General features: G+C 44.1%; 1 protein-coding gene and 2 long non-coding RNA genes across 4 annotated transcripts; 2 read left to right on the forward strand and 1 right to left on the reverse strand.

Moving 5' to 3' along the window:
- Positions 1 to 24,613: 24,613 nt before the first annotated feature.
- On the forward strand, positions 24,614 to 26,211 carry LOC122446597. Its single transcript, XR_006270933.1, has 3 exons — positions 24,614 to 24,742; positions 25,314 to 25,569; positions 25,852 to 26,211. It is a non-coding gene; the product is annotated as an uncharacterized LOC122446597 (long non-coding RNA).
- A 26,316-nt stretch (positions 26,212 to 52,527) lies between these two features.
- On the reverse strand, positions 52,528 to 59,455 carry LOC122446630. The gene is made up of 2 exons (XR_006270941.1): positions 57,566 to 59,455; positions 52,528 to 53,510 (listed from the first exon to the last, which is right to left on the reverse strand). It is a non-coding gene; the product is annotated as an uncharacterized LOC122446630 (long non-coding RNA).
- A 4,818-nt stretch (positions 59,456 to 64,273) lies between these two features.
- Positions 64,274 to 70,229, forward strand: IRF2BP2 (interferon regulatory factor 2 binding protein 2). Of its 2 annotated transcripts, none has more exons than XM_043477071.1 (2): positions 64,274 to 66,009; positions 66,615 to 70,229. In XM_043477071.1, exons 1-2 carry the CDS (start codon positions 64,959 to 64,961, stop codon positions 67,328 to 67,330), a joined length of 1,767 nt encoding a protein of 588 aa, XP_043333006.1. In that variant the 5' UTR covers positions 64,274 to 64,958; the 3' UTR covers positions 67,331 to 70,229. The 2 variants fall into 2 exon arrangements, with proteins under 2 accessions (XP_043333006.1, XP_043333007.1); XM_043477072.1 differs by having other exon boundaries at positions 64,827 to 65,961.
- The last annotated feature ends 1,860 nt before the right edge of the window (positions 70,230 to 72,089 follow it).

The raw sequence follows: 72,089 nt of genomic DNA on the forward strand, positions 1-72,089 counted from the left end.
TGCTTTGGCCAGCTGATGTGAAGAGCTGACTCATTTGAAAAGACCCTGATGCTGGGAAAGATCGAAGATAGGAGGAGAAGGGGACGACAGAGGATGAGATGGTTGGATGGCATCACTGACTCAATGGACATGAGTTTGAGTAAGCTCCGGGAGTTGATGATGGACAGGGAAGCCTGGCGTTCTGCAGTCCATGGGGTCTCAAAGAGTCAGACACAACTGAGTGACTGAACTGAACTGAACTATTTGGTTGCAAAGATCAGTAGCCCTTTCAAGGTAGCTCAGATTTAACAAAGAATAAGATAAATGTATCAAGGGATGCATTTTAAAGATATGAGGAGGTTTTGAAGAAACTCAGGGAAAGCTGAACAGCACAAGCAAGGAGGGGCAGGACTTACAGACCATGGGGCAATCTGTCCCCGGTGATTCTTCACTCAAGATGCTTCAAAGGCCTCTGACTGCTGACCAGCTGATATATTATCTGGTTGAATCTCCTATCCATCATCAGACTAGTAAAGTGCAGTTGGTAGGCCCTGATTATCTAGGAGCTCTACTAAGAGCAAGTCAAGCTGGAAAGAGAAAATGGGCTTGGGAAAGTGGACCAAGTCATCCAATACAGAGGTGGCCAAGGGTCCTAAGGATCCCAGTACAATGTGCATTCAACCAGTTCTCATGAATTTTGGGTTGCTGATACTTTTATAGGGGCTTCCCAGGTGACACCATGGTAAAGAATCTGCCTGCAATGCAGAAGACCTGCAGGAGACACGGTTTTGATCCCTGGGTCAGGGAGATCCCCTGGAGGAGGAATTGGCAACCCACTCTGGTATTCTTGCCTGGAAGATTCCATGGGCTGCAAAGAGTCAGACATGATTGAGCACATACACATTGGTTTATAGTTTTAATCTTTTCTTCTTTCTTCACTGTTATTTTCTCTGCATCTCTACACATTTTAGTGCTCTCCATTGAATCAACAATCCCCGGCAAACAAGATCAGTAAGCCTGGTAGGACAGGTGCCTGTTGCAAAAATTTAGAGAAGGATACTGAATATCTGGGCTTCCCTGGTGGCTCAGTTGGTAAAGAATAAAGAATCCACCTGCAAAGTGGGAGACCTGGGTTCAATCCCTGGGTTGGGAAGAGCCCTGGAGAAGGGACTGGCTACCCAGTCAATATTCTGGACTGAAGAATTCCGTGGACAGAGGAGCCTGGCAGGCTACAGTCCACGTAGCCAGTTGCAAAGAATTGAACACGACTCTGTTTTGGGCTTCCCCAGTGGCTCAGACAGTAAACAGTCTGCCTGCGGTGTGGGAGACCCAAGTTCTATCCCTGGGTCAGGAAGAACCCCTGGAGAAGGAGATGGTAACCCACTCACGTATTCGTGCCTGGAAAATCCCATGGTTGGAAGAGCCAGGCAGGCTACAGTCCATGGGGTCTCAGAGTCAGACATGACTGAATGACTTCACTTTCTTTCTTTCACTGAATATCCAGCTTTGATTTATGTGCTTGCTCAGTCGTGCCTGACTCTTTGTGACCCCATGGATTTTAGCCCACCAGTCTCCTCTGTCTGTGTAATTTTCCAGGCAAGCATACAGGAGTGGGTTGCCATTTTCTCCTCCAGGGGATCTTCCTGGCCTAGGAAAGATAAAACCTACATCTCTTGCATCTCCTGCATTGCGGGCAGATTCTTTGCCACTGAGCCACCAGGGAACTCTTTCTAACTAACTCACTCATTAGTACAGGTAACAAATAATTATTGAGAGCTTAATTGTGAGCATAGCTGTCCACTAGAAACAAGGAGATACGATCTATGTTTTATACCCTCAGGCAGTTTGCAGTCTATCAAGGAAACCAAGACACACACCCTTAAGCAAATAAATACAGTTTTAGGTAATTCCTATTATCTCAGAGCTATATGGATTTTAACCAATCTCAGACTAAAAGGAACCAGATCCAACTCATTCAATGTGGTGCTAAGAAAATCCAGCATCTCCATGCAGCACTGAGAATCCCTATCTCTCTGAATCACTGAACTGCAGAACTTGATGTCTTCTGCAATTTATTATGCTGAGTCCAGGTAACATGCAGAATAAAGATGGAGCTCCATGGATAAACAACAAGGTCCTACTGTAGAGCACAGGGAACTACGTTCAATATTCTATGATAAACCATAGTGAAAAAGAATATGAAAAGAATATATATGTATAATTGTGTATCATTATATATATATATGAATCACTTTGCAGTATAGCAGAAATTAATATAATGTAAATCAACTATACTTCAATAAATTTTTTAAAGTATGTTTTTTATTTTTAGCCATTGTTTAATGATTGAAATTCTAACATCAGAAAAATAATATGTATTTCACTTCTGGAATGCTCTTACCAAAGGAAATAGCTCTAATTGAACATATGGTTTATTTTTCCGCAAAGAATGTGTAATTTTCTGTGAACTATTACTTAGAATCAGCTATAGCTATTAAGACTCGTTACTTGTGTCAGACAGAAATAAGAGAACTCAATTTTTCATAGTATTACAAAAGTTCTCTCCTTATTAGAAATTTTTCCTATCGGATTATTTTATCACAGATGAAGATGTAAATTAGTATCAGAAGGAACACAATCTGCAGTACTTTATGAGAGATCAAGTTTAGGAAAATAATATGAAAATCCCACAGATTTCCGTTCCTTTAAATAAATTAAGAGACATACCTATGTGTGGAAAGGAATGTCACACACATTTTATAGAAAATAAAGATGGCCAAATCTTTCCCTGGGAAAAGCTGTTTTTGAAAAAGGTATTTAAAGATAAAGGGCTTCCCTGGTGGCTCAGAAGTAAAGAATCTGCCTGCAATGCAGGAGATCTCTGCAGGAGACGTGGGTTCACTCCCTGGGTTAGGAGGATCCCCTGTCGAAGGAAATGGCAACCCATTCCAGTATTCTTGCCTGGAAAATTCCATGGCCAGTGGATCCTGGCGGGCTATGGTCCATGGAGTCACAAAAGAGTTGAACATGACTTAGTGACTAAACAACGACAAAAACAAAACAAAAAAGATCAAGACCACTGCTCAACTCCAAAATAAAGTCCTCTGCTTTCTTCTCTGAATCTTCCACTTTTTAAATAATAAAATCTTATGGACTTTCTTGGTGATCTAATGGCTAAGACTCTGAGCTCCCAGTGCAGGGGGCCCCGGTTGCATCCCTTGTCGGAGAAGATCCCGCATGCCTCTATGAAGGACTATCTCACATGCCACACCCAAGACTCAGTGCAGCAAAAGAAACAAATAAATAATAAAATCTTCCTTTGAGTTTAAAAAAAAAAAAGGAAAATAAGTGTAATGTTGCAAAATCTTGATTGAACCTGTTGAATTTGGGCAATAGGCATATGCATGAGTATATGTTAAGTCACTTCAGTAGTGTCCGACTCTTTGCAACCCTATGGAATGTAGCCTGCCAGGCTCCTCTGTCCATGGGATTCTCCTGGCGAGAATACTGGAGTGGTTGCCATGCCCTCCTCCAGGGGATCTTCCTGACTCAGTGATCCAACCCACATCTCTTATGTATTCTGCATTGGCAGGCTGGTTCTTTACCACTAGTGCCACGTGGGAAGCCCCATAGGTATATGGGGCACACTCAGTATGCCACATGAGTGTGTGTGAAATTTTGAGAGAGAGAGAAATTCCTTTTACCTAATAAGATTGGCACCTTCCCATTCTCTAACTGCTCTTTCTTTATCCAGGCAGTTGCTAACAGTAGCAATGCTTACCACTTTGCTATTCACATTCATCTTCATTTTTTTCATATATTGTTTATTAATCCTTCACTAGTTGGTGTATTTCTTAGTGGTGAATAGTTTATTTTATTCATTTATTTGGCCACACTGTGTGACTTGTGGGATCCTAGTTTCCTGAGCAGAGAAGCCTTCCCCCAACCCCTGCAGGGGAAGTTCAGCCTGAACCACTGGATCTCCAGGGAAGTCCATCACCTTCATTTTTCACCCCAGGGATTTCTCTTACATTCTTGGGATTCAAATGATAACTTTTAAAAGCGTTATACATTTTCAATATTTCTAGGTGTTTCTTAGGAAGAGAGATTTCAGGAAATCCAATCCACCCTACTTTGGAAATGGAGGTTTTCAGCTGTGCTTTTGAAATAGTTTTAATTGAATTTTAATATACAGGGCTATATTTAATATACAGGACTATGGGGCTTTCCTGGTGGCTCAGACGGTAAAGTGTCTGCCTGCAATGCGGGAGACCCGGGTTCAATCCCCGGGTTGGGAAGATCCCCTGGTGAAGGAAATGGCAACCCACTCCAGTACTCTTGCCTGGAAAATTCCATGGACTGAGGAGTCTAGTAGGCTACAGTCCCATGGGGTCGCAAAGAGTCGGACACGACTGAGCAACTTCACTTTCACTATAGACTAATATACAGTCTATAAAGTGACTATCTCCTTATCAAATTTTAGCTTACACGTGATTGGTGCTCAAACTATATAAATGAATGATAGCAACCCCTATCCTCACTCTTACAAAAAAAAAAAAAGATAATTCAAAGTACATTTCCTGTTTTAATAATTTTTGCATAAACAAACTAACAGTGGGTTTTGTTTTAGTTTTTTCTTTGGTATTACAAAATACTTTGCTCCAATTTTACCTCAAGAGCCATGAGTGAATAGCACTTAGCTAAGTCAGGAGGATAGTGTCATCTTAAAGTATAGAGTATAAGAGGTTACAAAGCATTACCACATGGAACCCTCATAGCAACCTCACAGCAAAGCAGGTATTGCCATCCTGCATTTACAGATGGCAAGACTGATGCCCAAGAGGGTGAAGGAATGTAGTAAGCCTCACACACCAAGTGCCAGGACCAGAATTTGGACCCTGGGGGTTATACCACCCCATAGCATTTGTCCTCCAAAAGGTGAGGCTGTCTTCTCCTAATGGTCATCAGTGTATTCACTTTCAAGGTATAAAGCAGCTAAGCCTTCAAAGAAAAAAAAAAAAAAAGATATCAATAGCTTCAAAATCCAAAGAACGGAGTGGACTCTGTTTTAAACAAAACAAAAAAAAAAGTGGTAGTTGGTGGAAAGATTAAATCTGAAAAGGGAAAAAGTCATCTTCTCTAGGTTTAGGGAGGTAGTCAGATATCTATCATCTCCTGTGCTCTCAGGACGCATCCTTCAGACAAATAGGAACACTCCTAATGGGAGCTCCTCTGTGGCTGGCTGGCCTGTCATTTGTTCTATTACTTTCATCCAAACAGTTAAATCTGGGGCTGGGTAGATACTAGTGGCTGGGTCAAAAAGACAGTTTTGGTATGAACTATTTATACTTAATTGGCCTCTGTGTCTGTCTGTGTAGTTTTGCCAAGCATTTTAATAGTTTTCATTGAGTATTCTTTATTCTTTTTTTTTTTTTGGGAAAAAAGTTATTTAGGGTGGGGAAGGGGAGAGGACAAGACATGAAATGCTGTCTTCCCTGAAGACTTTGGGCACTCTTCCCAAATCAGAGGGCAGAAGGGAACACTGACCTCTGACTTGCAAATAATTTGAGATATTTTTCTTGTAGTTCACCACTGTTATTCTTTGCTTTTAGACTCTCTGATTTAAATTCCAGTGTAGTCTTAATATAGTAGAATAATTGTGTGATTTTTTTATTTGCAATTTAACTTTTTAGCACACTTATTTGAATAATTCTCAGCCAAAATTTCAAAAAGTCTTTAGTTTTATCTTTAGAAAGTAAAACGTAGCTATTGTCAAACATATAAAGAAACAAAACCACTCATATCACATGACACCAAAAAAAATCAGTTTATTAAATTTAAGGTGTCTCATCTCTGTTCAAAAGCCTTAAATGAATTTTCATTCAGAGAAAAAGCCAAAGTTTATTGATTTCTCTTTAATTAACAGACTTAATTTCTTTGTCCATGGTCACATAGCTGGCAAGTGGCAGAGTCAGACTTCAAATGGCGGCCCTGAGTTTATGCACTTGGTTATCAAGTTTTGTTGTTGTTGTTCAGTCACTAAGTCATGTCTGACTCATTGCAAGCCCATGGACTATAGCACATCAGGCTCCTCTGTTCTCCACTGTCTCCCAGAGTCTGCTCAAATTCACGTCAATTAAGCATGATGGTATCTAACCACCTCATCCTCTGCCACCCCCTTCTCCTTTTGCCTTCAATCTTTTTCACCATCAGGGTCTTTTCTAATGAGTTGGCTCTTAGCATCAGTTGGCCAAAATACTGGAGCTTCAGCTTCAGCAAAGCTCTTCCAATGAAATTTCAGGGTTGGTTTCCTTTAGGATTGATTAGTTTGATCCCTTGCAGTCCAAGGGACTCTCGAGTCCTCTCCAGCACCACAATTTAAAAGCCTCAATTCTTCGGTGCTCGACCTTCTTTATGGTCCAACTCTCACATCCATACACGACCACTGGAAAAGCCATAGCTTTGGTTGTATGGACCTTTGTCAGCAAATGACGTCTCTCCTTTTTAATAGGCTGTCTAGGTTTGTCATAGCTTTCCTTCCAAGGAGCAAACATTTTTTAATTTTAAGACTGCAGTCAAGCTTTACTGCTTCTCAGATATATATTTGATAGATAATTTCTTTTGTAGTTTATACTCAAGTCATTCTAGATAATCACATAATTTGCAATATTTTTCCTCTTTTTCAAATATTTTATTTTATCTTATTATTTTTTCTGTATGCCTTCTAATGGAAACTTCAAGGAAAATGTTTAATAGCAGTTATAGTAATAAACATCCTTACTCATTTTTTAACAGTAACATCTTTATTATTTTATTCTTAACTGTGATATTAGGTATATGTTTATTAATTGCTTTTACTGGGAATAAATGTTGAATTTTAACAAATGCCTTTTTGGTATCTGTTGAGATTTTTTTCCTCAAACCTTTTTGTGTGATAAATTGTATTATTATTTTCTTCACATTGAAGCATTCCTGGAATAAAATCTCCTTGGTATGATATATTATTCTTCTAATATATTTCTGGATTTGATTTGCTAAAACTTTTTAAAGTTTTTTGTCTGTATTTATAAATGAGGTTGGTGTGTAGCTGCTTTTTTTGTTCTGGGTTCCCCAGGTTTGGTGACAAGATTACACAAATTTATAAATTAACTTGGAAAGCTTTATCTATTTTGCTATATTCTGCAATGATTTATTTAGTATGGGAATTATTTCTTTTTGTAAGTTTGAAAAAGGCCACCCATAAGCTATATACCCATTTGAGCCTTTTGATTTTGTTGAAGGTTGTTCATCAACAACATGTTTCATACCTTCTATAGCTACTGGTTTACTAGGATATTTTCTTTTTATTGATTTAATTCATATTTTCTTAAAAATTCATCTACATGCTGCCTATAAGAGGCACACTAACTCATAAAAACTAAAAGATTGGTCAAGTCACCAGGTCAACACAAAAGAAAAGGAAAACAAATATCACAAAATTAATATCAAATTAAAATTCAAAGGTGGGAGAATTCATGTGCCATAGGAGGTAATATTTTGTTGATGAAGAACGTCACCTTCTGGAATGAAATGGCTAACAGGCATACATTCTAAGTCCTAAGTAACATAGCCATGACATATGGAATACAGAACTTATTCAAAGTCTAAGTATTAATTGACAGAAAAAAGTGATAGGAAATTTTAAGACATCTTGCTGTTAGTTCAGCCGCTAAATCATGTCTGACTCTTTGCAACCCCCTGGATCAAAGTTTGCCAGGCTTCCTTCCTTGTCGTTCACTATCTCCTGGAGTTTGCTCAGATTCATGTTTAATGAGTCGGTGATGCAATCCAACCATTTCATCCTCTGTCAGCCTCTTCTTTTCCCGTCAATCTTTCCTAGCATGAGAGGCTTTTCCACTGAGTTGGCTCTTTGCACCAAGTGGCTAAAATATTAGAGCTTCAGTTTCAGCCTCACACATTTTACTCATTTCTTAAAATATCAAATGGCAAAACATAAATGAGGGTAAGGGGGCTGAATATGTTTCCCATGTCTTCGATTAGGGTTAGGGTTAGCCTTAGGTTTAGGGAGTAGACTGACTGAGCTGCCCTGTCTCCCAGGGCCCAGCAAGCATGCACCTCACACACCTCACATGTATCCACCTGGGCTCCTCTGTCGGCTTCCCTAACTTGTTGGCTCCATGGAGTACGTGAGGACTTCATCCCCAGTCCTGCTAACAGATGGTTTCCTCCTTGAGCCCCACCCAGAGTCCTTCATCACCATCAGCCTCCCCTCTTCCCGAAGCAATTTCCAGCCTTTTCTCTGGGAAAGGAAATCTCTCAACATTATGGGGAGAGAGTTAGGAAGGCAAGAGTTGGAAGGGCAGTTTGCAGACTTCCTGAAAGAAGCAAAACCCACTCATAGGAGACCAGAGGCTCCTTTTTCCGACTAGTAGGGTTTGGGGGTTACTGACCCAGAGTGTGAAGTGGGAGCATGAGACAAAGTAACCATCATCCTACCTTGTCTGGAAGTCACTGGACTCAGTGTCAGAAAATGAGAGAGGGTAGGCTCTTCTTTTTAAATCAATTTTATCTCATTCTCAATAGAAATCCCTCCTAATTTCCCCAACAGAAGATGAAGATGGTGACTGAACTCACAAGATAGTTTCCCCTCCAACTAAGTTAATGAGGGCTTGGGAAAAGCAGGAGAAAGACTGGAAGGGTGGTTAAGAACCTTTTTCCTTCCCACTCTCAAGGCCTCTTGAAAGTGAAAGTGTTAGTTGCTCAGTCATGTCTGACTCTTTATGACACCATGGATTATAGCCTAGCAGCCTCCTCTGTCCGTGGGATTCTTCCGGCAAGAATATTGGAATGGATTGTCATTCCCTTCACCAAGGGATCTTCTCGACCTAGGGAGTGAAGCTAGGTCTCCTGCATCACAGGCAGATTCTTTACCATCTGAGCCTCTAGGTAAGCCCTCAAGGCCTCCTACTGGATTCGCAAAAGCTTCAGCAGTGGCCAAGGCTGACAATACTGGAATAGCCTAGCATTCTGTTATGGAGGATTATGCTGAGAACAAAATCTCTACTCCCTTCCAAGATGAGGAGTTCAAGGTGAAGTAAGAAGGGAATGAACAGAAAGGGAGAAAGCATATGAGTACAGTAATTAATGCAGGATGGTATCATCCTTCCAGGTGACTATTTCAAGGCTGTGGTCCAAACTGCAGGAAAAGTAGGGAATAATTTCAATCCAGTAGAAGATCTTTCTTGGATTTTCTTATTTACAGTAAATAGGTGTGTTACGTAAGTGAAGTGAAGTGAAAGTTGTTCAGTCATGTCCACTTTTTGCTACCCCATGGACTGTAGCCCACCAGGCTTCTCTGTCCGTGGGATTCTCCAGGCGAGAATACTGGAGTGGGTTGTTATTTCCATTTCCAGGTATTATATAAGGGCCTGGCTTAATACGTCTCCTTTAGGAATTGGGCTTTCTGAATCCTTTCATTAAAGTACCACTATTACAATGAAAGACTTAGCAGATATGTGTGCCATGCCCAGCACTGCTGGTGGTCTGCCTAGAACTAGTGAAGGTTTGGGAGAATCCCGCCCCAGCTTGCATGGAGGTCTGGCTCTAACATCTGCTTGGGAGTTTGGGGGACAATGTTAGTTGAGCTGGAAAGACTAAACTCCTGGAGACTGAACCCCATGTCCTTGACATGTGGCTATATTTGGTGCCCGTGAAACTACCGTGGATGCCTAGGCAACATGGGAGCTTCCTGGGATCAGTGATTCGCCACACAAGCCAAAGTGGCTGTGCCACCTCCTCCTCCCACCTGTCTCAGCCTCCAGGTGGATTGGCTTTCCCAGGACCCTCGCCACTCCCAGGACTTACTAGGTGAGCTTTCATTTCTCTGAGTCTGCTAGGTACAGGTTTCTGTTCTCAGAGCTCCTGTAATTTGGGTCATATCTATGATCCTGGAATTGATGGCCCTAAGATATCTTTTATAAGAGAAATATGTATATATATTTCTATATTCCTATAGCATGTGATTGTGTGTGTTCCCAAGCATGAATGTGAAACTACCTCCTTCCTGAAGGCCAGCTGGTGGTAGAGTATTCACCACACCTGTTTTCACAGACCACCCCACTCATTGGGTGTTGTTCTTATAAAGCCTAGGCTCCAGTGATTGGTGGATACTAATGAGTCCCAGATGGTAATGAATCTACCTGCAATGTGGGAGACCCAGGTTCAACCCCTAGGTGGGGAAGATCCCCTGGAGAAGGGAGTGGAATAATGAATAATAGAATATTTCTTGCCTGGAGAATCCCATGGACAGAGGAGCCTGGCAGGATACAGTCCGTGGGGTCACAAAGAGTTGGACACAACTGAGCGACTAACACTTTTCACACATTATGAGTCCCTTTAACAGTAACGACCAGATTTCACAGGCTCTGATTCCCCTAAACATACTGAGCACAGGATCTCAGCCTCCTGCTCCTGTTTCGAAGGATCTGTGTCTTACAGGTGCTAACAGTCTCGTCCTTGTTCCACTGACTCCCCCACTCTGCTGATGGCCATGGTCTGCATCTCCAACAAAGAATATCCAGGTCCTCCCTCAAGCACCCAGACCCCCTGGAAGTGGAGGTAGCAGCTCTCTCCTCCACCCTGTGCGACTCTATTATTACTATAACTGCTACTCTATTATTCATTATTCCTCTGGCTGGAGGAGAGGGGGAGAGTACCAGTTATGTGAAATCTGAATCTCAGCTCTTTCTTTCCCCACTAGTCTCTGTTCTGTAAGCATGTATGCACCTCTGCTGTCTGTCCACCTGTCTGCCTCTCATTCCAGAACAGCAAGCACAAGTGGGTCTGCTGGACACCTGGGACACAGTTACCTTGCAGGTCACACAAGGCTCACCTCTACTAACCACTGAGCAAACCATTTCCCAAAGGGATCATCGTCTAGCAATCCAGAAACAGTCTCTCTGCCGTGGGTGGCCTCACGGAAGGGGAGGATCCCTCTACACAAGAGAACTGTCTATCAGAGTCAGCAAAGGAAGGGGGCAGATGAACTTTCATGTTGATGAAACCCAGCCACCTGGCAGAGAGTTCCCACACGAGGATAGTGGGTCTGCTTGACCAGGGAAGACCAGCTACAACTCATAGCAAGAGTGGATAAGACTGGCCTCCCATCCACGCATTCCATCAGCAATCCATGAGCAACCCTGTCAGTAGCCAAAGTCCCATCACATCTCCATTTAGCAGGGCTCTTGCAGGACACACAGACCAAGAGGGACAGCCGCTCAGGCCCCCCGGAAGGGTGGACCATGCAATGGCAGCCGGGTGGCATGGACTTGGGGTGACAGGTGGTGGGGTGATGAGCCCCATGGGCAGACAGGAGGGAGTCTTCTGGAGCAAAGGACAGGAAGGAAGATAGGAAAGGCTGGTGGGCTGAACCCAGCATCTTCTCATCACCATCTCTTCCTTGGGAAACCTGCCAAAGAAAGCAGAAAGAGAAATGCATTTCCTTTGAGTTCTCTAAAGCAAACGTTCTTCAGAAAAAGAGATAGCTGAGACTGGTTAAAATGGATTAACTGTCTGATGTCTATCCAGAGAGGTGTCTATTAATGGATATAAAATGGAAAGTTGAAACCATGGGGCCAATTAATATTTATGACCAGTTGAATTAGGCAGAGGGGAAAATGCTTTTATTTTGGACAACAAGGGGAAAGGGTTACGTGCTGTAGATACTGCAGAATGGATTTGTTTGGATAAGGCTCCTGTTTTGATCACTGTTTTTGGCAACCTTATAGAACAGGAATGTAGGATAGAGAAATAAAATCTATATCTAGAAGATGCTAACTTTATGCACAAAAGTGTTGTTGAGGTGCCTATTTTTATGAACTATTCCATCTTAAAAATAAGTATGATTTGGTAGAGCCAGTTGTGGTAGAAAAGGAACTCTGAAGGGTGAGCAAGTTTCCTACCAAAAAATCCAAACTACTGAAACTACAGTTAAGACACGGAAAGAGTTACAGATTTTACTCCTTTCAATGAAAGGAAAGTTACAAGTAGGAGAGAAATTACAGAAGGAGCAAGTTCTGAGACAAGAACTCTAATTACAGCAGGGAAAGATGAGTCCGCTTCGGGAAATCCGAAGGTCAAAATCATACTGTGATGAGAATAAATAGAGAAGGTGGGTTTGCAAGGAGCTGAGCTGGGTAATCACGAAGGAAAGAACAAGGACAAAGAAGGAAACCTGAAGACCCCAGTAAATAAAAGAAATTCAGCCGGTAAAAGATGCTGAACACAGTACACAAATACTCAGAAGGTGTGGAAACATAAGTTAGAAGCCAAAATTCAGCATTATCATGCAAAAGAACAATAGAACTCTTAGCAAAAATGCATGACTTTGCAGGAAGAACTCATAGACATAGAGAACAGACAGGTGGTTGCCAAGAGAGAAGGTGGGTGGGAGAGAGATGGACTGAGAGTTTGGGATTAGTAGATGCAAACTACTATACACATGATGGATAAACAGCAAAGACCTACTGTATAGCACAATATCCTGTCAATATCCTATGATAAATCATAATGGAAACAAGTATGAAAAAGAATGAATCACTTTGCTCTACAACAGAAATTAGCACTGTCGATCAACTATACTTCAAGAATAAATTTTAAAATAAATAAATGACATCACACATAATAGTGCTTTTCTTAGGTAGCTTGGTCTGCAGAGAAAAGGCTGATAGTCAACCCCATCTCAAGGATTTTCAGCCCATTTAAGTGAGTCCCACAAGTAGGAGACACAGCCATGATTATTGACCATTATTATCTTACAAGAAGAAGCAAACTGTTGTCCTGTATTAGAGTTTGTTAGCATTCCCCAACACAGATTACAAAAGACTTGGAGGAATTCTCCTGAAGACATTGGGCAATGCTTGCAAATGTGTGCAGGTAAGTGTTGCCAGTCTGATTGCTCTGGACCAGGAAACACTTCTCAGCAGATGGTGGCATGATTTCTTTTTCAAAGGTGAAAACATGGATATTAATGTCACTAGATCAGAGCAGGAAGAGAGTGGCTGGGCAGACAAGACCAACAGATAATGCAACTCCCGCGAGAAGAAATAGAAACCAATCTAGCAACACACATTTTTGTTTGTTTGTTTGTGTTTTGCAACACACATTTACTGAGCACCAGAGTGTGATAGGAACCAGGAGCAATGGTACCACAATAGCTGATGAAGGGTTTCAAAACTATGTATTCCATTAATTCACATATTTTCAAGAGGTGGATGCTGTTAGCCCTCTTCGTTCATAGGCAAAAATGAGATTCAGAGAGGTTAATTGAGTTGGAGATCTCCTGATTTCTGGCTTGAGAGCCTTGCTGTGTACTGCTGCTGCTGCTGCTAAGTTGCTTTGGTCATGTCCGACTGTTCTCGACCCCATGGACTGCAGCCAACCAGGCTCCTCCGTCCATGGGGCTTTCCAGGCAAGAGTGCTGGAGTGGGTCACCATTGCCTTCTCCATGCTGTGTACTGTCAGGGTTTAAATCCCGGTCACATCACTTCTTAGCAAAGTTAGCTGAAGAAATTATTTAGCCTCCGTACTGTCAGTAGTGAATGGAAAAACTAATCCCTATCGCCTAGGATGGTTGTAGGGATTCAATGAGAGAATGTATATAAGAATGTCAGATGTGATGCCTGGTACATAGTAGGTCCTCAGGAAAGGTTAGTGCTTCTCCCTTCTCTCTCCTGATGCACAGTGGTGGATGGAGCTGGCTGTCCACCCTGGATGGCACAACACAGCAGACATAGCGCAGAGGGATGCCCCAGGGAGACGCAAGATGGTCCGCCAACCAAGGACCGTGCTCTGAGGTCCAGGATGAGTCCCTGGGCTCGGGGGGAGGTGCTGTGTAGGTCTGCGAGTGCAGGGACTGGGAAAGAGCCTCCAAGGAGGAAGGGATTTACATGGCTGGAGAGGTGGGCAAAGGTTGAGCAAGCAGAGAGTAAAGGCACCAAAGCTGGAAGATGGGGGCCATGTGTGAAGGATCTGGAGCTGCTAACCAGTTTGCTGAACAGTGAGCTAAGTTTGGGGAGGAGAGGTGGCAGGGGCTCCATGTGATCAACTTCCATGTTCAGAGATTTTTTACTTGATCTTGCAAGAGAAGGGGAACTAGCAAATGTCTGTCAACTGTCTCATTTATAAAAATTAATCTGGTGCTGGTGCATAGAATGAACTGTCCGGGAAGCGTCAAAAAAACAAGGAATTTTTTCTATTTTATGCACACATACAGCCCTTTTTATTACCAAGTATATACAATTCATTTAATCCTCTTAAATGGCTTGGGCATTCATTTGACTTGTAATCGATTACAGAGATTTCAAACAGCTGTGTTTTTGCTTTTGTGACATATTATGGTCATATCTAAAATTCATTTGATGTTAAATCAACAATAAAACTTTGAATTATATCGTTGTGCCTATGGTAAAATAGAATCTACTTTAAGGCAATTCACTTTGTCATAAATTTTCCAGGAATGAAACTTGATAAAAAGCAGAGACTTGCTGCATATGACAATAATTAAATCTATACTCAACAAGTATAAAAAGAATGACTGTAGGCACAGATAATTTAGAAGGAAAAAAAAAACGGACTTAAACATGTCAAGAAATCATACTAAAGTTTGATAGCCATGGTCTATTGAGATACGGGATTATGTTATACACTTGAGAAAGAAAAAAACAAAATCCAGTAAGTACCCAAATTATGAAATGAATTGTATTTTCATAATACAGGCTGGAAGTCCAAGGCCAAGGTGTCAGCAGGATGAATTGCTCCCAGAGCCTGTCTCCTTGGCTTGCAGATGGCTGCCTTCTTGCTGGGTCTTCACCTGGCCCTTCCTCCAGTGTATGGGTATCACTGCTGCCCCTCTCTCCTTCCTTTAAGGACAGACCTATTGGATTAGGACCTCACCCTTATGACCTTATTTGACCTTCAGTCAGTTCAGTTGCTCAGTTATGTCTGACTCTTTGCAAACCCATGGACTGCAGCACTCTAGGTTTCCCTATCCATCACCAACACCCGGAGCTTGCTCAAACTCATGTCCATTGAGTCAGGGATGCCATCCAACCATCTCATCATCTGTCATCCCCTTCTCCTCCTGCCTTCAATGTTTCCTAGCATCAGGGTCTTTGCCAAGAAGTCAGTTCTTTGCATCAGGTGGCCAAAGTTTTGGAGCTTCAACTTCAGCATCAGTCCTTCCAATGAATAGTCAGGACTGATCTCCTTTAGGATGGACTGGTTTAATCTCCTTGCAGTCCAAGGGACTGTCAAGAGTCTTCTCCAACACCATAGTTCCAAAGCATCAATTCTTCGGTGTCAGCCTTCTTTATGGTCCAACTCACATCCATACATGACTACTGGGAAAACCATAGCTTTGACTAGACGGACATTTGTTGGCAAAGTAATGTCTCTGCTTTTTAATCACCTCCTTAAAGGTCCATCTCCAAACAAAGTCCTGGGCTTTAGAATGTCAACATATGAATGGGGAGGTGTGCATGAACCAGCCCATAATAGATGGCCTGATGAAGTCAGGGCTGCAGCAAGGTTGTCCACCCAAATGAAGATCCAGCAGTGGGGCAGGAAGGATCAGCTAGCGGTATTTACATGCTGGGGCTCGGCCACAGCCCAAGCTCGGGGTCAAGGGCACTCGGGAGGGAATTCCAGGGTCCGGCTCCTTCAAGTGTGAATAAGCATTCCTCTGAACCCTGGTGGCATACTTGGAAATGTTTCGTGTCTCCAGTTTTGGGAGAAGGAACTGAGAGGTCCCTCCGCCCAGGGATCCCTGATGCCCAAAAAGCTTGTGGTGGAAAACCCCACCTGTGCCAGGGACAGCCTCGGGGTAGGCAGGCTCCCTCGGCTATGAGTTGATATACATTATGGTTGGTGCCTGCACTGATGGAGCTTCTCCCTGGTGATTGGTATGATCTGGAGTTTGGCATTGTTAAAGAGAAGCTTTCTTTGTGACTTCAGAAATTAGGGGGAGAAAATGACTGTAAATAAGGTGGTATTTGGCTGTTTTCAATTTTATTCGGCTCATGATATCATGGTCAAGTGAAAACCTTGACATTTGGGGCAGGAAGCATGTGGTGAGCAGGGGTGGGTGGACTCCAGGCAGGACTGTGACACGGAGCTAAAGACCTCCAGGGTCTCAGGAGGGAGGCACACAGAAGGGTCTTCAGAAATCAACCCAGTGACTTGCTCTTCCCCATAACGTTCCCTCCTCCATAAATATCCTCCTCTGCTAGTTGATAAAGAGACAGGAACAGAGGCTAAGGGAGTGTGGAATGGACTCTATGGAGACAAATACCAGTGGCTGGGGCAGGCTTCTGGTAGAGCAAGGCGATCTGTCCTTGCTCTGGAGCCCTGGGTTGTGATGTCAGATGGACCCAAGGCCTTGGCGTCTCTGAGGCCAGGCTGACCTGCTCAGGCAATGCTCTTAGCAATTCTCCTAATGCTTTAGGAAAAGGCAAGGAACTTTCTCAAGTTGTTCCATATCTGGCCCGAAAAAGCAGTCACCCACAGCTTGGACTGCAAAAAATTTAGAATTTTTGGTACTTAATCTCCCTTCAGGCCATCTGGCTCAGATGGTTAAGAATCTCCCTGCCATCAAGGAGACCCAGATTCGATCCCCAGGTCAGGAAGATCCCCTGGAGAAGGGAATGTCTACCCACTCCGGTATTCTTGCCTGGAGAATTCCATGGACAGAGGAGTCTGGCAGGCTACATACAGTCCATGGGGTCCCAAAGAGTTGGACACAACTGAGTGACTAACACTTTTACTTTCACTTGGGCTTCCCAGGTGATGCTAGTGGTAAAGAATGCACCTGCCAATGCAGGAGACGTAAGAGACTCGGGATCATTAAGTTGAAAGAGCTTTTAACATCACGTGTATCCCTGTAATATAATCCTACTAGAATCCTGTTCTCTATTTGAAAAACTGGGGACTTCCCTGGTGCTCCAGTGGCTAAGACTCTGCACTCTCAACACAAGGGGTCAGAGTTCAATTCCTGGTTGGGGAGCTAGATCCCATATGCCTCAACTAAAGGTCCTACACACTGCTACGATGATTGAAGGTCTCAAGTGCCATAACTAAGATTTGGCACAGCCAAATAAATATTTTAAAAGAGAAAAGAAAGGAAAAACAACTGTGAAGTAAAAAGTATGTAACAGAGAAATGGTAGAATGGTGCCATCACTGAGAGAATGGATTCGGGTCATCTGACCTGGGTTTAAACCCAGGCTGTGACACATTCTGGTGACCTTGGACGAGTGAGGTAACCTGTCTGTGGGTGATGAGACCAGTTCCCTCCTGGTCATGTCGTGAGAAACACACACAAGGGCCTGGGACAGTGACAGCCACTTGGGACAAAGAGAGCTTGTGAGTGTGATGGCTAAACAAAGGTTCTTTTGGAAACTTCGCTGGGTGAGGGGAGAGAGAGAGGGAGGGGAGAGAGAGAGGGAGAGAGAGCAAGGCTGTTTACACCTACTTTGAAATGGTATCTAGCAATGGACAGGCAAACCGGTTCTGATGAAACATTGCTGTTGACACTATATGATATTAAACATCTCTTTCCAAGTGTGGGCCTGTGGCGTAGTTGACAGATAGCACGTTGTTTTCCTCCCTAAATAGAATATATTCTATTTGGCTGGCCAAAAATTCATTCCGTTTTCTCCATAAGATGCTCTAAAATACCCAAACTGAAACTTTTGGCCAACTCAAAACTTCCCTTGCTCTGAGACTCTGTGCTTGCTTAGTTGCTCAATCATGTCTGACTCTTTGCAACCCTTTGGACTATAGCCCACCAGGTTCCTCTGTCCAGGGATTCTCCAGGCAAGAATACGGGAGTGGGTTGCCATTTTCCTCCTCCAGGGGATCTTTCCAACCCATGGATCAAACCCATGTCTTCTGTGTCTCCTGTATTGCAGGAAGATTCTTCACCACTGGACCACAGGGGAAGACTCTACAGGTCTTGAAAAATCCAGGAAACACCTTTCCATGCCTCGGTTGTCTTGCCTTCTCCTTCCTCTCCATCTTGACCACTGTCCCAGGCTTAGACTAAACCAGTCACCAGCCCCAGCCCCTCCCAGTGAGACTTGCTAGTACCAGAAATCTGCCTTTTGCCCAGCAGTGGCCTTGAAACTTCTTGGATGTTGGGTGTTTGTGAAATACTCTGGTGTGCATCTTACAACAATACTTTGCAGATTCAAAAAAAGTGTCCTTTTCTAACTTAGGAAAGAGAGGCTTGAGACGAAGGTAGGCAGGAGGGAGAGAGAAAGTATTGGCCAAAAATTCAGGATTTCCCATCATATCCTGTGGAAAATCCAAACAAATTTTTTGGCCAACTCAATATAAGGAAGCAAGGAAAAAAGTTGGGGAGAGAGAGGGAAAGAGAGGTGGAAAGAGAAGATACATTTTCAAAGTTTGCTGCTAAGGAAGACGAAAAAGCAGGCAAGTGAGATTTTTCACGAAACAGATGTAAAAATACGAACATTCATGAGAACCAGGATAATATTAATAGCAGATAAAGAGACATACAAGGATATTCAATGCAGCAGGACAGCACATTGCAAATCTGGTATCATTACAACGGTGGGGAAACCAAAGGAAAACTGAGGCAGGAGAAAAGTGACTTGACGGAAATTATTTCCCAAGAGTCAGCAGAGGTAATCTTTGGGAGATTGGGGGGAATCCCACTCCTTTTAGAGAACATAAAGAATTAACAGACTGATCTCAAAGAGATAACTGGTTCCACAATTGCCTTCCACCTGGAAGATCCATGCCCTGCGCCCAGGATGAGGTGCCAGCATCCAAGAGCTGGGATGCGCCTAGAAGTCTCTCCTTTGCAGCTCCAGCTTCTATTCCCCTCTCACCAAGCCACGTTCAAGAGCTTCCGGTGAATGTTTTGACCTCCGAGCATCTCCTACCCTGTCCTTCCCCAGTGCCGCTGGCCTCATCCGCCTCAATTAATGAGCTCTTCGCGGCCTCCACCCTCACCTGTTCATCTACCGCCTCCATTTCTCACGTCCTGCCAGCCCCTCCCTTGTCCCAGGTCAATCTCTCCCCTGCCTCCCTTCACTGCCCTCGGGACAAAGTTCAAACTCCTTCTGTGACCCACAAGTCCATCCGGGGCTTCCCTATCTCCAGACCAACAGGCATCCAGCCTCATCCTTAAGCTCTGAAAGCAACTGGGTTATATTTCTACCACTGCACTCATCACATTTTACAGAAAGTGTCTGTCTCTTATCCATCTGTCTCCCAAACTAGAAACTCTCTAGAAGCAACAATCATGTCTTATTCATGATTCAACCTCCGGGATCTATCACAGTCTGCGGAAAAGTGTCAGTTCTCCGTCAATACTGCCTCACTGAACCATACCTTCCTTACAACACTTTGTTGTTGGTCCCTCCGAATCAGTCCAACCCCCTCGCCTGAGTTTCAGGAATATACGAAGGCTGATTAGAACCTGCCTTGGTCACTTTGTTTTTCCCTGCCCCGCACCCAGGCCCAGGGCTGCTGTGCTGAGTACTTAAGCGTACTTGACATATGGTTTACCCACCCCCTTTCTGGCTATGCCCAAGGTACCCTCCCATATCCAGTGTCCTAATGTAATTCTGATTCTCTTTCAAGTCCCAGCTCCAGCCCCAGTTGCTTTCAAAGCCCATTCACCACCACACTCAGTCAGGGCCACAATCTTTCAATGTTTCTGGATCTTCTCCTGTCCACTGGTCTTAATTCTCTAATTCAACTTAAACACCAGCCCCAAGTGATGGTTCACAGGCCTTCATCCCCCTCCCAGTGTTTTATGTACAGATGGACCCTCTCGGTGAGAGCTGCTGAATGAAGGATGCTAGGTCGGGTGAGGTGACTATGCTGGGTGTCCCCATTTGGGGTACTGAGCTGCGGATTCAGTTTTCTCACAGGCTGCTTTGAAGGAGTCCCCTGGACCTACATGAGAGAGGTTAGGTCACCGAGGCCTCTCCCAGATGCCCTGTCCGGCGTCCTTACTTCCTGCCACAGGACACAGATGAGGGGATAGTCAGAGGCCCTGCCACACCTCAACCAGGAACAGAGCCCCCCACATCCTTCATCCAGCATCCTGCTCCTCAGAACCACTCACCACACGTGTCAAGAAACTCCAGCATCTGCTGAAACTGTAGGCAAACTCTTAACATCCACCAGAAAGTGTCCAAAATGAGAAGATGGTGTTTGTTTTGCTTTTTGTTGTAAACATCCAGGTCACTCCACTCGGAATACCATCCAAGGCATTTGAGACCTTTACTATGTTTTTGTCCAAATCTGCCTCTCATTAATCAGATACCATCCAAAGCCAGCCTGTACCTTTCACTCATTTAGAAAGCAATGGGAAATTCCTCACTAAATGCATAAATAAATTAATTCATCCACTTGTGATGGTTGTACATTTCATCTTATGTGTTCTATGGATTTACTAGTCAGTGAGGGTGGTGGGCACCCCAGAGCGACTTTACCACATCCTGGTTGGTGTCCCCGGTGGGGGGGCGGGGGGGGGGGGCTGGCTTGAGCCAGTACCAAAGAACACAGACAGCCTGGCAAGAGAACAAACCTCCTCTGGCCTCCAGAACATGTGGCAACACCACCGACTGACCCCTTCTTGGTGTTTCTCCTCCCTCCATGGAGGTGATGTCAACAGTGGCCCTTCCCAGCCTGGAAGACAAGACTGGTTGTGTGGAAGGGAGTTGGCTGAGGACAGGTAAATAAGACTTCTTGGAGTGAATTGAGGGAAGCTGGGCTTGCACTGCTTAGAGGAGAAGGAAGCAGGGTGGGCTTGTGGGGTGAGGACCCCAGGGCCTTGGGGCTACTTGGAAGGTAGTGGGTTCTCAGTTCTCAAACCTGGGCCTGAAATCATCCCCACTGTATACAGATCAGGGAGTGCTCCTCACCCTCCACCTTCTGGTGTTACAAAACTGGGGCATGGCCTCTGCTTAACTAGACAGAGGCCTGGGCTGTGACTCATTCTAACTCATCTGAGAAGCTGCAGCTCTTCTGCTCCAACCCAGGCCTCCCATCTCCCAGGTGCTGGGCCTTCCTGTATCTATTGGGACAGCCTTAAAGCCAAGGGGGCTAAGAGAGCAAACTTGAGATTTTAAAACGCAACAGTGAGGACTTTCCTGATCTTCCTGTGGCTAAGACTCCATGAGCCCCGCTCAGGGGGGCCTGGGTTCAATCCCTGATCAGGGAACTAGATCCCACATGCCACAACTAAGACAATATCCCACGTGCCACAACTAAGACCCTGCACAGCCAAATAGATAAACAAAGAAATAAATATTACAAACAACAAGTGGACAGTGGTGAAAATGAGCCTCCTCAGGATGGGCTCTTCCTCCCCCACTGACCTCTCACACCCACAATCACCCACTGTAATCTTCCTGAAATGTCCAAGCTGTTTGTCATCCCCTGGGAAAACCTTGTCCACGGAGCTCCTGGACTCGGGGCCAAATGATAGGAAATCAGAGAGAATAAAAGGGCCAGATTCCTAATCTTCCTTCCCTGCACAGAGACACAATGTCTACATGTGTGTATGAATGGGATGCGCAGACTCAGTTATTTATCATCATAATTGATAAGAGCAGAATCACTCCAGGAGGAAATGCCCCAGCTGGGATCTCTTTCATCAGAGACACCTAATCTGGGGCCAGCCCTCTCTGCCCCGACCTTCAGCCCACTTTCTCCTTCACATCAAGATCTGTATTGTGTTTGGGTTCCCAGAGAAGGAAGAAATGTTTGCATCTTAATCTATGTGGTATCCTTCCAGAATTCTGTTGCCCTGGAGGAGGAAATAGCAACCCACTCCAGTGTTCTTGCCTGGGAGATCCCATGGACAGAGGAGCTTCATAGGCTACAGTCACATGGGGTTGCAATGCAAGAGTCAGATATGACTTAGCAACTAAATTATCACCATTTGAATAAGCAGGAAGCTCCAACGAATGCCATGGGGCCCTGGGTGCCACCCAGATACTCCTGTGAAGGTGACCACAATGATGGCGAAAAAGTGAAGTCACTCAGTCATGTCCGACTCTTTGCAACCCCGTGGACTGTAGCCTACCAGGCTGCTCTGTCCATGGGATTCCCCAGGCAAGAATACTGGGATGGATTGCCATTTCATTCTCCAGGGGATCTTCCTGGCCCAGGGATCAAACCTGGTTCTCCTGCATTGCAGGCAGATGCTTTACCCTCTGAGCCACCAGGGAAGCCCCACAGTGATGGTGCTGTTACCCATTTGTCTAGCGCCAACAGCCTGCAGGGCAGATTGGAGATTGGATGTATCACCCACCCAAAGGCCTTACAGTCGAAGCAGCCTTAGGTGTCCCTAGGGACATTTCCAACTCCGTTTACGTCAGAAGGGAAAATAAATATCCCCAGACAACTGTCTTCTGTTCTTCTCTTCCTTTCTCTTTGATAATGGAAAATGTCGGGGGGCGTGGGGGCCACTTGGGGACAAAGACCACAGACCCCAAGTCTATCCCATAGGGCTGGGCTTGTCCTTGAAACTGTGTCAACTGGAGATCCCATTGCAAACAGACCCCTCTTCACTTCCAGGCAAGGCCTGTAATGGGCTCTAGCTTCCTCCTGGGTCCTTGGTGCTTCCAGCGCCATCAGATTCAGGCTGAAGACAAGTTGAGTCTTTCCCCAAACAGCTTTGGGGAAACCTGTCCTTTCCCACTGGGAAACGGAAGTGGCACAGACCTGCCTGTCCACTAGGATCCTGCCCAGTGTCTGGCCTCCTACAGGTTAGGCTACACCCCTCCCAGCCTGGCCTAACCCTGGGTGAGCTGGCCTTGGCTGACCAGCCTGGCCTTAGCCAGCCTCCTGGTTGGGCTCGGCCTCTGTCGAGGAGGCAGGGAGCCTGAGGAACCAGAAGGTTAAGCAACAGCTTCCCAAGGGCAAATTCCTGTCCAGTGCCTGGTATCTGGGTTCTGAGCCAAACATGGGCGGCTCTGTTTCTGCTGATCTCTGAGGGTGACTGCACACTGCTTACTGCTTCTCTTGGCTTACCTGCATATTCCTTCCCAGAAGAGGGAGGGTAGTCAAGGGGCCTGAAAGTTGCCGGCCCAGACCCAGGTCTCATATGCAAATACTCCAACTCTCAGAAGATAGTAAGGCCTTTTAGAGTCAAGCCAGAGTCCTGTTAGCATTTCCTCTGAAACCAGCTTAGTTGTCTTGGCCAGGGTGTGTTTAATACCTCAAATGGGCAAGTGCTGGAATCAAGATTGCTGGGAGAAATATCAACAACCTCAGATATGCAGATGATGCCACTCTAACCTCTTGATGTCGGTGAAAGAAGAGAGTTAAAAAGCTGGCTTGAAATCCAACATTGAAAAAACTAAGATTGTGGCATCCAGTCCCACGATGTGACATGACTTAATGTCAAATAGAAGGGGCAAACGTGGAAGCAGTGACAGATTTTATTTTCATGGGCTCCCAAATCACTGTGGATGGTGACTGCAGCCATGAAATTAAAAGACGTTTGCTCCTTGGAAGGAAGGCTATAACAAACCTAGACGGCATATTATAGATCAGAGATGTCACTTTGCTGACAAAGGTCCATATAGTCAAACCTATGGTTTTTCCAGTAGTCATGTACAGATGTGAGAGTTGGACCATAAAGAAAGCTGAGTGCCAAAGAATTGATACTTTCAAATTGTGGTGCTGGAGAAGACTCTTGAGAGTCCCTTGGACAGGAAGATCAAACCAGTCAATTCACGACTAAAGGAAATCAGTCATGAATATTCATTAGAAGGACTGATGCTGAAGCTGAAACTCCAATACTTTGGCTACCTGATGCAAAGAGCTGACATTGGAAAAGACTCAGATGCTGGGAAAGATTGAAGGGAAAATGAGAGCCGCAGAGGATGAGATGGTTAGATAGAATCACCGACTCAATGGACATGAATTCGAGCAAACTCCGGAAGATAGTGAAGGATGGATGGGGAAGCCTGGCATACTGCAGTCCATGAGGTCGCTAAGAGTCGGACACGACTTAGCGACTGAACAACAAAAACAACCAGTGCTTGACATCAGAGTAGTTAGTAGTGTCAGTGGGCCAAGGCATGGTGTAAGGTTTGAGGCCAGAATCTCTCATGAGCAGACTAGAGACTTCTTTGTCGTGGTGGCAGCTTTGCTTAGCTTCACCCCTCATTCCTCAGGTCACTCCCTGAGAGTTGGACCCAATTACTTTTGCACATGAGTTAGAACTGTATGAAAGAGAGTCTGAATTTCTCGCTCCCTTCTCTAAGTACGATTGATGGCAGAGGCTGCAGCGAGCTGCTGTGGTTCTCTCGTGGGCTAGGAACTGAGAAGCTAGGGAAAACCTGTGCTGGCTCCAGTGTTTACCTGGGATTCTAGAACCAGCCAGGGACAAACCCAGCACAATGAGCAGCACATTAGGTTCCTTCTAGCCACGTTGTTTGAGGATGTGCACAGAGCCTGGCAAGGCTGCAGACGTGGGGGATGAGGAAGGGAAGTGGCTTGTCTACGCTCTCGTGGTGACTCAGTAACAAGACAATTTAAGAGAATCCAGGAGCTTTGACTAACCGGCTACTCAGTCATGACCCTGCCCTGCTGAAGGAAGTAGAAAGGACGGGAACTGGTCAGTCAACAGCATTCAGGTGCCAAGTCGTGAACACACTGCGGGGAGGAGACCGGTGACAGAAAGTGACTGGAAGACACAGGAATCCCTAAAAGTATGTGGGTGGAGAAGAGAGTGCCCACATGCCCACACATGTGAAGTCTCTTCAGAAGACTTACAGAGGGGAGGGTGCAGAATAATACTGTCTGATGCTGCAGGCCACACGGAGCTGGGGACCCGTGGCTGATGGTGATGATGGGTTATGAGTACCCATGAGGATGAGGGGAGGGAGAAGGGGTGATGGCAGGACAAGCCGGGTGACTTGGGGAGTCACTGGGTCGCCTCCAGCCCTAGCCCCGGGTGACTTAGCGAGAAAGTGCTGAGCTAGGGTTCTGGAAGGGGAAGTCTGTCCAGGAGAAAGGCGGGACTCGGCCTGGCTGGGGCCCAGCGTGAATGAGGGGTGTGTGGGGACAGCGGGCAGACAGGCAGGCCTGGGGCAAAGAGGTTGGGGTAGGGGTTACCAACAGACATGGTAGAAAAGAAACAAAGAATGTCTGGCCAGCATCCTCATTATTTTTTGGTTTTATGGGAAACATGGTGAAACTCTTTCTTAAAAGTGGCCATTATAGAGGGTGGGAGTAGGAGAGAAACCACAGTGATTTCTTTCTTTCTTTCTTTTTTTTCAGGATCGAAAAAATGTTCTCCGCAAACTAAACAAAGTTAGATTGAGAAATGCAGCACGGTACCATGGGGGCCTGGTTCGGCCCTGACCCGATGCCCGCAGGCGCCGGCCTCAGACGCTCAGAGCAGCCTGGGGAGAGAGGGGACACTTTGACTTTTCAAGATCTAAGAGTTATGGTTCCCTTTTGGCAAAATGCTTTTTGTCCTGTGATAACACTTGAGTCCTTTGTGGTAGCACCGATTGTGGCCTTGGCAGCCCAGGTGAGTGGGTGCCCCTCCCCCAGGCCTTAGCTGCCGTGGGATGGACTCCTCCTGAGACCCAGGGACGGCACTGATGCCCTTGTATTCACTGGCCTCGGGGTGGGGGGCTGCTGTGTGACCTGAAAGGTGACTTCCCTGGGAAGACAGGGCTTCTTTGGTGACACTAGTAGTAAGGAACCCGCCTGCAATGCAAGAAACATAAGAGACACGGGTTCAGTCCCTGGGCTGGGAAGATCCCCTGGAGGAGGGCATGGCAACCCACTCCAGTATTCTTGCCTGCAGAATCCCATGGACAGAGGAGCCTGACAGGCTGCAGTCCATGGGGTCGAAAAGAGTTGGACACAAGTGAAGTGACTTAGGAGGCACGCACTGGGATGACAGACCTGTAACATCATTAAAGAAACATAGGGATCCCAGAATGACAAGACTGAACTCTGCCTTCAAAACAGAACAGGAGGAAAAATGGCTGCTGGGGACCTAGACGGCCTTGCTGAGATGAATTCTTGGGTGATTTGATTCAATGAAGCCACTCATTTCAAAACTGCCTCTTTGTTGTTTTTTTTTTTAAACAAAAAAGTAGGAGTCATTCAACCTTTTTCGGCAGATTGAAGTGATTTTTAAGTGAATACAGCAAGCAGCCCCACCCACACCCTCCTCTGTCAGGAATGAAGCATCTATGATGGAAAATAAACCTTCAGCCTGGGGAAAAATTTTACTGCAACAGCTCCATTGCACGTTGTGGGGTCATATTTTTATTGATGTGAAATTCTTGCTCTCTACCGTCCGATTTTTGTTAACTACTGAATCTAAATCTTGTCTGGTCTTGTGCTTGCAAACCCCTGTAATTAGCATGATATCCTAGATTGTTTTTAAATTGAAGTGGCCGGTTTCTGTGTCTTACGCGTGCAGTTAGAGGCCCCGGGGGCGAGATTTTATCTGGGGCTCTCCCGGGACCCCTCTCTTCCATGCCCTGCCTGGAGACTGAGCATCAAAACCTCCCGTGGAAACCTGGGTCAAGAGTTCAGGAACTGGGAGGCTGGCACAGGCAAGGGGGTGCCGGGCGATGTCAAGCACCCTCTCTGGGACTTGCAAGTTGCCACAGGGTGGGTGGCATATCCCCCACACCCTCCCTCTGCTGGCTGTGCATGGTGGGGATGGGTTCCATCCGCAGTGGGGGGGCTTCGTTATCTCACACAAGGGTCAGGGACTGTCTACAGGGCTTGAACCCTTCAAGTGTGGGAAGGAGACGCCCAGATTTGGATCCTGGCTTGGCCAGTCCTGGCGCAGATATCCAGCCTCTCTGCTGGGTAAAGGCTGAATCCCGGCACCCGCCAGCACAGCTTTTTCCACGCAGCCTAGATGAGACAATGAGAAAAACCAGAGAGATAAAGAGAACTTCCGCTCAATCCTAGCTTCTGTCATCTCAATAGAGGAGGGCATGGCAACCCACTCCAGTATTTTTGCCTGGAGAATCCTATGGACGGAGAAGCCCTACAGTTCATGGGGTCAAAGAGTCAGACGTGATTAAAGCGACTTAACACACAAACATGTGACCATCCCACCAAAGGGTCCCTCCCACCCACCCCACGCCACCATACCAAATGGATCAATGACATAGGGCAGCTTCTTTTAAATCTCACCCCCAGGGCTTCTAATTGCACATGTAAGACACAGAAACCTGGCCACTTCAATTTAAAAGAAGGCTTGCAGCTTCTTAAAGACCAGGGTCAAGTCCATATAAAGGCCTTCAGTTATTTACCTTCAGAGACCAATGGTTTATTTCAAATTGTAGTCTATTCATTGATAGCTTTTCCTGAATGGTCTCCAAAAGCTCTCTGCAAAAACGATTTACAGAGTGGCTGACCAGTGTGCTGGTCCACACACTGAAGAAAGGATCATGTAGCTAAGAACTGCCAAACAGAAGAGAAATGTTATCAACGAGGCAAGAGGTGCACAGTTAGCGGGATTAGGGACCAGGAGTGGGAGGGCACATAGCTGCTGGTATCGAGAAGGTTCTTGCCTGAAGAATCTTCTCAACTATCTTTCCTTGCCCACAGCTAAATAGTAGCTTCTACCTTAAATCCAGGTCACAGTCATTAGCTACCAGCATGGTCGGCATTAGATACTCAACGAGTATGGATCACTTTAAGATTTGCTTGAAAGTGAAAAGAGGAATTATTTAACAAATGATGTTGGAACCATTGGCTAGCCATTTGGAAAAAAAAGTTTAGAATTTCCCTGGTGGTCCAGTGGTTAAGAGTCCCAGCTCCCAATTCAGGGAGTACAGGTTTGACTCCTGCTGGAGGAACTAAGATCCTGCATGCCACTCATGTAGCCAAAATATAAAATAAGTAAATAGATATAAACTTAATCTGATTCTTACCTTACTTGCCACTCCCAGTAAATTATATGTGGATAAAAACTTCAAAGATAAAATTTGAAACCACAAATTTAAAAACCATGGGTGTATTTATTGCTCATCTCTGTTTGGAGTAGTCCTTTTTAGCAAGGAAGCCATAGATTAAAAAATCATAAGTTTCATACCATAAAAGAAAACATAACTGTGTGACAAAAAGTACCTTAAAAATGACAAAACTGAAAATATTTGCAACATATATGAGAAACATAATTTCTTTAAATTACAAAGAGCTCACACAAATCAATAAAGAAAAAGCAGAATAACAATAGAAAATAAGGCAAAGGATATGAATGGACAGTTAAAAAGTAATGCAAATGTCTGATAAAAAATTTCACTGGAAACTGCAGGATACCATTTTTCACCTAATTGTCAGGAATTGTAAAGTTTTATTATAATTAGTGTCTGGGAAGAAGATATGTGGACAAGTAGGCATTTGCAAATATAAATGTAAGAACAGTCAACTGGTGGTCATTTGCCCAATATTAAGATTCTTCTAAGAGCAATTGAGTAATATCAATCATGATTTTTAAAGTCTATAACCTTTGATCCAAGAACTTCACTGCCTGAATTTAGCCTACAGTTACACTGGCAAAATTATGCCAAGATATATAGAACAAGGATGTCCATGAGAGCATTGTTTGGAACAGCAGAAAGTTGGAATCCAATTAAAGGTCTATCAATGTGACTGACTAGAAAATGGAACTCTAAGAAACAGTTTTTGTGTTTTTTGAAAAAAAAAAAAAAATGTTAACAGGGTCTTCAGGTCATGAGACAAAGGATATGTGAGTCTATTTTTATTTTTGTCTGCATAGCATGTGGGATCTTAGTTCCCCAACCAGGGATCAAACCCATGCCCCCTGCATTAGTAGTGCAGAGTCTTAACCACTGGACCACCAGAGAAGTCGAAGAAGCAGTTTTTAAAAAGGTTGAAAGGTGATTGGTAGAGCTAGATATAGAGGACCTTTGATTTTTTAATGAGTAGGAAAGGAAAGCAAGACTCTGGGCAAGGTATTTAGGAATATCTATTTTGAAATTGTGTACCTTACTAGCCAAAACTTTTGAACACATTCACTAACATATTTGTTGATTGATTTATACATATGTGAACTGGTCCATAAATAGCATAGAAAAGTGAATTCAAGTGAAACATAAGATCTAAAATCTTTTCAGCTATGCTGAATTGTTTTAAGGACCATCCGCCTTACATGTATGAACTTAAGCCACATGAGTGACGTCAGTATGTCACCTGGCAATCTTAAAATATATCTGCAAATTCTTTGACACTCCTTCCACTGGTTTGTGTGATCTATGCCCTGTTCCCTTCAAATGGGGCAGACCTTTGCCCTTGTTTTGGCCACCAGGGTATGGCAGAAATGACAGTGTGGGATTCTGAGTCTAGATGATAAAACACTAGTGCCTGGTTTGTTTTTAGTTTTCTGGGATGCAAAACCAAGAAAAGGGAAAGGATTGGCCAACACTGATGTTGATACTTGTGCGGAGCTTTAGACTTTGTTTAGACAGCACTTCCGCTGCTATGAATAGTAGTTGCAGAAGTGATGAACACAGCACAGACAGACATGCTGTACTTGGAGAATTAGAATTAGAACCAGGAAAGGCTGGATAATATTTGCTCTTGTACAAGGAGTAAAACCATAGTGTTCCATGTGATTAATCATTGCATGGACTTACATCATTGCCGGTACCCATTTATGCCGTTTGTCAGAAAAAACTGGGACCTGATGTCTTCTTTCCTCAGCTCCCCTCCCTTCTTCCCTCCCTCACTTTCCTTCTTCCCTCCTTTCTTTCTATCTCTTCTTCCTACCTTCTCTTAATATTTTTAACCCCCTGCTACATACCAGACTCTGTAAGATGAGTACCTCACATTTAATGTACACACCTATTAATTCCACATGTCTCTGTTTTTTTTACTGTAACCAGGGATTTACTTCTAGTCATAAAAAATGGCTTACCTTAGATTTCTTGCCATATATCTCTTTCTCTTTATAAGACTTCATATGTTCTACAGTAAGCTTAAATTCATGTTTTATTATGAGAAAGTGAAAATGAAGTCTTTCTAAATACCTGCCCAAAATACAGTTAACTAACAAGATGACTATTCACTCTTCAATCTGTGGTCCATTGAGATGATAGACAGGTGGATGGCTGGCTGGCTGGCTGGTTGGAATGATGGATGGATGAAAGGATGATGGGTGGATGGATAGATAGGTGATAGATGAACAGTTCCCACATACTCACACTTGATGTAACAGGAGGAAGGGAAGTAGTCAGGATAAAATAGTGGTTTCAGCACTATGTCTGATTATCATAGTATTCACTTCAAACTGGAGAGGCTTGTCAAATGAATCAGCCAGAAGAAAACAAGAGCTGTCTCAACCCTGTCTTTCAAATCAATGTCCATTTTGAGTATTGTCTCTTTTTAAAGAACATGGAGCTCATTTGGACATTTTGCATATTGGCTAGCATTCTATGGCCGTGTAGGAGATGTTACAAGCTAAACAGTGTCCCCCCGCCCTTCCTCAAATGTATAAAGTCCTAACCTTGGAATGTGACTGTACTTGGAGATGAAGTTTTAAAAGAGGAAGTTAAAATGAATTCATCTGGGTGGGCTCTAATCCAATATGACTAGAGTCCTCATAATAAGAAGAAATTAAGACACAGACCTGTACCGAGGAAACCAATTGGACACAGAGTGGAGATAGCTGTCTACAAAAGCAGGAAGAGAAGCTTCAGGAGGAACCAACTCTACTGACACCTTGACCTTAAACTTCTAGCCTCTAGAATTATGAGTAAATTTCTTCTGTTTAAGCTGCTTAGTCTGTGGTATTTTTTTATGGCAGCCCTAACAAGCTAATACAGTAGATATCGTTTTTAAATCAACTTTGGTTCAGTTTGTCTAAAAACAAGGACAGAGTCAGCAATATTTACATTCAGAAAGGTAGGTAGCATGGTGTGGTGTTTTACGCTTACTTGGTCTAGGCCTGGGTTCAATTTTTCCATCACTTACTAGCAATGTGGCCTTGGACAAGTGACCTAATCTTTTTGTGCCTCTGTTTACATACATGTAAGCTAAGTTAATATGATAACAATTTAATAAGTTATATGCAGAGTACATCATGCGAAGTGCCAGGATGGATAAATCGCAAGCTGGACTCAAGATTGCTGGGAGAAATGTCAACAACCTCAGACATGCAGATGATACCACTCTAATGACAGAAAATGAAGAGGAACTAAAGAGCCTCTTTATGAGGATGAAAGAAGAGAGTGGAAAAGCTGGCTTAAAACTCAGCATTAAAAAAACTAAGATCATGGTATGTGGTCCCATCACTCCATGACAATAGATGGGGGGAAAGTGGAAATAGTGGCAGATTTTATTTTCTTGGGCTCCAAAATCACTGTAGACTGTGACTGCAGCCATGAAATTAAAAGATGCTTGCTCCTTGGAAGAAAACCTATGACAAACCTAGACAGCATATTAAAAAGCAGAGACATCACTTTGCTGACAAAGGTCCGTATAGTCAAAGCTATGGCTTTTCCAGTAGTCATGTACAGATGTGAGAGTTAGACCATAGAAAAGGCTGAGCATCAAAAAATTGATGCTTTCAAATTGTGGTGCTGGAGAAGACTCTTGAGATTCCCTTGGACAGCAAGATCAAATCAGTCAATTCTAAAGGAAATCAACCCTGAATATTCATTGGAAGGACTGATGACGGAAGCTCCAATACTTTGGCTACCTGATGTGAAGAGCTGACTCACAGGAAAAGATCCTGATGCTGGGAAAGATTGAAGGCAAGAGGAGAAGGCGATGACAGAAGATGAGATGGTTGGATGGCATCACCAACTCAATGGACATGAATTTGAGCAAACTCAGGGAGACAGTGAAGGACAGGGAATCCTGGCATGCTGCAGTCCATGGAGTCCCAAAGAGTCGGACATGACTTAGTGACTAAACAACAACAACCTCACAAAATTGCTATGAAAATTAAATGAATTTGTGTCTTAAACACTTTGAAGAGCACTTAACACATTGAGTCTGATACATAATATGAAATAAAGAGGTTGGAGAGCATGATGAAATCAAGTTTATTAAATCCTTTTAAATTTTAGCATATTTTTTAAAAAATTCTAACTATAGAGGATTTTTTAAAAGTATATTTCTTTATTTGTTTTGGCTGCACCTGGTCTTAGTTACAGCATGTGGGATCTAGTTCCCCAACCAGTGGTCAAACCTGGGCCCCCTGCACTGGGAACACAGAGTCTTAGCCACTGGACCACCCGGGAAGTTCCTATAGAAGCTTCTTGATACAGGGAGGAAATAGCTGTTAGCAGCGTTCTGAGTTTTCAACTGTGTGCTGAGTTTGGGTTTATGTTATGATGAACATCTAACATCAATGAACATGCTCTGAGGATGACAAGAGTAACTCCCAGTCATCTTAACAACAGTGGTTGTGAATCATTTCCGGTGAGTATTTTAACATTTGCCAAAGATTGGAAAATGTCTGGCTTTCCCACCAACGTTCATTGCAATGGGAACTATGAAAGAGAGTCGAACATGTGTGCTGAAAATGTTCGCAGGTGCTATTTGCACATGACTTGCCACAAAACTGCTGTAAACACGACTTCATTTCTATTGGTAAAACTTTAACTCAAGATAAACTTGCTGACTGCAAAGGGTATCACGAGACTGTGCTGTGCGTGATAGCTAATATAAACAGTGGGGGCAGCGGAGGCCTTCCAGGGTCCAGGGACCAGTGTGGATCTTTCTGGAAGGCCAGTCATTCACCATCTGCTCTAGGTTCCAAATTGCACTGGAGGAAACAGGTCAAAGTGGAAAATCAGAAGCATCGCATAGTTGAATGTGACAGTGTTTGGTGGCCAACTGCTCCCAACCCACTTTTGGGACTTTTCATACTCATTCCAGCTTCTTCCAGGAAATCTTGAAGGACTGGCAATTGTCTCGATTACACTTTTGAACCAACAGAACGTAAACAGAAACAGCTGGTCATGGACATGCATCTTATAAACCAACTGAGAAAAAAAGAAAGTGTTTCCAATCAGGCGATAGTGCCTGAGACAGATTTTTGACAATATTAATTATCTGTGATCAAACACCACCTTTGATATATTGAGAAGTTTTATGAGCATAAAGATCACTGAAGGAGTTTTGAAATATTTTCCTCTCATGTCAGTTCAACCCACAGAGCTATTAAAATTTTCACAATTTCAGGGCATTGAAGAAATATATTATCTGAATAGAAGCATTTGAATAACTGCTAAGCAGTCTCATACAGGGCTTCCCTGATAGCTCAGTTGGTAAAGAATCCGCCTGCAATGCAGGAGACCCTCGTTGGATTCCTGGGTCGGGAAGATCTGCTGGAGAAGGGATAGGCTACCCACTCCAGTATTCTTGGCCTTCCCTGGTGGCTCAGCTGGTAAAGAATCCGCCTGCAATGGGGGCGACCTGGGTGCGATCACTGGGTTGGGAAGATCCTCTGGAGAAGGGAAAGGCTACCCTCTCCAGTATTCTGGCCTGAAGAATCCCATGGACTATACAGAGAGTCGCAGAGAGTTGGACACGACTGAGCAACTTTCACTTCACTTCAGTCTCATGCAACTGACAGGGATGGAAGTAGGTAGATCAATAATACTTTACATGTTTTTTATTTACTTAGAACTGAGTCATTGCCTCACCTCAATTATGCAGAAAATAGTTTAGAAACAAGGAATTTTTTTTAATTAGAACAAAACTTGAAAAATGTTTTTCTTATACATATATTTGCTCATAGGAGAAATAATTCTTAGGCTCAGACTCAAAAAGTAAAGTTTATTGTATACACAGCTGTTATTGTGATCTTCTCACTTTCATGCCCAGTGCACTTTAGAAATAGAAAATTAGAAGTAGGGGAAGGCCTTGCTATAGACACACATGCTAATGAGAAGAAACTGCTGACACCCTAAAGGGGGGAAGTAGAGAAGTTAAAAAGCAGACTGAAGAATTCAAAAAGGCCCAGGAATATGGAGACTTGCTGTGGGCCCACAAATATCCCCGTCTCTCTCAATTGCCTAAGCACATGATTTTATTATACAATAACATTAGAATTGGTTCTTATTATGATGACATCAAGGGGTTTCCCGGGTGACTCAGTGGTTGAAGAAGCCGTCTGCAATGCAGGAAATACAGGAGACTCGGGTTCAATCCCTGGGTGGGGAAGATCCCCTGGAGGAGGGTATGGCAAACCACTCCAGCATTCTTGCCTGGAGAATCCCAGGGACAGAGGAGCCTGGCGGGTTACAGTCCATGGGGGTCTCAAAGAGTCAGACATGACAGCAACTGAGCATGCACAGGTGCTTGATGACATCAAGACCACAAAAGAAAAAAAGGTGTTAAACACAGTCTCCCAGACTTTTTTCAGAAAACAAGAGAGGTTGAATTACAGTTTAGCAACTTTCTTATCCAGAATGTCTTTTCTTCTTTCCTCCCTCCCTTCCTTTCTTTTTTCTTCTCGTTTTCTTTCTTTCTTTCTTTTTCTTTCTTTTTTTTTTTTTTTTTGGTGCTTCAAAGTATAAATTTTCAATGGCCTAGAACTCCACTCTCCAGAATGGCTACTTTCTCAAAGAAAGCTCAGATTTTATTACATATTATGTGATTAGTATTAGTTCACATCCTTTAAGAGTTATAGTTTTTTCCATTTCTGGACAGCTGAAATACTGTTAAAGATACTGCTACTCAAAAGGAGCAGAAACAAACCCAAGCAACAAAAAATACAGATAGGGGGCAGACAGCAGAATGAACGTTACATTGCCAGGGCAGTAGGAGGAGAAAGAGGGTTAGCTTAAGGAAAAAACCAAACTTCACTGTTCTATTGATTTTTACTTTTAACCCCACTCACAGACAGACCATGAAACGTTTTCTCTCAACTGATGAAAAACTGAAAGAAAAACCCAAGTCTCCTCTTCGTATAGAGTTCCCCGACAGCTCAGATGGTAAAGCGTCTGCCTGCAGTTCGGGAGACCTGGGTTCGATCCCTGGGTTGGGAAGATCCTCTGGAGAAGGAAATGGCACCCCACTCCAGTACTCTTGCCTGGAAAATCCCATGGACGGAGGAGCCTGGTGGGCTACAGTCCATGGGGTCACAAAGAGTCGGTCACGACTGAGCGGCTTCACTTTCACTTTACTCCTCATATGATATATAAGAAATGTTGACACATCCATATTTTCCTGAGTAAAAAAAGTTCAACTACGGCAACTCTGAAAGCAAGCCTTATCAATTGCATCCTCCTTTCTTCCACACACAATATAGATATGTTCACAAAAGCACACACCTTGTATGAGGAACACTGTCGTCTATGGAATGCATAAAAACTGTAAGAGCTGTCCTTTACTTGAGCGCATTCTATCAGCAGGGCAATGGGTCAAAGAGCAACACTTTGCTATCACTTGTCCACACCCCCATGAGGAAACTGAGGCTTGAGGAATAAGTAAATTTTCTGAAAAACAAGAAGCTTGCAAACAACAGACTTGGGATTTGAACCAAGGGCGCTTAATGACCACTGGGCTGTGCTATCTCCCAGTGAGGTTTAAATGGTTATCTTGGTCAATGACTCAAGACCTGGGATGTGCAGTGGAGTCACAGGGCACACTGTTGCTATTTGCTGACTGGTACCCATCTTCCCTGAGTGACTCAGTGAAATCCACACATCAGGGCCTGGGAAAGGATGTGGGAAGAACATACATCCCCGGAGGCTTCTGCATCAGAAAACCACCTGCTTAGATGCTTCTTTGTTCATCAAGAGGCTTTCTACAGCAGGGAGTAAAACGTTTACAGTCAGAGGATTCCCCTGGCAATCCAGTGGTTAAGACTGTATGCTCCCAAGGAAGGGGACATAGTTTCAATCCTTGGTCAGGGAACTAAGATCCCACATGTAACGTGGAACAACCAAAATTTTTTTAAAAAATGTTTACACTCAGGCCCACCCTTTGCAGTGGGGGCACTCTGTAAACAAACTATATGTGACCTTGTCAGTGGGTCTCAAACACAGGTCACCCTTCACGCAGCAGTAAGCCCCGGCTCCATCCTCCACGATGTAAGGAGTGAGGATGCCCTGAGGGGTCGACTGTGCGGGGGACTGGACTGAGGGAGCCCAGAGCCCCTGCTTTCTCTATTTTGAGGTACTTAGAAAATGCAACTGGAAAAAGGAAATGTGTAAATTGGAGAGAGATGAGGAGAGAGAGAGAGGGAAAGGAGAGGGGATTGACTTTGGAAATTATCAGCCTGTCAAGCTAACATATGGAGAAATACAGCAACCACTGATCAACCTATCAAGCAGTCAGTGCTGAAACAGGATGCTAAGAAAGTCCTGAGCTGCACAACTATATAACAAGCCAAGCTTTATGGACCAACACAACTTCCTGCTGAGGCAGAACAGCAGAAGATAAGATACCCATGAGATCAGGATGGGAAACTGTAGAAACTTTGCCTCCATGCTTTGTGGAGACTGAGCTGAGAAGCTGGGCCTGGGTCTTAGATGCTTGGGCAAGGCTTAGTTAGACTCCCTGCAGTTTGCTTGGGAAAATTCACCCAAACTTTAGGAACATCTTGTTCTTTCCTGGTGAGTCCTATGGTAAAGAATCTGCCTGCAACGCAAGAGACTCGGGTTTGATCCCTGGGTTGGGAAGATCCCCTGGAGAAGGGAATGGTTACCCACTCCAGTGTTCTTGCCTAGAGAAACCTGTGGGCAGAGGAGCCTGGTGGGCTACAGTCCACGGGGTTGCACAGAGTTGGACACAACTGCAACAACTTAGTACCACACATCCTGGGCTTCAAATAAAGATACTGCTGTAATCTATACAGCATTGTACAGAAAAGTACACATAAGCACAACCGCTTGTAAATGAGGCATGCATGTGACAATGTACGCCAGAAATTTGAACTAACTTATGTGATTGGATATAACAACTCATGTTCCCATCTTTTAAAGTTCCCAACTTGGAAGTTGGTGCTTAGGGGCCTTACTGTAAATATCTGTTCACTGACCAAGTCATTAATGCGTGAAAAATGGAGTGTTTAGTCATAACTCTGCACCTCACTACTTAAAAGCCAAACATGGTGTCCGCATTTTTGATTTGGCAGGAGGACATTTGTCATTTTAAAGGAATGTGCATGAATAACAGAACCTTAAAATTAATATTTCTGACATTAAAAGCAATACAGGTTTGTTGCAGAAAATTCTTAAAATACTGCAAAATATAAATAACTGGGAAAAATCACCTGTAATCTTATAATCCTGCTGCTTAGAGACAGTGAGTCAACACTTTGGTGTAGTTCTTTCTGATTTTTTTTTTCCGTATAGGCATGTGTGTGTGTGTGTGTGTGTGTGTAGAGAGAGAGACATAATATATATTTAAAATTATAACTGTGTGAAATATTTTATTGTGAATCTGCCTATCTCACTCAACAGATTGGGCATTTTCTTTTCTCAACAACCATTTCTAAACGTGTGGCTTTTAAACATCTATACATCATTCCATCATATGAATGGACTATGACTTATTTAACCATTTTCATATTTTTGTTCACTGAGTTTGTTTCCCACTTTTTCAGTAAACAGGCTTATTCATCCATCATTTCTGATTACACAGTTAGGATTATTGAGATAAATATCTAGAAGCAGAATTACTAGTGCAAGAGATATAAGCACTTTTACAGTTCTTGTTACATATTTCTTAAAATATTTTGAAAAACTCTTTTTAAAACACAGGACTAGGACCTAAAGGAAGTTATGGAAAGAATTGACAGGTTTTTGGGTTTTAGTTTGTTTTTGCCTTATTGCCTCATTTCCTTTAGCTCAGACCAGCCTGTTTGTCATTTCTAGAAAGGTAGGAAAGTAGGAAATAAGAAAGTATAATGAGAAGGACTTATCAAAATAACATCCATTATAATAACTAAATCTCAACTTACCTAAAAAGCAGAAAAGCGTATTTATCTTTTAGAGATGGATTCTAAAATCCATCCTGCTTACCATATTTCCCCTGTATCTCAGGTGCCCTCATCTGAGAGACTCTTCTATTATCTGGGGTCTGTGTTGCCTGGCCCACATTTGAGGAAACGTGACCCGTGATTCAAGAGCACTCTGATCCACCCTACATAGAACCAGGAATTTCTCTGTAGGGAGGGGATTTCAAGGCTCGACACATACTAAAATCAAAAGCCTATTGTCTCAAAAAAGCAAATAAAAATATACAAGAAACACTGATTACATTAGATTAAAAATTGTAGATTACTTCCTGACTCTGTATTTCTACCCACTCATCCCAGCCTTCTAGCAGTCTTCAGAAATAACAACGGGTATTTGAGTTACAGAAAAAGTTGTTGACTCCAAGAAACACAATAATGGTCATCTTTTAATGCGGTGTTTGCTTTGTACAATTGTTACTTGAATTTAGGGTCATTTCAGCTTTTTCTTTTATACAGTGAAAAATTGTTTGCTGTTTCCATTTAAAAGGCATGTAGGATTTCTAATTGTATCTAAAGGCAGCTTTTGCTTTTCTTTTTTCCTAAAAATTTTCTTTGCCATAGCATGAAATATACCCATGTTAATCATGAATATGCTCTTCTCCTTTCTAGCGAAGTTGAGATTTAATTATTATAATGGATATATTTTCTTAAGTCCTGCTCATTATACTTTCTTATTTCTTACTTTCTACTTTTCTCAAAAACCTTGTCAAATTTCCCTGGTAGTCCAGTGGTTAAGACTTAGCACTTCCACTGCAGGGGGTATGAGTTCAACCCTTGTTCAGAGAAGTAAGATCCCACATTCTGTGGGGTGTGGTAGGAAAAAAAAATAATAAATAAGATAAATTCAAAAAATAAAAACTTTGTCTTCCACATTATACAAAATCTATTCTGAAAAACTTATGCAAAACAATTTAATATTATATACGAATCAAGTCACCAAATATATTCCCATACATTTCAGGAACTTAGGCATATACATATCCCTGCTACTAAATCATAAAATCAAAGGGAGCAATGAATTTAGCTGGGGCCTTGGGATAGTAACAATAAATCCCTCACTTGGGTAAAGAAATTGCAGTCCAAAGAAGTAAAAAGTCAGTTACTGAGTCTTTGGGTTTGTTATTCAATCAAGGATATGGAATAGGAAAAATAGTAAGCATAATAACTAACTTCTTTACAGCCCTATACAGTTTATAAAATAATTTCACACTCAGCACTAAAAGGTGCCTCAGTTCCAGGGTTTCAGCAAATGAAAACTCCCACAGTTTCTATTTCCCGCCAAGAGACCCATGTGGCTGATTTTACATCTGGTATTATTTCACTGAGTGGTTGCTGCTGGTGAGGGCACCCTTCACCTAGAGCCTCAGGAGGTATTTAAGATGAACTCATGCACAAAAGAGTTATCATTTTAAGTGGGCTGATTTTAAATGGAGAAGAACACACTTTGCCCTGAAAGTTTAAAAACTGTAGCCACATCTGAGTAGCAGAATAACAACATCAGGGGGATTTTCAGATTGAAAGAAAGATGGGACTGATCACATTTGCCCCTGAGGGGCTCCAAGGACCAAATTAGAAACCCAAGGTCATGTCTTACAGAGTCCAAGAGTAGATTCCCCCAGTGAAGGTACTGGACCTGATTTCTGTGCCAGTTACGTATTTTTTTTTTAAGATTTTTTTTTTTTTGATGTGGACCATTTTTAAGACTTTATTGAATTTGTTACGATACTGTATCTATTTTATGTTTTGGTTTTTTGACCTGAGGCATGCGGGATCTTAGCTCCCCAACCAGGGACTGAACCCACATCCCCTGAATTAGCAGGTAGGTCTTAACCACTGGGGAAGTCTTGCGAGCTTGTTGCCATTGTTCAGTTGTTCAGTCACATCCAATTATTTGCGACCCCATGGACTGTAGCACACCAGGCTTCCCTGTCCTTCATTATCTCCTGGAGTTTGCTCACACCCATGTCCATTGAGTCGGTGATGCCATCCAACCATCTCGCCCTCTGTCATCCCCTTCTCCTCCTGCCCTCAATCTTTCCCAGCATCAAGGTCTTTTCTAATGAGCCTGCTGTTTGTATCAGGTGGCCAAAGTATTGGAGCTTCAGTCCTGCCAGTTACCAATCAATTAATGGAGTCAGTCAGTCAGTCAGTGTTAGTCGCTCAGCCATGACTCTTTGTGACCTCTTGGTGGAGCCCAGCAGGCTCCTCTGTCCATGGAATTCTGCAGGCAAGAATACTGGAGTGGGTGGCCATTTGCTTCTAGATGGGAATCTTCCCAACCCAGGGATCAAACCCGGGTCTCCTGCAATTGCAGTGGATTCTTAACCATCTGAGTCAACAGGGAAGTCCATGTATTAATGGAAAATGATGATACTTAAGTGATAGTGTGAAATAATGTGAATCACTCATCTGACATACATTCTCTCATTGATTTGGTCATATTTTCAACCTGTATCGAGCACTTCTGGTTTCAGGCACAGAATGAGGGACGCAAAAGAGAAGAGATATGGTTCCTGCCCTAAAGCACCCCCAGTCTCAGGGGTGGGGCCTCACACGTGCAGCCACATCTAGGGAGCCTCTCAAATCCTCAGGGAGCTGCACCTCCTTTGGGGAAAGTGGCATCTTTCATTATAACTACTTGGGACAGATCTATGGTGACCTTTTCATGCACTTTACTCTTTAGTTGGGTGTATTAGGTTCCTAGGGCTGCCATTACCAAATTGCCACCAGACAGAGTGGTTCAAAGCAGCAGAAATTTATTCTCACGGTCCTGGATTCTAGAAGTCCTTAATCAAGGTGTCAACAGGGCTATGCTCTCTCTGAAGGTTCTAGGGGAGAACTTGCCCCATGGCTTTCTCTCAGCTTCTGGTGTTGCTGGCAACCTTTGGTATTTTTCTACCATGTGGACACATCACCCCAATCCCTGTTTCCGACATCGCATGGCACGCTCCTCATGTCTCCTCCCTTCTCGTGCAGACACCAGCCACACCAGATCAAGCCCATCCAGTTTCCATCTCATCTCACCTTCAGTTGATTGCATCTCCAGGAACCTGGGACTTTCACAGGTCCTGGGATTAGGTACTTCAACATATCTTTTTAAAAGGATTTTATTTATTTTTATTTAAACATTTATTTATTTGGCTGTCCCAGGTCTTAGTTGCGGAATGCAGGACCTAGTTCCCTGGCCAGGGAAGGAACACAAATCCCTTGTATGGGGAGCGCAGGGAAGTCCCCAACATACATTTGAAAGGACACCATTCTACCCAGAACACAGGACTTTGCTACATCCATATCTTTTCTCAGCAGAGACAGTAATAAGACACTTGTTATTCCCCTTTGAATGGCAGGCTGCAGTTTCTTATGCCTGGGGTCGACAAGCAACCAGAAAAGTCTAGGTGTCTTGAGCTCTGGAGTGGACCACAGATGGTTAAAACACTGTGAAATGTGTTTTCGGGGCTAAGAGGACAGAAAAGCCTAAAGCAGACCTTCAAGTAAGTGACATTTCATGCACCCCTCTCTCTTTCGTCTTTATGTGTCCACAGCACATTAGCCTTCATTCTAATGTCTTTTTCTCCTTGTTCCAGTGAAGCAGCAAACAGCGTAAAAGGGCTGAGCACCTGCTGTAAATTAGGTGTCACCTGGCGCCCCCCCATCCATTTGAACCACTCACTGCTCATTCTCGGCGACGGGGGTTGTGGCCACGGCCTTGATGGATCCTGTTTTGCTTCTCTTAATTGAGTCTGAATGGCCTACCTGTGAAAGCTTTTATTTAGGCAGCAGAGTGCACATCTAGGTTCCATTTCAATCACTGGCATTGGAAGTGTTTCCCCCTAATGAACACACGCTCATAAAGAATCCAGCTTGGCCTGTGGTGCTGTGCCCCCTGGCATCTGTAGGCAGATTGGCAAATCCTAGTCCCAGCTGGCAGAGCACTATATAGCCAGCCCTCCGCACTTCTCATCTGCGCTGCAGCCTTTCTGCAGAGGCGATAACATACACGGGAGCTCCTTCACTCCAGCATGGCTCTTTCTTACACAGGGGTTTTTCTGTTGATGTTATGTGATGTTCTGCTGGATTCATCATAAATGGGAAATTGTGGTGGACTCAAGTTGGAGAATCCCATGGGCAGAAAAGCCTGGCGGGCTACGGTCCATAGGGTCACAGAGTCAGACAACGACAATCGACTTAGCATGCATGCGCAAAACCACTTCACAGAGGACAAGAAAAGAAAAGCACTCTCTTTCCCCAGGCAAAAGGTGTTGGTCCCAAAAGAAGCTAGTCTTCCTGGAAAAGGCTCTGCAAAACAGGCTTTCCTGCAGCTGGTTACCCCCAGGGTAGAGGCAGGAAGGTTTCTGCACAAAACTGTAGGAAGAATGGCTATCTTTTCTTGCCATTGGAAGTTGTGTCTAAGTTTCTTATAGCAAGTGACACTTCGCTGGGTGTTATAAAAACATGTTCATCACAGTCGCTACTACTTAATATGAGTTGCAAGGACAAGTGTGTAAGAACTTTCTGGCAACTCAAGAAGTACATTTTATTTTTTTTACTATGTATTTTTATTTATTTATTTGGCTACACTGGGTCTTAGTTAAGCCACTGCAAGATCTCTAATTGCAGCATGAGAACTTTAGCTGTGGCATGTGGAAGTAGTGCCCCTGACCAGGGGTCAAGCCCTGGGTCCTCTGCATTGCAAGCTTGGAGTCTTAGCCACTGGACCAGCAGGCAAGTCCCAAGAAGTACATTAAAAAATTTTTAGATTGTTTTACAGGTGAAAGTAAACAAATATAGGTTATAAGAGAGCCTTTGGGGAGGAATAGCCATCCTCCTACCAACCAGAAAAAGTTTCGTGAAGGAATTTTTTAAAATCTCTATATACTGGGAGTTGCCTGGAGGCCTAGGTGCTCCCGGTTAGGATTACGTGCTTTCACTGCCATGGCCCTGGTTCAACCTCCTGTCAGAAAACTGGGATCTCACAACCATGTGACCAAAAACAAGACAAAAAGTCTATATACCAGTAATTTAATAAGAAATTCAGTCTACGGTCAAGACTCTCAGTTGCAAGTGACTGGAATACAACTCAAATAAAGGGCAAAGTTCATGTCCACAGAAAAATGCAGGAGTAGACTTTCAGGTGTAACTAGTCCTAGACCTTCACAGAAAGTGTTCAGGAATATGTCTCGGGGCTTCAACTTTGCCTTCCTCTCTCTTGCTTTCATTCACATTCCCATCTTTCAACAAAATACTCACCAGAAGCTCTAGGCTAAACTTATCTTGATTTAACTACCCAAGAAGAGAGTTTCTCTTTCCCAACCCTTCTAGTACAGCTCCAGGGGCTAACAGTCTTGGCTTCCATAGGCTTAGCTTGCAACATACCCGCATTCCTGAAGCACAAAGCCTGGTCAGCATTCTCATTGGTCAGACTTGGAGCACACACCCATCTTGTGGCTGAAGGGGAATAAGTCCCACCAAGGACTGAGAGTCAGGGAGGTTGTTTCCAAAAAGAATACTTGGGTTCTCCTATCGCGGGAAGAAATGGATGTCAAGCAGGCAAAAGGAACAGATGCCCATGACACTATTTGAAAATAATGTAAATTGCTGTGAAATTCTGATTAAAGAACTACAAAATTAACCTCTGCTTTTAAAGTAACTTTAAAAGAGGTCACCTTGCAGTTTCTTTTGTAGAACTTCTGAGTGCTTTGCCACTAGTAACCAACTTAGCAATAAATGAAACAAAGTTGTCCAGGAACAGTTCCTATAACTCCTGAGTCCTTCTTTCAGGGATAAGGGTGAGAAACAGGTGTAGATTAAAAATAAACAAAACAAGAAGTTTTATAGTGAAAGTTTTCTATTTTCACATCATAGTTTCAGCAGAAAAAAGTCTGTTTGGCTGAGTTATTTTTGAAAAGAGAGCAGATCGAAAAGGAAGAGATAAAACTGTTATTTGAAGTTGATATGAATGTTGATGTAGAAAATCCCAAGAAATATTCCAATAAAACTCCTAGAAAGAATAAGTGAATTCCATAAACTTGCAGGATACAAAATCAACATACAAAAATCAATCACATTTCTGCATATTAACAATAAACATTTGGAAATTAAAATTAGGATATAATACATCTTTACAATCATTCCAAAGAAAATTAAATACTTAGGTATAAATTTAACAAAATATGTACAGAATCTGTATGCTAAAGATTACAAAAAGAGATGAATAAATCAAAGAAGACTTAGACATATTGTGTTCATGGTTTGAAAGACTCAACATAGTAATGACTTCAATTCTCCCTAAATTGATCTATAGGGTTAATTCAGTTTCTATCAAAATTTCAGTAAGGTTTTTTTGTAGACATACACAAGCTTATTCTTAAATTTTTACACAAAGGCACAGGACCTTAAATAGCTAAAACAATCTTGAAAAAGAAGAATAAATGGTGAAACATCACTTTACCTGATGTCTACTATTTATCAGTGTGGTATTAATGGAGAGATAGACACTTAGATATGTAAACCAGCAGAGAGGACCCACACAAATATGTCCAAATGATTTTCAACAACGGTGCAAAAATGATTCAATAAAGGGATGATAGACTTTTCAACAAATTGTCCTGGAGCAACTGGGAAAAAAATTGTCCAAAAAAACAAAAAAAAATGAACCTCAACCTTAACCTCAACACCTTAGACAAAAATGGACTTAAAATGGATCATGAACAAATATAAAACATAAATCTTTAAACTTATAGAAAAATATTTTGAGGGCTAGTTAGGCAAAGATTTGACACCAAAAGCATAGTCCATTAAAAAAAAAAACTTAATATATTGGACCTCAAATAAAAGAATAGTTTAAACAAGAAAGAGATTTCTCTAACATGGAAGTTTTGTGAGAGGGGTTGGGGTCCACAACTGGCTGAGCAGCTCCAAGTCCATCAGGAATCTAATCGCTCTGATCCATTTTCTTGGTGAATGATTTCTGTCTGCAAGGTAACAAGATGGCCAGTGGAATTCCTGCCATTATGTCTGAGTTCTAGACAGCAACAGAAGGAAGACAAAATATTCCCCTTCCCATTAAAATCAGCTTCCTTTAAGCAGTCTCTGCAAAGTCATACAAAAGTCATTCAGCTTACATCTCGTTGGTCAGAACTTAGTTACCTGGCTACACTCAGCATGTGGAGCTGGGAAATAGGGTCTCCTGCTTCTGATGTCTGTTTCAGTAAGGGACTTGTAGATTATTATTGTAACCCCAAAACGATGAATGGCTCAAACATTCAGAAAAAAGAAAGTCCAAAAGACACTCTTGTTAGCAGGTAGTTCTCCCCCAGGCAGTGATCGAGGGACCCAAGTTTCTTCCGGCTTGTGCCTCTGCCATCTTCAGCACTTACCTTCCAAATTCTTCTTACTTGTCTGCATCAAGCTCGAGAAGCAGGGAAGAGCATGGAGAACTGGCAGGGGAAGCTTCTGAAGGTCAGAACCATAAGTGACACATACCATTTCTACTCACCAATGACCAGAACTCGAGCATGTGGCTTTATCAATAGCTGGCAGGAAGACTGCAGCACGGTGCCCAGGAAGAAGGTTTGGGTTGCTGACTGGTGACTAAGGCAAGGAGCCCAACTGAAAGTGGGGCCTCTGTTACCAAGAAAGAAAAGAGGATGGGCACTGGGAAGCAGGGAGCAGTTGCTGTCATTGCATGCAAGAGTGTGGCCCAGGTCACCAGTTGCACTGAAGGGCTAGTAAGCAAATACCAATATCTTCCAGCAATGAGATGCCATGCTCCAGAACACCAAGCTGACACAGTCGTACCACAGATATTGTTTCAGGATGCCCACCACAAACATCTCAAGAAGTTTTCAGCCCCCAAAATGTTCTTCAAATAAACTTACTATTTTGGGGGACTTCTCTGGTGGTCCGGTGGCTAAGACTCTGTGCTCCCAATGCAGGGGGCCCAGGTTCAATCCCTGGTCAGGGAACTAGATCCTGCATACTGCAACTAAGACCCAGCGCAGTCAAAAAAAAAATAAATATTAATAAATAAATAAACTTACTATTTTGGAATTAAGCATTCTAATTTTATTACTTTATCTTCTTAATATTATAGAAGGCTTTTTAATGATCTACATGTGCTCCATAATCTGATGTTAAGGCTTTTCAGAAATTCAACCAGGTTGGGGTATATAGACAACAACAGAGAAATATACTATCAATGACTAAATATTACTGCAAACCCAACTGAAGAATTCCTGGTTGTGCACATACAATGTGTTCATTTTGAGATACTAGTTTTGTGTTCCAAATTTCTGTTTTCATTATACATTTATTGATTTCTTTGTTTTTAATATTGTTTTATTCCATTTATAGAATATATGGCTTTGCAAGAGAAAAAAAGATGAGTGAATCCATATGTGAGCTCAATGCTTATACGTATTATATCAGTTCAGTTCAGTTCAGTCGCTCAGTCATGTCTGACTCTTTGCCACCCCATAAGCTGCAGCACGCCAGGCCTCCCTGTCCATCACCAACTCCCGGAGTTTACCCAAACTCATGTCCATCGAGTCGGTGATGCCACCCAGCCATCTCATCCTCTGTCTTCCCCTTCTCCTCCTGCCCCCAATCCCTCCCAGCATCAGGGTCTTTTCCAATGAGTCAACTCTTCGCATGAGGTGGCCAAAGTATTGTATATATGTCACCAAATAATCAATCCCTGGTAAATGTTTATAATGAGGTTCTAGAAGGGTTTGGTGGTTCTGACACAGACATAGAGAGCTGAAAGGATCTTTAACAATGTAGAGGGAGAAAGAAAAATGCAATTGACAGTAGGAAAAGAATGAGTAGATTTTGATCTTTACAAAGCAACCGAAAGTAGTGTTAATTCAGCCTTATGTTCATGACACTTTTAGGGACCCATGAAATTATTTTAACCTTGATTTCTTTTTTTAATTTTAAGTCAGAGAATAGTTGATTTACAGTGTTGTGTTAGTTTCAGGTGCATAGCAAAGTGATTCAGTTTTACATATATCCATTCTTTTTCAGATTCTTTTCCCACATAGGTTATTACAGAATATTGAGCAGAGTTCCCTGTGCTATAATCTTAGTTTCTTTTAAAATCAAAAGAGAAAAAAATAAAATAAAATCAGAAGAGAGAAAACAATAATACAACAGTAGCTGTAAAATAATTCAGTCTAGATTATATTTGTCTTTATACCACTACTGTTGCAGGATTTAATCTTTAATTTTTTTTTTAATTGGAGGAAGGAAACCACAAAGGCAAAAATGGCCACAGCATTTCTGGAGCCACAAAAGTCATAATGCAGCCCTGGCGATGACAACTGATTTTGTTTAGGTTCATGTATTCATAACAGGTATTCCTGGAGTATTTTCATATTTTAAATGTGTACATTACCCAAGACAGTCTTTAGTTTTCTAATTTTTTCTATTTGCACTGATCCCTCAGAGGCCTCATCCATTTCCGTGCTTTTGTTCACTGTAAATGACTTCAGAATCTTTGAATGTCCAAATGCTCATTGGGCCTTGCTGCTTGCAGATATCATCACTGGCTGGAAACTAACCAACACATTCCCTTGAGTTCATCCTCCCTGCTGTCAGCTCTCTCTCTCTGTTTTCCTGTGTAGTAGAGTTACTACCAGTTCGCAGACATTTAAGAGCCAGCCTTGGGATGTCTCTTCTTTCATACCATTCTCTGAAGACCTTGTGGAGCCTTAAGTCCCGTGCACATTGCTGCCCCCGCTTGAGCCTGGCTGCCCACGCCTCCAGCCCAGATTTCCTGGCCTCTCATCAGGGTTCCTGGCACAGGCACCTGGCCAACTTCTTCGCAGCCCGGCTTCCTCCTACTAAACAATTCCTAACCTACCTGAATTGATCTTACCACTGCGTTCACTGTCTTCTCCCTGCTCTGTAACCTACCACTTCAGCCCAAAGTCCTTCCCGAGTTTTTAAGCCCCTGCTCAGGGGGACTTCTCCATTCTGACATCAACACCCATCAAAGGCAACAATGAAGGAGTCCTCCCGCTCTCCCACAAACTGGTTTGCGGTCTTTGATTTTTGTTGTTGTTTCTGTTGGTTGGTTGATTGGTCGGTTGATCTGGCATCACAGCATGTGAACTCTTAGCTCCCTGACCAGGGATTGAACACTCACCCCCTGCATTGGAAGCACAGAGTTTTAACCACTGTACGTTCAGGGAAGTCCTAGGTTTGCAGTCTTTGCCTTTTGTTCACACACTCCCATTCACTCAGTAGTCTGGGGGCCGGGGGGACGACAGCCCTGTCCCAGGCACGGCCACCTTAGATGTCCCTCACCTCCTGTCCCAGCCCTATACAGCTCTCAAAGCTCAGGCCAGGTCCCCATCCACTTTGCCCCAGGTCCACACATGATCACTGGTCCGTTTCCTCTGAACCCCCAGGCAGCTTGTAGACAAGTCCCATAATTTAGCTCTTAGTTGTGTATGTGGCAGGGGATTTCCTGATTAAGTTATGCATGCTATTTGTCTTGACTTTTGTGAAAGCAAAACTCAGCCTACACCAGACATCAAATGCAAGGCTGGGCTTGGGTGCTGACCCACTAATTATTAATTACTGTGCTGTGCTGCGCTAAGTCACCTCAGTCCAGTCTGACTCTGTGACCCTATGGATTGTGGCCCGCCAGGCTCCTCTGACCACGGGATTCTCCAGGCAAGAATACTGCAGTGGGTTATCATGCCCTCCTCCAGGGTAATCACTATATTTCAGTGCTTTCTGTTCTCTGACCCAGACACTTACTGTGCTAAGTAGGCACTTTGTACACACTTACCTCTGTGAGGTTGATATTATCGTCTTTTTTTTACAGGTGGGGAAACTGAAACTCAGAGAAATTAAGTGACTTGGTGAAATTTCCATAGTTGCTAAGTAGCTAAACTTGAATTTAAGTCTAGGTATGATGTTATCAAAAATGGTATGTTCACAACCATACCTAAGTAATGGGTAATTCTTTAAAAAAAAAAAATCATGCACAGTTGACTTCAGAAAATGTGTGGATGTGTGTATTTAAGGGGAAGTTGGCTTCTCTTTTCAAGTTATAAGCTATTATTTCAACTAACCTTGATTCTCCTAGGTGCAGGTTTCCCGGGTGGTTCTAGTGGTAAAGAACCCACCTGCCAATGCAGGAGGCATGAGAGACGTGGGTTCGATCCCTGAGTTGGGAAGATCCCCTGGAGGAGGGCATGGCAACTCACTCCAGTATTCTTGCCGCGAGAATCCCATGGACAGAGGAGCTTGGCAGGCTACAGTCCATAGGGTCACAAAGAGTCAGACACAACTGAAGTGACTTAGCACACACACACTCCTAGGTATAGAGCCTTTTTTTTTTTTTTTATCCCCCGCTGAGGTAGCCCTGCACAGCTGTGGGGATTCAGGGTGAGGTTGAACTAAGTATGAGTTATCATACTTTGCTGTGTTTGAGACAGAAACTTTATTTTTTAAATGCATCTTCTGGGGTTCTACCTCTCAGATAATATGATTCACTTGTGAAAAGGCATCTTACATACCCCCAAGAGCAACTGTTTTCAGATGAACTGTGTGTGGTTTTGGTATCTGGGAGACTTAATTCTTAAGTCTATTTTCCAAATAACGTGAAATTCAGACTTTAAAAATGCCCCTCACACACACACACAAGTTGGAAACCTGAAACAGGTTCTATTTATTTATTTATTTGGGAGATTCAGTTTAACTATTGTTATTGTTCAGTCACTCAGTTGTATCTGACTCTTTGCGACCCCATGAACTGCAGCACACCAGGCTTCCCTGTCCTTCACTATCTCCTGGAGTTTGCTCAAACTCATGTCCATTGAGTCAATGATGTCATCCAATCATTTCATCCTCTGTTACTTCCTTCTCCTCCTACCTTCAATTTTGCCCAGCATCAGGGTCTTTTCCAATGAGTCTGCTCTTCACATCAGGTGACCAATGTACTAGAGCTTCAGCTTCAACATCATCCTTCCAATGAATATTCAGGGTTGATTTCCTTTAGGACTGACTGGTTTGATCTTGCTGTCCAAGGGACTCTCAAGAGTCTTCTCCTGCACCACAGTTCGAATTTCAAGTCTCAAATGAAGAAAAGGATGGATGACAAGTCAGGCAATCTTAAAGAGTTTATGTCCCTGTAGCAGAGATTCCAGCAAGAGCAGCAACAGCTCCCATATCAGGAAAACAACATGAAAGGACAGCGATGAGGAAGTCCTTGAACATCACAGTTCAAGGCAGTTTTATGTTTACTGAGCATCTTCTGTGTGCTGAGTACTAAAACCTCCAGCCTGGAGAAAAATGTGGTGTGGGCAGAGAACAGATAAGACTCATGCATAGGGACTTGTTAAGTTCTTAACTTGTCTAAGTTCAGCAGGTCCAGGATATTACTTTATGAGCCAAAGTGAGAAAAAAAAAATTCAAGGAGTGATAGTGGTGGATGACTCAGAAAGGATTCAAGATAAGAGTTTCTTAGAGATGGTCAGAATGAGGTCATTGGCAGCTTGAGTGATAACTACTTCCTGGAGTGGTGGGTGTGGAGGGGTGCTGAGTAGCAGGGGTGGTTCCTCAAGTAAGATCTTGAAGTCTGGCTACAGGAGGTACAAGAACTGGTTGGTTTTAGAACAAGCACCTGCTTCAGCTTAGTCTGGAAACACCTCAGATGACAAAAGCCAGTGTTAATGGGGGCAGGCTGTATGCCTTACACTTTTCATGTCATCGAACCCCTCTATCAACCTTTGCAGTAAGTACTGTTTTTATACCCATTTCACAGGTAAGGAAATTGAGGCACAGAAAGTTTAAGTGGCTCGCCTATCACATAGCTGGTGAAGCGCAGCACAGGAATGAGAGCCCTGGTTCTTGTCCTCCAGGTCCTGTACTCCTAAGTGCTGGGTGATATTTACCCATACTGAGTAGTCTCTGGACATATCAGTAAATCTCAATTCATTTGTCACTTGGTCTTGTTGTTGTTTCCACGTCAACTAATGGAAGCAAGTGAAGTACAGGAGAGCAATTTGCCTGTGTTCACATAGAAAGATGGCAGGAGAGAGAGGCACCCATCAGAGTAGAGTTACTCTCACAGGACTTAAAGGGGCTGGACACAGGGGTCTTGAGCTTTTAGCACTGTGTGAAACAGCTAGACAGCCCAGATGAACCAGGGACTCTGCATCCATTAGAAAGAGCAAACTTTCACGGACTTCCCTGGTGATCTAGTGGTTAAGACTCTGCTTCTACTGCACGGTGCGCAGGTTCGATCTCTGGTTGAGGAACTAAGATCTCACATGCCATGCAGCACAGTAAAAAAAAAAGACAACAGCCATTTAGCTAGTCTCCAGCCCATACCCACCTCTGCATTCCCGATGACCCCCAAAAAGGAAAGCTATATTTGAGAAGAAATGACTTTTTTTTCGCTCCCTGGATATTTAGAAAATGTTGGGGTTTCAAAGCCTTTCCCCAGGCCCAGATGGATGGAAAGTTCATTTGAAACCAGTAACATACTACCTAACATTATTTTTAATATATATTTTAATAATATACTAATAGTATATAATAATTATATATAATAATACAGTATTATACTAATAATGTATGCATATATATTACATATACACATACACAGATATGTACATACACCCACACAAAATGCATTGGTCATCTTGGGTTTAGCTTTGAGTTATTAAAAGGAAAAACACAGCCTAAGCATAAAGGGCTGTAATTTGCTTCTTTTTATCCTAAGTTAAGGACATTGCTTTATCAGCTTGGAGTGTGTGTGACTGACCTATTGGCCTTTCTCTGTCCAGTAATGAAAATATGTGCTTTGAAAATGTGTGTACATGGGTAAAGAGAAAACTGGAAGGATAATTGTCATAATGATGGGGTAATAAAATCAGGCCCTGAATTTTGTGACTATGGTCATTGCTGCTTCTACAACTGTCACAGCATAAGGAAAATGGTGTGAAACATCCATTGAGAAGTTGAAAGGAGACCTTATTGTCTGTTGAAGAAAAACTGTGGTATCAGCTTTGGCTACGCCATGAGGGCCACAGTTGAGGATAAAAGGGGTCTACATGTCTCCCTTCCCAATGCCATCTGTGTTGTGCATCTTTAAAAGGGATGTGTTGGGAGTTATGTTGTGGTCCAGAGGTTAAGACTCATGCTTGCACTGCAGGGGGCGTAGGTTTAACCCCTGGTTGGGAAACAGATCCCACTGCCACTGTGTGGTGTGGCAAAAAAAAATTAAAATATGTACTGGTTATAGTGCTTAAGTCCTAATACTATGTAAGTATTCTAGAGGAACTTACTACTTCTTTTTTTTTTTTTTTTGGCTTTCCTGGTGGTTCAGATGGTAAAGAATCTGCCTGCAATCAATCCCTGGGTTGGGAAGATTCCCCTGGAGAAGGGAATGGCAACCCACTCCAGTATTCTTGCCTGCAGAATTCCACAGACCAAAGAGCCTGGTGGGCTACAGTCCACGGCGTCGAAAAGAGTCGAATTACAAACTTCACAAAGTTTTTTTTTTAATCATTTTGAATGATTGCCTCCTAATTTATCTTTTGTAAGGGATATAGCATTCCATACAAAATGTTTTTAAAGCTCAGTAACAGACATGAATGGTTATTAGCAATAAGACATAATTACTCTGGAGAATCAACATGGAGAATCACATATGGCCTTCCGCTGTTTTGGAAGTCATATTGGGCAGGGAGGCACTGCTATTAAGGCCTCAAGGCTGTGCCTTTACCTGTAAAAGTCAGCTCCTCGCGGTGTCCTGGTCTGGAACCCAGACTGCCTGGCTTTTCTCCTTCAGTTCAATCTGTGTCACTGTGCAGCTCAAAAATGCGCTGAGGTCATGTGTGGTTAAGACGAGAATTTACCATAGTCATTTTCCCTCCTGACCTACCTATTATAAGACAGTCTACAGTGATTTGCAAACTTTGTTTTCTTTCAGAAGGCACAATGGGCTGCCATCTACTGGGCTCCACCGAGGATAGGGGAGTGGAGAGTGGGAGGGAGGCAGGGGGCGGGCGTGGAATCCTGACCTCAGAGGGGGCTGTGGGGTGGTGCCGCCCTGCACACACGATCCCTAGGGGCGCCTGAGGATGCAGCGCTGGCTTCGGTCCAGGTACATTGGAGGCAGTCCTAGAAGTAAGAACATCCATCACGCTTAGTAAGATCTTAGGTTGTAACGGCTGCCTTGCGCCTGCAGACATTTTTTATACAACTCACAATCCTGAAGAAGCGCTCTTTCTGCCTCTGCGGCCATATGTTTTTCCAGCTGGACCTCCACCAGTCTTCCGCTCTCCAGAAAGTTCTCATTCATTCAACCCAAGGGTAGCTCAATGGCTTTTCTGAGGACGGCTGGAAGTGTCAGCAGGAGTCCTGGCCACAGGGAAAAATCAAGCTACCTGGGCTTGGAGGAGACAAAGTTCTCAACTTGGCAGTCTGTGTCTTCAGATGCTGTGTTTTCCTCACTCAGTTTAAACCTGGAGAAAAGTAAATAAACACATTGAAATATGTGAAAAACATTCTTATTAGCATGCTTTTTTTTTTTTTTTTCCTTCTGTGATTGAGACTTCCTCATCAAACCCAACAGTGGGAAAATGAAAGAACAGCTTTTGTCCTAAGACTAGAATCCGCCCACTTATTTACTCTGATTAGCCAGTGACCTCTGGACCCTGTTTTCCATTGTTCATCTTCTATTCACCTGGGGAACTGGGGTTGTTTTTGCTTTTCCAGATGCTGTTTTTCAGATTGGTTGATACGATGGTTGGAGTTACAACTCTCTGATACCCTTTGGAGTTCTGGCCAAAGGGCCAACGTTCACTTTTCCTAATTCTAACCAAGTTGCTGGGTCTTTGCTATTCAGACTTGGTTGCTGCCCTCTTGGTTATTTTTCCTTGGAGTGAGTTTAGGATTCAGTTCCTCATCCTCAAAAGCCCTAACTGGAAAGAAAATCGATCCCACATTCCCTGTGGAAAACTCCTTGAAAAAACCCACAGGGAATTGAGCTGTTATGGATAAAGCTCTTACTTTTATTGACATATTTATACTTGATTTACACAGAAACGAAGCCCACTTCTTTACTTTAATAGCGTCCTCATTACTTGCTGGTTAGTCTCTGACTACACTTTCCGTTGCCTCCCCACCATTGATTGCCCCTCCTTTGCACAACTGTTTTTTTCCAAGCCATCCCCTTGTCGGCACTTGTGTAGGTTTAAAGCTTTTCGCATCACCTGCACACTACAAAATATGCAGGACCAAATGATGTCTCAGATAACACAAAGAGGTCTTAGAACACCCCACACTAGCAGTATAAAATCCAAAATCCTGATAGTATTAGTTTGGGGAGACCAATTAAATTCAGGGATTCCTATGAAATTGTGCAATCTGAATCAGTATTTTTCAAAGCAGGCAAGAGAGAGCAATATTATGAGGAAATCACACTGATTTTCACTTTCTTTCTGGTTTGTTGGTTTCACAAAATGCTTAAATAAGAATAAAATTACAATATTTCTAAATGGATTGTGTAACTGCTCTGAAGCTTGACAATACACCTCCCAACACTCACAATAATACAAGTGGCATATATCTGGTGGGTTACCCATTAAACGACTGTGACAGATCGTATTTCTGGTTAATTGTTAGTTCCTTATGACCTTAGACTTTGCCTGTGTATTTAATAACACCATCTGCTGCCTAGGGTAGCAATGCCACCTTTTAACATGAGGATTACTGTTCTTACTTCGTAAACAACCGTGCTCCATCAGAGGTGTTGAAATTCTACCATAGAATTATTTAAATTATACTACCTATGGAAAGCTCAAAAAAAGAAACTTGACTTTCTTGCTTCTGCTAGCTTTATGGGCTTCTCCTAAAATGTCATAATTTATATACCATAATAAAAGCATAAAAAAGATTTACAAGTTGTATTCTTGATCTGCAAAATGAAGTATTTTAAAAAGAACTCTGACTCTGTTGTGCCTGTCTTGTCTGTCTTCTTCCAGGCTAGTTTCTCACTGCATTATCTCTGGGAAATTTCCCAATAAAACAGACAATTAAAAAATAATTCCCACAGAATAAAATGAGATGACATCTTTTTTAAAAAATCATCACCCAAGACCATGCATCTCTGTTCTGGGGCATGTTAAGAATCCTGCTGGTGTTCAAGAAATATGAAAACTTCTGTTACCACGTGGCCTATGATAGGGTAAACGTGGACGGGGTTTTCAGTGGGCCCCTTTGTTTGGGACCCACAGATGCCCCTGGGAAATGAACTCTTGGTGGTCAGAGTGAGGGGTGGAGGGGGTCAGAGTGTCTACTTTAACTTAACCAGGCCCATGCTGTACAGTACACTAATTTAGTGCAATTCTCCAAGTCATGAATCAGAACTGCCTAAAAACAGAGGCTCTCTGGAGTGGGAGAATTGTCTTGCACCTAACCTGTGTCTCCTGCGGGCAGGGGAAACTGCATCTTTCTGAGGCAGAAGAAAGAAACACCATAGACTTGTTCATTCATTTATTTGTCCTTTAATCCACTGTTAGCCTTGATTCCAAAAGGAGCTGAGGGGAATGAAAATTATTGCTTAATTTTACTAGGGAAATGAAAAAAGGTGAAAACTTTTCCCCAGTCGCTGTAATTTTTCATTCCTTAACATGGTGACACTTTTAAACAGCAGGAGTGAGCTTCAGAGAATAAAGTATTCTAGGTAGTGTGTGTATGATTTTTTAACTGAGGCTGGAAAGACTGAAGGCAAGAGAAGGGGACAACAGAGGATGAGATGGTTGGATAGTATCACCAACTCGATGGACACAAGTTTGAGCAAACTCGGGGAGAAAATGAAAGACAGGGAAGCCTGGAGTGCTGTAGTCCATGGGTTTGCAAAGAGTTGGACATGATTTACTGACTGAACAAATGACAAGGCTCATAGAATTGATCACTATAAATCCAGCACTCACACAACCTACAACTTTATGCTAAAGTGTGGATACTTCACAGAGTATGAGTTTGTTGTTGTCTTTTAATTACTTGGAACGGGAGAGGTTGGCCTGAACACTGATCACATGAGAATAATCAAGAGGTTGTCTGCCAACAGAAAACCATTTCAAAAGTACAGAATGTAGAATTCAGAGCCTAAACCACTTGATAGCATCCCCAAAAGGCATGTCCTAACATGTTTTCAGTGTAAGAGAGCTTCAGCATTCCAGGCTTTTAAAAGAATGTCTCCTGTTACAGCTAAAGGGAGCTGCTTGTCCTTTTCCACACTCTGAATTCATGGAATCTGGAAGTCTGATTCTGGAACACTCATTTTCAAATAAATTGAGTCATCTTTATATGAAAACTAGAGAACTTGGCTTTTTTCGCCTGTTTTTGAAGAATAGTTGCAATGAAACAACAACCACATGTAAATGCTTCCCACCATCACATTTTTTAAAATTTATTTTTTTTGGTTGCACTGGGTCTTCATTGCTGTTCTCCAGCTTTCTCCAGTTGCCATGCATGGGCTTCTCATTGTGGTGGCTTCTCGAGTTGTGGAGCACAGGCTCTAGGAGCATGGGCCTCAGTAGCAGTGGTACACGGGCTTAGTTGCTCCGTGGCACATGGGATCCACCAAGATCAGGAATCAAGCGCTTGGTCCCTGCACTGGCAGGTGAATTCCTATCCACTATACCACCAGGGAAGTCCCCACCACGATTTCTGAAATACGCAGAACTGATGAAGCTTCATTAAGTTTTCTCATAATCAGAACCAAATAAATGAAAGTTGTATAGAAAGCCACAAGTGTAACATTTCACTATGGTTAACAAAAGCACAACAAATTTCAAACCATCAGAATTCCTAGAACTTACTCTCACAACATCCTTCATAAATTCAGTGTATAGCCAGCAAAGAACCACACAGCTATTAAGCAGTGGGATCCTGGGTGAGAATACAAGAAAACCTCAAAACAAGTTTCCACATCCTGCTGACCTATTCAGCCAAAAGCTGGTCAGTGTATGGAATTGTTGTCAGGTTTTGTTTTGTTTTTTCCTTCTCTTTTCTTCAACTGTGGCCCTCTTGAGTAATCTGAAGAGCCTGTGGTTAGTATACTGAGTTTTGCCCACCACATATATACATATATATCAGTCTCTTGTGGAAAGAAAGATTTTCTATAATCTTTGAGACACTTTAGTAGGGCATATTAACGCTGATACAGATGCTTTTCCCCTGGCTAACTTAAACTAAGTATAGACTGTGGTTTAGACATTCCTAGCCTGGGATCTGAGCCCAAACCAAGCAGACATATTCTCAGATGATACGATGATCTGGGAGCCATTTAACCTCATAATTTTATCCGATGGCACAAAGCCCCCAAATAGCGAACAGGCACTTACAGTCATGTTTCTGCATTGTTTTGTGATTCCATATGGGTCAGAAGAATGTTGGGCTTGGGTTTGCCACATTCTCCTTGTTTCCATTATCCTCACCCACCATATGAAGGGTCAGAGCAGAAATGGCATCAAGTTCAAAATTCCCTCTTCCAATCAAGAAAAACACAGACCCAGAGTGTTCCAGTGATCTGTCTCAGGTCCCAGCTGCGCAAAGAGAACCCATGGTCTCACAGACATCTCCTGTGCAGACATGTACATGTATGTAAAAGAGAACCTGTGAAAGAAATAGAAATAGGAGGCAGCCCACCAGTGGGCTAAAGAAAGAACTGCAGTTTGGGAAACCTGAATTCTAGCTGTTGTTCGACTATATATTCCTTCATCTCAAGGCAAGTTCCTTACTGTGCTGGTACCTCAGTTCACCAAGTCAGTAAACAGATGCTGATGTCTTAGTCATCATTAAGGATAATGAATTGGTCTGCTAAGGCAAATATAGATAGTAGGTAGGTAGGTAGATAAATGGAAAGAAAGAATAAAAGCAGTCTGAAAAACATTCACAATCTAGCTACTTCTTAAATGCTAAAAGATAACAGCCCCTAGGAAGTTCATAAGTGCTAGCTCCCAGGTATGTTTCAGAACCAACTTTATCACTCAGGAATTTGCTTAAAGGGCTGAGGAGGCTTGCCAACTAGCCCATCAAAGTTCATTTGTATTTGCATTTTAGCTGTCTGTAACAAGCTTTTTAGTAAACATGTTATATTTAGTCAGTTACTTTTAGGAAATCTATTTCTCTCTTTCTGTCCACCAGCGGTCTTTTGCTAGGGCTCAAACCCAGGCTATCTGCTCCCATGGATTTAGTTTTCTTCTTCCTGTTATGAACTTCAGTTCTGAGTGTGAATCTGAATTCTCTCCATGGTTTTGCACTCCCCTTGCCAAAGAGGTATCACCACCATGTGGGCCCAGGAATGGATGTGGTGCCAAAGCAGATTGACATTCACTCCAATTAACAAATTACAGCCCACAATCAGGCTTTTAAACTTTCCTTTCTTTTCTCCTTCCATAGGGAGTCAGTTCTCTGTGTCTCCTTTACACACAAAACTGACCAAAAAAAAAAAAAGTTAAAGTTCTCAAATGCTTATTGTTAATATTTGCATCTCTGGATATCACTGGGCTATCACCTACATATATAATTGCTTTAAATAACATTACTTTGTGTGTGTTTGCTAAACACATTAGACCAGGGCAAGTTAGTCGCCAGAACAAATTACAGAAACCCCTATTGGTAGAGGGCAAATTTTCCTATTGATTGGCATTCTTTTGTGAAATATATTTGCATCTCGTCAAGAGAAAGTCAATCTAGCTCATACTGGCTCCCTTCCATTTCATAAGAAATACAAACAATAAAAATGAAACTTCATTTGAATAAGTTACAGTCACTTGGCTTCTGAGAGCCCCTTCATAATGATGAAATTCCATGAAACATCTGACTTCATGGTTTTTTCTCCTCAGTGCCTTGTAGCCCTGTTGTATTTACCTGTCTGCATGCAGAGTAGCCAGAATTGGAGTCCTATACAAATAATTATGATTTCATGAGACTTCTCTTTTTGTTTTTAGGGAAATAGGGCATAAAGAGTTGGAGGTGCAGTATTTCAATTTGGTGAGTAACCAAACCATTTCCTCGCTCAACTAAACCCTAAAAACGAATTTTATATCCAAACACCAACATCAATTTTTATCTGTAGTTTATAAATTCTAAGTTTCACCAGCATAAAAGGGTCTACCATTTAAGGAGTTCCATACTAGGCATGGCATGGTGGCAAACTGACTCACTTCTACCATATCTCTCTATTTGTTGTGACTGTTGACTTTTCTTTGGATCTCCTGTCCTATGAATTATACTAGAATCTTGTTTCCTATAAATACGGGTATAGATAGGCAAATCTTAACATTCTTTTTGTTAACACTCACAAATGTTAACATTCTTCTTCTAGGCCTCTAAACTGTGCATACATTTTTTTTAAAATGCAAAACGTATTTGTTCCGGACTATGAGTGTGTGTATTAGTCACTCAGTCATACCTGACTCTTTGTGACCCCATGGACTGTAGCCTGCCAGGCTCCTCGGTCCATGGAATTCTCCAGGCAAGAATGCTGGAGTGGGTAGCCATCTTCCCAACCCAGGGATTGAACCCAGATCTCCTGCATTGCAGGCAGATTCTTTACCGTCTGAGTCACCCATTCTAGACTATATTGTTAGACAAAAATACTCATACCTGCATTTCAGTTCTGGCACTCATCTTTAATGTTATTGTAAGAAAATCACTTAATTTTTCACCATTTTAGGTTTTCAGCTTCTGAAAAAGGACAAGAATAAAATTTACACTCAAAATAACTTTTCTGAATGCCCATATGAAAGCAATAATAAACATAAAGCTATCACATCATGCTTAACCTTTCAGAATTGTAACATCTTCTATTTTTTTCAGTCCCCTTATTCCTGAATGTGTATGTAGGAAAGTTACCTTTTTAAGTAGGCAAGCTAATGAGAGAAAGTGTATTATTTTATTATGTTTAAACATTATCTTTAAGTTGGTTTGCTCTTTTGTTAGTGTCTTCCCCCTGGTATCTTTTAAAGGATTTCAGTGAATGTCTTAAATAGAGGTTACACCCGCATCCAGATATTATTCCAGAAAAGTGCATTTCATCATGCTCTTTCCAAAAAGTCAATAGGAGGGTTCTGGCATCAAATGGCTGTTGAATGCCTTCCAGTTCTCCTCCAAATTTCCTTGCAGACTGAGCAAGTGTGTGACCTCAATCTCTCCTTTATCTGTATTTTTCACTTAGCTCTTTAAATTCTGACATAGTCAGTTGTTAATCTACATCAAGGCCCCAAATTTTACTGTATGTGGGGATTGTACCTATGTTTACACACAGGCTGGTGACTAACAGCTTCTGTGTGTAATATGTGGATGATTGAGCGCTTCTGTGATTTCCTAGACCTTCCACACAGAGTTTATCTCCTCCATATGCAGAAGTCTCTTTAGTATCTGAACGTTTTCTGCACACAGGGGAGGTAGGCTATAGGGAGAGGTCAGAGGGAATGTATTTCTAAAATAGCATATTTGCAATTTGAAAACCAGTAGAATTGTCTCATAAAATGGTACTGCTTAGAAGGAAGGTGCTCATATCTATTACAGAAGGTTCTTTTATGTCATGACTCTCCATAGTATGTCTGGATGTGTCATATAAACAAATATGCTCAAATATGTATTTATAACTTTTTCAAAGTGGAAAGCCTTGAATATCACACATGCTCTTCCAGTCTTAGGATACTTCTGGCCCAGTACAGGGAGCCTAGGATGGTAGCCACAAATATTCAGATGCCACATGGCTGCATTTTTTTTTTTTAAACCTTCAAATATACCAGGGTCAGAGTTTAAGAAGTTTTAGTTAGGTTGAAATATCATGCTATTAATAGAAGCTGCACTCTAAAGAATGAAGGCTGTGATTCCATGCGTGGATACAGGGTGACATGAAGCAACTCAGCAGTCCCTAGAAATACCACCTCCTGGACAGCACCCACACACTGCTGGGGACGGGGGGTCATCGATCTCCCACAGCTGTGTGTCCTCCAGGCAGAGTTCCATCAGGGTCGTCTGGTGAGAATCATTTCTTTACACCGCCCTGTCATCTGCCAGTACGGGGCTGTGGTGTGTTAACAAGAGCATCTCAACTGGAGTGAGCTCCAGGGTTCAGATTCATATTTTAGATGTTTAATGCTCACTCAGGGGAAACCTGTGCAGGGGCTGGATTTGTTCTACCCACTGAGCTACTGCTTAGAACTGCTCTGTTTGGCTTACCTTCAGTCACTTCCCTAATGCCAGTTTTGGAGAGTAGCATACTGAATGGCTTTCCTTTTGCTTCTAAGCTGCAATTTTTTTTTTTTTTTTTTAATGTTAGAAATTAGAGCTGGAAGGAAGACTGTTGCTCCATCTTGTCTCAGCAGGAGTGTTCCCCATAGAATATTCCTTTAGTTCTTAATACAAATTGCAGCATTTCAGCATTCTGCTAAAAAGCCAGCTTCAACCCACTGACCCACCAACACTTCACCCGGCATCAGCCTGTCTGGCCACATAGGAATGTGTAGGAGGACACCACAGCCAACCTGGTAACCTTGACTTGGAGTGGCAGAGATGATCATAGTTCTCTTTTGAGAAGATCTGGGGCCTTTTAAGCAAGAGGGCAGAGTCTACGTGACTAAAACATACCAACTTCCTCTTTCATAAGTCATCACATGATGAACTACAATTACAATTCCTGCCTTGTCTCTGCGAATTGCAGACGCATTGCCTCACCCTAGAAACCCTGCTCCTGTGTGTGGAGGAGGCGGCTCTAACTGCTGCGGCAGCCGCTTGGAAGGGCTCCAACTCCAGTCTGTGCCGGGAGGGAGGGCGGTGGGTGGAAGAGGAAAACAAAGCTCTGTTTACTTAGCATACATCGATAAAGCTGCTTCGGAGAGACATGAAAGGCCAGGCAGCATGAAAGACTTTTGATACAATATAAGGAATTGCTGCTCTGGATCCATGGCCAGCCTTAACCCCCTTGATTCCGGATCCTTTTATGGCAAGAGAAACCAGAACTAAAACAAACCTCTCCATTTTCCACTGGGCATTTCGTTAGGGAAGTTACAACAACTTGAGGTTTCAACACTAAACTGGCAGTGTAAAATAAAAAGGAAATGCTCTTCATTTGGAGAAGAAAAGCTCTGTTCCATAAAAACCCTGACTTAGTACCCCTCAAGGCAGAATTTGGAGCTGTTTCTATTTTGGGATAGAGCGACAGGCTGTCCCACGAGGATATTACAGTGCCTGCCTGCTCACAGGTAAATGAGTAAAATTAGGCCGTGGCTGTAACCCCGGGTTGTTTTCTTTTAATATTTCCATCCCAGCCTACTGAGGCCACTTCCTGGGGAGTATCGAGATGGCTCATCTCTCTCCAGCACAGAGCCTGGGCCTCATTCCCTTCGGTTAGTGGCCTACTGGCTGAAGTCACATGCTAGGAGAGGCTCTGGGTCTCCTAGGAGAGTGACAGGTCCTGAAAGCGGTGCACGATAGCAAGGACCAGGTGTGGCCAAACCCACAGGCACCAGTTGCTGGGGATCGGGGTCTATGCTCCCAGCTAGGAAAGGGTGGGGCAGGATTGTAATTGCAGGGCAAGATCCGGGAGCAGATGGGGAGACCTTTACGGAGGCGCACCTTCTCTGGAAATCCCCACAAGAAGACATTCAGGCTTTGCCTGCAAAAACGTTTAGGTCTGGCATTACATTTTCTGTGCCATTTTCGAACAGGCTTTCTCATGTGCTTTAAGCAGCTCCCTCCACTGTTTCTCTAAGGGTGTTTTTCCTCTTCCCTGTGGTTAATCCTTTGAGGCAACCTGGCATTTTCAATAGCAACAACTAGAGAGAAACGTCAGCAGGATTTTTTTCTCTCTTTCCACCTACCAATCCAGTTGTAGGGAAGATAATATAATTAGTACCCTGTTCTTCCCACACTTAACCAGCTCATTCCAGTCCCAGGGAGAGAGGTGGGTCTGTTTTCCAACAAAGGAAGCTCGGGAGGCCGCCCTTCCAGAGCTGAAGTGTAAAGGTCCCAACTGAGCGTGACTAAGCCCGCGTCTATTAGTCAGGAAGACTAACGACCAGCCAAAAGTGATTTACCATAACACACGCCAGCTCCTCCTCCCGATAAAAGTGTGAAACTCAAGTGCTCAATTCAGTCTGGGCACAGTCTGTGGCTGCCAACGGTGGCAGAACGCGGCGAGACTGGCTGGCTCTGCACCCACATGTCGCCTTCGCGCCAGGCGGGTTTGCACCCACCTAAGCCCAGCCTGGGCCGTGTGGTGGGCTCGAGGTCGCCCCTGCCCGCGCCGTGGGGCCGGGAATGCCCGAGATCTGCCGGGTCCGCGCGACCCGTGTGCCAGCCAGCCGCTCACCCCCAAGCGCGCGCGGACCCCGCCGCCGCTCGTGCCCGTGCCCCGCGCCACCTGGAGTCCAAGTTTGGCCCCGCGGACGGGGCCTGGCGAACTAGAGTCGCCGGCGGGGGGCGGAGCCTGCGCGGTGACGCGGCCGCTCTGGCCGCTGACCCCGGATCCCTGGAATGTGCATTCGTTCAATGGAGCCGCCAGTGCCAGCGGCGCCGAGTCACGTCTGCGCTGAGCGTGCGCACTCGGCGGCGGCGGCGGCGCACGCGGCCCGCGGCCCCGCGCCCACGTCACGCGGCCGCCGCGCGAACCTGCGCCAGGCGGCCGGGACCCTCGCGCGGTAGCGCGGGCCGGGTGGGAGGGAGAGCGGGGTCCATCGCGCTGTGCTGCCGCTCCCTCCCGGAAGGGCTCCGGGAAGCGGCGGGTGGACTCGATCCTAGGCCTGCGAGTACGCCCTCTTTTAGTAAAACTTCAGGGGACTGGCGGCGCCTGTGTCCTCCCCAAGACACATGCGAGTGTAAAAGCACTTGCCGAAGAGTTCAAATAAAGCTCCTTAAAAGATGTTTAAAAATGGACAGAACCAAGTTACAAAGTGCCCTTGCTTTTCAAAACACGAGTTTTACACGGTTTGCTCTAAACGGACCTGGAGAGGAGGGAACTCGGCCCGAGTGGTCGAGGTAGTGGAGCGGGTGGAGGGAAGCAAGCTGCGCCAGCCACGCGTTCACGTCGGGGACACAGGCCGCGGCGCGGACGGGAGGGCGGGCGCAGAGGAGCCGGCTCTCCCAGCAGCGCCCGTTCTGCGGCGGGGGGAGGGGGAGGGCGAGGGCGCGGGGGAGGGCGGGCGCGCGCGCGAGGGGAGGGGGCCCGCGCAGGCGCCTTGCGAGGCTGTCGAAGAATCAAGTCTGTAGAAGTGGAGCGGCCGCGGCGGCAGCAGCAGCAGCGACGGCGGCGGCGGAGCTGAGGCGGGCTGGGCGCTGACGCGGGCGCTGGAGAGCGGCGACGCCAGGAGCTGTGAGAGAGCAGCGGAGCGACCCGGGGTCCGCGCCGCGCCCGAGCTCCGCGCCGCCCGGCCGCCGCCGCCGCCGCCCCGGCGCGGCATGCCCCGCCGCTCGGGCTGAGCCTGCCCCGGCGGCCGCCCCCCGCCCCCCGCCCCCCCAGCCTCCCCGCCCCCCGCCCCGCACTCCGCGCCAGCTGCCGCCGCGACCTGCTGCGCTCCCCCGCGTCCGCGCGGCCCGTCTTCGCCCCGGTCTGGAGGCCAGCCGCGGCTCCAGCCGAGCCCCCGCCGCCGCCGCCGCGCCCGCCGCGCCGCGCCGCCCCGCCGTCCGCCCGCGCCGGCCGGGGGGACGTGCTGCCGCGGCTGCAGCCCCTCGCCCCGCGCCCGCCGCCCCTCGTGCACCGGGGGCGCTGCGCGGGCGCCGAGCCTTCGCGGGCTTTGCCGCCGCCGCCGCCGCCTCTGCGGCCGCCGCCGCCGCTGGTGGGGGAGACGCGGGGTTGGGGGGGGAGGAGGGCGCGCGTGGTGCCGGCGGGTAGCGGCGGCGCCCCCTCCTCCTCCGCCGCCTCCTCCTCCGGCGCCGCGGGCTCCTCGGACATGGCCGCGGCGGTGGCGGTGGCCGCCGCGTCCCGGCGGCAGTCGTGCTACCTGTGTGACCTGCCCCGCATGCCCTGGGCCATGATCTGGGACTTCACCGAGCCCGTGTGCCGCGGCTGCGTCAACTACGAGGGCGCCGACCGCGTCGAGTTCGTCATCGAGACGGCGCGGCAGCTCAAGCGGGCGCACGGCTGCTTCCCGGAGGGCCGCTCCCCGCCCGGCGCCGCGGCCCCGGCTGCCGCTAAGCCGCCGCCGCTCTCGGCCAAGGACCTTCTCCTGCAGCAGCAGCAGCAGCTCGGCCACGGCGGCCCCGAGGCCGCCCCGCGCGCTCCTCAGGCCTTGGAGCGCTACCCTCTGGCGGCCGCCGCAGCCGAGCGGCCCCCGCGCCTGGGCTCCGACTTCGGCGGCAGCCGCCCGGCCGCCGCCCTGGCCCAGCCGCCGACGCCGCAGCCGCCGCCTGTGAACGGCATCCTGGTGCCCAACGGCTTCTCCAAGCTGGAGGAGCCGCCGGAGCTGAACCGCCAGAGCCCGAACCCGCGGCGCGGCCACGCCGTGCCGCCCACCCTGGTGCCGCTCATGAACGGCTCGGCCACACCGCTGCCCGCCGCGCTCGGCCTGGGCGGCCGTGCCGCCGCCTCGCTGGCCGCCGTGTCCGGGGCCGCGGCCGCCGGCCTGGGCTCGGCGCAGCCCGCCGAGATGGGCGCCCACAAGCGGCCGGCGTCCGTGTCGAGCAGCGCGGCCGCGGAGCACGAGCAGCGCGAGGCAGCAGCCAAGGAGAAGCAGCCGCCGGCGGCCTCGCACCGCGGTCCGGCCGACAGCTTGTCCACCGCGGTTGGGGCGGCCGAGCTGGGCACCGAGGGCGCAGGCAAAGGCCGCGGGCCGGGCGAGCAGGACTGGGTCAACCGGCCCAAGACCGTGCGAGACACGCTGCTGGCACTGCACCAGCACGGCCACTCGGCGCCCTTCGAGAGCAAGTTTAAGAAGGAGCCGGCCCTGACTGCAGGCAGGTTGTTGGGTTTCGAGGCCAACGGGGCCAACGGGTCTAAAGCAGGTAGGGGCAGCTGTGGAGTGAGGGGATCTAGGGGTGAAGCGGGGCCTGAGAGCCGAGAAGGGGGTGCTCTTCTTATTGGCCGTTCTCCCCCGGCCCAGAAATAGCAAACATCCAACTTCCTGATCTGCTCTAGGCGGAACCAGTGCTTAGTGGCAACGTGTTCCTCTGCTGAAGCAGCATAACAGAGATGAGTCAGAGGGCCCGATAGGCAGCGACACAGGGCTTTCCTTTCCCAGCACATTCCTGGACGCCAGCTTGAGGGCACCAATCACCTTTTAACCTGAGAGTTGGGGGTGGGGGCGTTAACTCATGTGCACAGGGCAGCCTGGGTACATGCAGGCGTGTGGAAAAACAGGCAGTGCTGTCCGTGCCATTTTCCGTGCCCTTTTTTTTTTTTTTTTTTTTAACTGCTAGACTGCCTCGGAGCCTTGTCAGTCTAAGTGGTTTAAGTTGCACGTGCTCTTGAAACTTGGTTTTTCTGTACCCGCTTTTGGAGAATAGAAATTCTTCAGCAGGTTGTGTTACGTGTTAGTGAAAAGAAAGATCCTTTTTAGTGCACGTTCATTTATTTCTTTTTTTCCCCTTTTCTGTCTTTGTTCTTCCAGTTGCAAGAACAGCAAGGAAAAGGAAGCCTTCTCCTGAGCCAGAAGGTGAAGTTGGGCCCCCTAAGATCAATGGAGAGGCCCAGCCGTGGCTGTCTACATCCACAGAAGGGCTCAAGATCCCCATTACTCCTGCATCCTCTTTTGTGTCGCCACCACCACCCACTGCCTCACCTCATTCCAACCGGACCACACCGCCTGAAGCGGCCCAGAACGGCCAGTCCCCCATGGCAGCCCTGATCTTAGTAGCAGACAATGCAGGGGGCAGTCATGCCTCGAAAGATGCCAACCAGGTGCACTCCACCACCAGACGGAACAGCAGCAGTCCACCCTCTCCGTCCTCTATGAACCAAAGAAGGCTGGGCCCCCGAGAGGTGGGGGGCCAGGGGGCAGGCAGCGCTGGAGGACTGGAGCCAGTGCACCCCGCCAGCCTCCCGGACTCCTCTCTGGCCGCCAGCGCCCCACTGTGCTGCACGCTCTGTCACGAGCGGCTGGAGGACACCCACTTTGTGCAGTGCCCTTCTGTCCCTTCGCACAAGTTCTGCTTCCCCTGCTCCAGACAAAGCATCAAACAGCAGGGAGCTAGCGGAGAGGTCTATTGTCCCAGTGGGGAAAAATGCCCTCTTGTGGGCTCCAATGTCCCCTGGGCCTTCATGCAAGGGGAGATTGCAACCATCCTTGCTGGAGATGTGAAAGTGAAAAAAGAGAGAGACTCGTGACTTTCCGGTTTCAGAAAAACCCAATGATTAATCTTAACTAAAACTGCTTGAATTGTATATATATCTCCACATATATATATATCCAAGACAAGGGAAATGTAGACTTCATAAACATGGCTGTATAATTTTGATTTTTTTGAATACATGTGTTTCTATTTTTTTTTTTTTTTGACGACAAAAGGTATGTACTTATAAAAGCATTTTCTTCTTTTGTTAACGTTATTAGCATATCTTTGTGCTTTATTATCCTGGTGACAGTTACCGTTCAATGTAGGCTGTGACTTGCGCTGCTTTTTTAGAGCACTTGGCAAAGCAGAAACGCTTCTAGCTGTATTTGTATGCACTTATTTTAAAAAGAAAAAAAAAAGCCAAATACATTTTCTGACATTGTAAGATTGCCTTACTGTCTGTTATTCTTTACTGCTGGCCCCTTTCTCAGGCTGGAGGCCAATTGGTGGAGAAGGAAAGGAAATGAGGAAAGGGGCACTGTTGTGAAGTGGGCATGCCACTGAGAAATTTCAGCAAGTTCCCCCCAAACCTTGCCCTTTTAGAGTAACAGGAAATCGATTGTGAATCTTTCTCGATTTTGTTCTTAAAGTTCAGTTGTTAGGTTATTGATGACTGCCTGAGAGTTGCTGCTGAGAGATTTTCAGGACTGTGGGGGGGGTTTTTTGGGGGGGTGGAGGTGACTATTTTTTTTTAAGGCAGAGTTGACCACTGTTCACTGCCCATGTGATCAGTTGTAAGATGACAATGCTGCATGCTAGTTGGTTACATAATACACAATCCAGTGACTCAAGACAGTGATAACGGTTGTTGGTGGGGACAAGATGGCACTGCCATCTTTGCATGGAGCCTGGCTCTGCAGCGCCACTTGATCTTTTCAAACCCCTTGGAGCTCTGTCTGTCGTTGCTGTGGTCGTTTCCTTTGAAAAGAATTGAAAGAGAAGTTACAGTCCAGGTGAACTGGAGATTGTGGGATTGGTTTCGTTTCCGTTTTGTGTTTTGTTGTTTTATCATTTACCTGTAGCGCTATTGCTGTTGATATGATCACCTACACCCTGTTTCTAGTGAGTGCTAAATACAGTATGGTACAATGACAGTAACAGCGTGGGGTGCTGCCAGGACTGCCCATGGGCATATCAGTGACAGCCCAGATGGGGGTGGAGGAAACCTGTAATTTCTTTCTCACATGTGTTTGAAATACCAAGTGAATAATACTGTTCTTCTGGACAAAAATGATAAACTAGCAAAAATTAAAGAACGAGTTTTACATTATAGACAGGCCCCACCTCTCAAACTCTTTTTAGAAGCCTTTTGTAAACTAATTTCTTCTGATCACTATTTTGCATCAGTAAAATGATTTTTTTTTAAACCAATAAATCATCAGTTATTAGAAATAGTTGTCTCACAGTGATACTGGTTTTTCTTTTGTGCTGTTATGATTTAACATTGACAGGAACACTACTTTAAATCCTTTTATGTTCAGGTGTTTGTAACTTGGCCCTATAATTAGGCTGAATCATGGCTTCGAGGTCTACAACTTCTGTGTATGGTTCACAACCAAGCTTTTAATTTGAAAATACAGATTGTTACCCATTTTGGATTAACTTTTTCAGTTGTGTTTTTGTCTTTCTTTTTAAAATTGCTCAAATATTTTTTAATGGTCGAGTTATTAACACTTGAAAATCAGATACTGCACCAAATACAGTATTTTTTTCATGGTGTTTTTAATGAGTGCACCTATTATTAATGCTGTGCAAATTCATGTTACCGGTCATTGTTATATTACAAACAGACTTGCATGATTAACCAGTTTGTTGTTACACTTTTTTTTAAAAAATTGGAATATCTATGACTCAGATCAGACTGGTTTCTCTTATGTAAATGCACACATGCAGAAACACAGTCGATTTTACATGCCCATAAAGACATTTGTAAAGAATTCAACTTATTATGGTCTGTTGTATAAATGTGTATCTAGGCACTTTATTATAAACTGGAGTTTGACCTCATAGACATTACAAGTTGATCAGTCATTTGACCTAATTTGTGGTAGCTATCTGTATGTTTTGCAATCTTTATACAGATAAGCTTTCCAAAAGATTAATAAAGAACCATCCTGCTGTTTTGAATAAGTCTCTCCAGCTGTGGAAAAGACAACCTATGGTTTCTCTGCGCTGGTGTTCAAGAGGGAGAATTTAAACAGCTTTAAAGGGGCTGCATGTTGAGTTTACTCCTATTGAAAAATAAGAGTCCGACTGGCCCTTGGGTGGCCTTGTAGAAGGCTTGCAGCTGGAAAAGTGTTGGTCTGGGTTACTTCTCTGGCATTCTCTGAAGTTAAGAAGAAGTTAGCACTGGGACGTGGGTTTGATTCTTTGCTGTGCTGCTGACAGTGCAGAGATTCTCCGCAGCTGGATCAAGATGTCAGAAAGCTACTGACTGTACATGGGCAGTATCAGATTTCAAATCCTAATATTTCAGCTGTGCTTTTAATACTCAAAATATTAGGGGATGGGGTGTTGAAGCTTTCCCTTTTTTTGCTTTAACAATTTATAGAATTTAACAGATGTACTGTCTTTCATGTGGCCTCACGTTAAAAGTTATAAGAACGTACACATGGTTTACAACTTTATTACTAGATACCTTTCCTTGGCCACCAAGTATTTTAAAAGTGTGCCACCTTTTAACCTTTACTTTTTTTTTAAGTTGAAGGTGATACTTTTTCTATATATGATGAAACTCATGTCAACTAAAGTGAGTGTAATCTCAGATATCAACATTATTTTAAAATCACGCTATGGAAATATCACCTGCATTCTGTCATTTGTCAGATTTACAGTACTTTTTTTTTCTTTAACTTTTAGCATTAAATAAAAATAAAATTGGGAGCACTGAACATTTTCTGAGGCCTTTTTAATTGTTTAAAGTAAGCTTAGAGTGGCTCTTGTTTTAATCACTAGTGGCAATGTGACCAGAGGATGTGTGGGTTTGGGGTTGGGGTTTGACTGAACCAGCAGGAGAAAGGCAGGAGATAAAAGACATGAAACAAAAAGGCAACTGATGGAAGGAGGAAGAAAGTGCTAGGGACTGGGGAAAGGGCAACTGGATAGGGGAAGCAGATAAAGAGAAGAGCTGAACAAAGTACAGCCAGAAAAGCACTTGTTTACTTTTCAACTTGCAGTTCAGCCAGCCATTCTGCAATAGTAGATTGGAAAGAGAAGATAGTGACGACATTGAAAAGATTGTCAAGACACGGAGTTGCTCACTGGAAAGCAGTGGAAGAAAACAGCAATGTTAGGCCAGAGAAAATTCACTGCAGACAGAAGAGAAAGAAAAAAGCCTACCTTTTGGAAAGCTTTGGAATAAATTCACAAGCCAAAGCCATGTGTGAGCTTTACTGATGCCCTGAAACCTAAATTTATAAATGGAGATAAAAGGTGGAAAGCACCAAGATAGACATATTTTTAACAAACTCCTGTCTACTATCACATAGTAAGAAATTTCCTAGATGTTTGCAGCTTTTACTCTTCTTATTGATTAATGGCTTGGCAGACTTCTCTACAAAAGGAACTTTTGGAACTACAGTTTTCAAGATCAGGTACACACAGACTATATGTTTTAAATTAAACAGCAACAGTTAATGCATAGTTAGTGGTGGCCCAATAACTTCGGGAGTCCATGACTATATATGCATTTTAATGACTTTTTAATTAGCCTATTTAAGGGCATTTTTAAGAAACAGTATCAAGTTATTTCTAGATTATAATATACAATGTGATGTTCCATTTATTAAGCTTAAAAGAACTGCTAAACTGTTAGTCTTCTTAAAGGTGCTAAATTTTATTTTCAGTGAAACTGAAAATAGTGCAGCTTGCAGAAGTCATTTTTATCATTTGAAAAGCGCCTCCCAAAGTAAACTGTGATGATTGCATTGTTTCCAGTTTAAAAAAAAACAAAACACCAATCTGACCCCTTGATGTGGCAGATGTCTTTGTTTATTCTCCAAAGCAGGGGGGAAATTGAAGGGAAAACATGGAGCTCCTTTTAATTCCTAGACTTTTTAAGTCCCCCGGTTACTCAAAGTTGTTTTGCATATGATTTATAGATGGTTTTATTTGGTTAGTGAAGAGTAGAATGTTTCTCTTCCTGATTCCAAAGTGTATACGTGGAATCATTCAGAAAAATGTTCAGTCGTGTGTAGGCCACTGAAGTACTGAGTCACCCTTATTTGCTTGCCTTTTCTTCATAAGGAACAGTGAGAGGACACGCCTTTCCTCTGTCACAGACCAAGGGCAGAGGCACCAATGAATGGAATATAGATTTACCTACTTCATCATCTGGAGTTCTAGAAATGGGGGTGGGGGGTGGTGAGGCGGGAGTGGGGATGCTTTTTAACTCCTTCAATGCCACTGCTTAGGCCTCTGACAGCAGTAGTATTGACTACAATACAACTGGTTACAATTCAATAAAAATTATGGGTGTAACTTCTCTGATTGTCAAACTATCTAGATCTTTTGCTGCAGTTTCTTTTAATAGCCTGCATTTCCCTCAAATGTTAGGAACCCTACACAGGCATTTAAAAGGCACAAAAATACACAAAAAATCAATTGGTAACTTAAGAAGTTGGAAGATAGACAATGACTGGATTTATGGATTATCTGTGGATTTCTCTTATTAATCCTCAGATAAGGCCATAATTAGGGATAGCCACACTATCCCAATTTACCATTAACAAAATCATTTATACTCAATTTAA

Source organism: Cervus canadensis, chromosome 8, assembly GCF_019320065.1.
Source record: "Cervus canadensis isolate Bull #8, Minnesota chromosome 8, ASM1932006v1, whole genome shotgun sequence".
Lineage (NCBI taxonomy): Eukaryota > Metazoa > Chordata > Mammalia > Artiodactyla > Cervidae > Cervus > Cervus canadensis.

Coding starts and splice junctions, on each gene's coding strand:
- IRF2BP2 (XM_043477071.1), top strand. CDS start 64,959: ATGGCCGCGGCGGTGGCGGTGGCCGCCGCGTCCCGGCGGCAGTCGTGC. Junction 66,010..66,614: donor GGCCAACGGGTCTAAAGCAG/GTAGGGGCAGCT, acceptor TTGTTCTTCCAG/TTGCAAGAACAGCAAGGAAA.